The 55,599-nt window shown below is 35.6% G+C and overlaps 6 protein-coding genes across 8 annotated transcripts in view; 4 read left to right on the top strand and 2 right to left on the bottom strand.

The window, feature by feature from the left end:
• Positions 1 to 2,504: 2,504 nt before the first annotated feature.
• LOC130216601 (uncharacterized) lies at positions 2,505 to 11,804 on the top strand. The gene is made up of 5 exons (XM_056448494.1): positions 2,505 to 2,567; positions 6,832 to 7,155; positions 9,575 to 9,907; positions 10,635 to 10,768; positions 11,748 to 11,804. The coding sequence occupies exons 1-5, from the start codon at positions 2,516 to 2,518 to the stop codon at positions 11,802 to 11,804; spliced, it is 900 nt and encodes a 299-aa protein (XP_056304469.1). The 5' UTR covers positions 2,505 to 2,515.
• A 1,167-nt stretch (positions 11,805 to 12,971) lies between these two features.
• LOC130216375 (uncharacterized) lies at positions 12,972 to 17,161 on the top strand. 2 transcript variants are annotated; one of them, XM_056448269.1, is made up of 5 exons: positions 12,972 to 14,020; positions 14,097 to 14,191; positions 16,047 to 16,358; positions 16,475 to 16,771; positions 16,846 to 17,161. In XM_056448269.1, the coding sequence occupies exons 2-5, from the start codon at positions 14,116 to 14,118 to the stop codon at positions 16,989 to 16,991; spliced, it is 831 nt and encodes a 276-aa protein (XP_056304244.1). In that variant the 5' UTR covers positions 12,972 to 14,020; positions 14,097 to 14,115; the 3' UTR covers positions 16,992 to 17,161. The 2 variants fall into 2 exon arrangements, with proteins under 2 accessions (XP_056304244.1, XP_056304243.1); XM_056448268.1 differs by having other exon boundaries at positions 12,972 to 14,191.
• A 7,304-nt stretch (positions 17,162 to 24,465) lies between these two features.
• LOC130216600 (uncharacterized) lies at positions 24,466 to 27,538 on the bottom strand. The gene is made up of 5 exons (XM_056448493.1): positions 27,232 to 27,538; positions 26,448 to 26,735; positions 26,266 to 26,382; positions 24,965 to 25,029; positions 24,466 to 24,519 (listed from the first exon to the last, which is right to left on the bottom strand). Exons 1-5 carry the CDS (start codon positions 27,518 to 27,520, stop codon positions 24,466 to 24,468), a joined length of 813 nt encoding a protein of 270 aa, XP_056304468.1. The 5' UTR covers positions 27,521 to 27,538.
• Positions 27,539 to 32,199: 4,661 nt separating this feature from the next.
• Positions 32,200 to 48,796, top strand: LOC130216146 (uncharacterized). Its single transcript, XM_056448035.1, has 4 exons — positions 32,200 to 32,380; positions 39,248 to 39,574; positions 40,056 to 40,391; positions 45,542 to 48,796. The coding sequence occupies exons 1-4, from the start codon at positions 32,329 to 32,331 to the stop codon at positions 45,700 to 45,702; spliced, it is 876 nt and encodes a 291-aa protein (XP_056304010.1). The 5' UTR covers positions 32,200 to 32,328; the 3' UTR covers positions 45,703 to 48,796.
• A 343-nt stretch (positions 48,797 to 49,139) lies between these two features.
• LOC130216150 (ribonuclease-like 3) lies at positions 49,140 to 50,072 on the bottom strand. Its single transcript, XM_056448038.1, has 2 exons — positions 49,982 to 50,072; positions 49,140 to 49,709 (listed from the first exon to the last, which is right to left on the bottom strand). Exon 2 carries the CDS (start codon positions 49,704 to 49,706, stop codon positions 49,254 to 49,256), a length of 453 nt encoding a protein of 150 aa, XP_056304013.1. The 5' UTR covers positions 49,707 to 49,709; positions 49,982 to 50,072; the 3' UTR covers positions 49,140 to 49,253.
• A 2,179-nt stretch (positions 50,073 to 52,251) lies between these two features.
• Positions 52,252 to 55,599, top strand: part of LOC130216144 (uncharacterized) — a 9,407-nt gene continuing 6,059 nt past the window's right edge. For both annotated transcript variants that reach the window (XM_056448034.1, XM_056448033.1), the window contains exons 1-2: positions 52,252 to 52,406; positions 54,124 to 54,450. In XM_056448034.1, the coding sequence (XP_056304009.1) occupies positions 52,352 to 52,406; positions 54,124 to 54,450 (382 nt within the window). In that variant the 5' untranslated portion in view covers positions 52,252 to 52,351. The remainder of the gene's footprint in view (positions 52,407 to 54,123; positions 54,451 to 55,599) is intronic.

Below are 55,599 nucleotides of genomic sequence, written 5' to 3'. Positions count from 1 at the left end.
TATATTATTGTGATCACCGTCTTCTAGGCTAAAAGATGAAACCATTTTGAACGATGTAAAAAACACACAGTGACTGCTAGCCAGTTTTGAAGAAACAGCGGGGTTAGTTGTAACAGGGTGTTGCAATTAAGCCACACACTGTTGAACACCAATTAAACTAACACAATATTCATTCATTCATTTTCAGCTTAGTCCCTTTATTAATCCGGGGTCGCCACAGCGGAATGAACCGCCAACTCATCCAGCATTTGTTTTACGCAGCGGATGCCCTTCACAGCCACAACCCATCACTGGGAAACACATACACACATTCACTACGGACAATTTAGCCTACCCAATTCTCCTGTACTGCATGTCTTTGGACTGTGGGGGAAACTGGAGCAACCGAAGGAAACCCACGCGAACGCAGGGAGAACATGCAAACTCCACACAGAAACGCCAACTGAGCTGAGGCTCGACTCAGCGACATTCTTGCTGTGAGGCGACAGCACTACCTACTGCGCCACTGCTTCACCCATGTTGAGAACTTTCTAAATAAAATGATTTTTTATAGATTTTTTTTTTGGTAGCCAAAAAAATGTATTGCTAATACTACAAATAAATGCGTTGTATAATAATGAATGATAATCCAAATAAATACATAAACATACTGTGCTATGTAGAATAAAAAATAAATTGAGCTAGGTACAGAGGAAATATAGCTACTATTTAAAGTAAACTAAATTTAAATTAACTGTGTGTAATCTGCATTTAAATGCATGTGTTACCACTAACCCTCTTTCACAACTTGGCCCGCAGGTGGGGTAAATAGTAACATTTTTACTCCTGGGACTTTTGGCAACACTGCACAGAAACCGTAGGTCCGGCGATCATACTTTCAGTGCTCATTTGTAGGAGAGGCTTGTGTTTTGTTGGTAAAAAACAAATGGTTTGTCTAACCCCATTACTTTGTTTATTATTTGACCAAAAGCAAAGTGTTACTTTGTGCCCCGCTCTCCCCTAATGCTGAATTTTTATGGGTTCCTGTTAATGTTGCAGTGTAGGGAAATAAGTAGATAGAGATAGTTCACCCAAAAATGAAAATGTACTCACAATATACTTCCATAGCTGGAAGATCAACTACTGTAAGACCATGTGTTTTCTGACTGAAACAAGACTAATTTCAGGAATAATTATATATGGAATATACAATATGAAATAATATATAGGCAAGGCAAGTATATTTATATAGCACATTTCATACACAGTGCCAATACAAAGTGCTTTACATAAACAGGAATAAAAGAAACAAGTATAAGAGAAATACAAACAAATAATAAAAATGGAAAAATAAGCATAAAAACAGATAAAATGTGTTATAAAAGAATGAAAAAGAAGAGAAAAACATAATAGTGCGATCTGTCAGACGTAGCGCAGTGCTCATTCAGTAAAGGCACAGCTAAACAGATGTGTTTTCAGTCTTGATATGGCAACATCTATGGAATAATAAGAGCACAACAAGGAAAAGCAAACAGGAAGAAGACACGTTCACAAGAATGAGGTCTAATCAAACAGCACTCAATAGTATACATTACATACGATTAATAAACATGCAGATGGCATGTGTGAATGTAATAACCAGCAGACTATATAGAACATGTATTGATGCACCGCCCAATATATCACACAGAAAGAAATAGACTATTCACACAATAACAGGAAAAAGCTGTAACATGAAGAACACTTTAAAGTTGAGCACAGGTGAAGTTTTAGCTATGTATATAACTTCTTGAAAGACACAGGGTTAATATTTAGTAGATATAATATATAGTAAGGTGTATAATGATATAATCAAATTTGTTAAAGAAACCCAGTTAGAGAAAATAATATAGGCAGTATAATTGAAAGAACTGTCACATTTCTTCTTTACCCTACTGAAAAAGCCAGCTTAAACCAGCCTAGGCTGGTTGGCTGGTTTTAGCTGGTCAACCAGCCTGGTTTTAGAGGGGTTTTGGCCATTTCCAGCCTGGTCTTAGCTGGTCAGGCTGGGAGATGACCAGCTAAAACCAGTTTAACCAGCCTTGCCAGGCTGGGAGCCCAGCCAGAACCAGCTTGACCAGCCTAGCCAGGCTGGGAGCCCAGCCAAAACCAGCTATGTCCAGCTTAAACCAGGCTGGTCAAGCTGGTTTTAACTGGTCATTTTCCAGCCTGACCAGCTAAGACCAGGCTGGAAATGGATGGAAACCAGCCTAGAAATGGCCAGCACCCCTCTAAAACCAGGCTGGTCAACCAGCTAAAACCCAGCCTACGCTGGTTTAAGCTGGATTTTTCAGCAGGGTACTTATTTAATTTGTATATATATATTTTTTGGTCCTCCACCCTTTTCCTCTATTTTACACTTTATTATCCAATCAGTTCCATACTCCATTCCAGTCGGTGGCGGTAATGCACCTACAAGCATTGCCAACCGCACCTACTGCCAACCGCCAGTAAAATCCGAAAAAGAAGAAAAAAAAGGAGTGGGAGCGTCGTTAATATGATACACGTCTTTAATCTGCTATCATGGCTCTTTATTCTACTCGTCCTTGGTAAGACTTTCTCTTGTGTGTCCACTGAGGCGTCTCCCGCAGTTTCAAAATCCATTTGACAATTAATACCCGAGTTGCACACCGGATCGCACGGCGAATATCACAGTTGTCCGTAACGCACATTCACGTTGCTTAATATGAAATTGACTAGTTCTACAAGAAGCTTCTGTCTCGCAAGCGTATGCGTGTTTACTTTCGGTCGTATAGAAACATGAAGGAAGAGGTGAAGATGTCGCACTTTCGTTACCAAAAAATGAGCATGTTTAAAATAATATCAACAACAACAACAAAAAACTAAGTCGTTTATCAGCGACAGGAGAGGACATCCTCACTACATTGCTGCACGCCTCACTGCACTGATCTGCTTTCATTCTTTCCCTGTTGATGCTGAAGTTCGTACTCAGTGGTTACTCAAATTCCCTTGGGATCACTTCAGTCCTACAGAAACTACTAGTGTGTAGTGTACATCCTAAAGATAAGTTTGCTTTGACACCTGGTGGACTGAAAAAACTTAAGGGAGTTGTTCCCTGTACTTTTGCATGAAACAACTGTACTCTTCCCTGCTGAAAAAGTCCAGCTTAAACCAGCCTAGGCTGGTTTTAGCTGGTTGAGCAGCCTGGTTTTAGAGGGGTTTTGGCGATTTCCAGGCTGGTTTCCAGCCATTTCCAGTCTGTCTTAGCTGGTCAGGCTGGAAAATGACCAGCTAAAACCAGCTTGACCAGCCTGGTTTAAGTTGGTTTTGGCTGGGCTTCCAGCCTAGCAAGTTGGTCAAGCTGGTTTTAGCTGGTCATTTTCCAGCCTGACCAGCTAAGACCAGGCTGGAAATGGCTGGAAACCAGCCTGGAAATGGCCAAAACCCCTCTAAAACCAGGCTGGTCAACCAGCTAAAACCAGCCAACCAGCCTAGGCTGGTTTAAGCAGTTTTTTTCAGTAGGGTTCCCACACAGAAAGTTTGGAATCATCAACCAAGATGCTCCATCCCAGAGACATCTCTGTCTGACTACGAGATGAGAATTACAAACGGCACCTGATCATATTTAAACATGATTATATGTATATATGTGTAAATATATTTGTAAACACTAAAGAAGCATTGTATTTATTAATACTATGTACATTGCAGCATTGTGTTTAATAATTGAATATCTGTGTATTCAAACATACCTTGTGGTAAACAGGCAAAAAAGAGACTCGTATGTTGTATATCAAGTATGTTGATTAATATTTAAGAAACACTAATGCTGTAGTGAATAATTATTCCATTTTTATTTAGAGAAGATAATTTATTGTATTAATACTACTATATTACTATTATTTCTATTTACAATCTGTGATATTATACATCTCATATGCATGTTGTAAAGTGTGAGCATATTAAGAGCTTGTGCTCTTGACTGCTGTCTTGAGACAAGATGCAAAAGACACAGGATATTAGGAGAGATTTCCTAGTGTGTGTGTTATGCAGGAGTGAAATCAAATCACCTCAACATGGCCATATTTGTGTGGAGCTTCTTTTTAATAAAAAAAAATACCAAAAAAAACTACGTAAAAAAACATGATTTCAATGGAATTTGAGTAACCACTGAGCCAAAACTTCAGCATCAACAGGTAAAGAATCAAAACAAATAGGTGCACTGAGGTATGCAGCAATGTAGTGAGGATGTACTCTCCTGTCGCTGATAAAATACTTTGCTTTTTTCTTTATTTTAAACATGCTCATTTTTGCTAACAAAAAAGCAAAATCTTCCATCTCTTCCTTCATAGTTCTGTACGACTGGAAATGAACACGCACACACTTGCGTCTCGGAAGCTCACCAGCACCTTTTTGTGCACCTAGCTAATTATGCAGAGCTCTGTGGCGTGGCAGAAATGTAAACAGTGTCCTGAGTTGTAGCTGGACAGCTGCCAACTTCCCATGCCGGTGTGCATACTCTAATAGAAATCTATGTTATTGAGGTAAAGTTGGTTTTACATTTGGACATTCTCCTTAATAATACAAGTTCAGAAAAGTATACTTTGCAAACTCTAAATAGTGAAATCACATTAGCAGCCAATGACTGTCAGAGTACAACATTGTTCACAGTCAATTAAATAGTGCTGATGTTTTTTTTTAAGTTACTCTTGCATGTTATTTCAGAGCGAATATTCAAAGTACCATGGTAAACAATATAGGGAGCATGTCAGGAGTTGTCAATAGCTACGTTTCCATTCACCTATTTTTATGCGCATTTTGGATATGCACATAAAAAACGTTTGATGGAAACAGCAAGATGTGCATGAGTTTTGAAAATGCGCATAACTGAGTAGGATAAACTTTCTACTCTAAGAAAAGATGCGCATAAATTATGATGGAAACACTTTTACCGAACAAATTCCAGTTTGCGCATTATGGGATGAAAAAAATGTGCAGAAATGGATAAACCAGGCTGAGCGCATTGTAAAACATCTCAAATGTTGTTTTGGTCATTCTAAAACACCTTAACCCTTTCAGTATTAGTGTTATTATATTGATTACCTCCAGAATGAGTTATTCATTATGTTAATTACCTCCAGAATGTGACCCCCTGTAGGCTGCATGTTCCAATATGCTTTATTGGTTTTGGTTATGCTACCAATAGAAGGCATGCATGAATAAATTAATCAGTCAATAAATAAAATAACAACAGAGACCAACAGGACCATTTTAGTTTTAATTAAAACCAATTTACCAAACTGATGCTTATTACAATCCATATAATAGTCAAAAGTATATATTTTTCTACACAGAAAGAGTTCAGTTTCCTAAGACCATACATTCTCTGATGCACTTTCTTAGTAACAGCTTCTGAGTTCTGCTTTAAGATTGTGCCAAGATACTTGCATTCCTTTACACTATCAACTTGTTTTCCATTAAAATACACCGGTTTCCCCTCGGGGGCATCAGTTACCATCTCTTTCATTTCTGTGATGTTCAGTTGTAGTCATTATGATTATCGCTCTCATTACAATCTGTATTTGTTACAAGGATGAAAAAACTGTCATCAGCATATTTGACTATATGGCAATTGTCCTTAGAGCTGCGACATTCATTTGTGTACAATATAAAAAGAATTGAGGACAGTGCACAACCCTGTGGAGATCCTATTGATGTACGAACCATGTCTGAAAACACTGTGATGCTTAAAGTGAAACGTATCGTGTGTATGGGATGTAATGGATTCTAGTATTTTTATTGATCATTAAATCAAACGGAACAATTTATTTCTTCTGTTAATAATCGATTAACACCAGCTTTCCTTCAAGGAAGTTACATAAATGAACCACCTTAATTTTTGGGGGATCCCCATAATGCCCATCCGCTACGCCACTGGATTCACATTATTTGTATATAACCTACTCTCTCCAAAACAAAAGTAAATGAAAGAAAAGATGTTATATTGTTCTTAATTAACAGAGGCACCACAGGAGCATGATGCACATCTCTGATCAATGCTTTCACTTGATATTAATGTAACATTTACTTTTTTTTTTTTTAACAATCAGATTTATATCTGTCTTAAATGCATTCCAGAGGGCATTTACTTTTTTTTCTGCTATTGGATGGACACCAGGCATGATCAGACGGTCTATACCAGATGTCGAATTGGACATTCTAGGTTGACACATTCATATTTATTAAATACAAAGAATCACCTAAATGTAATAACTGCCAGACTGCTCTTACCATCAAACATATTTTGTTGGAATGTAGAAGTTTAAATTCCATTAGACAACATTTTTATAAGGAGAGTACTTTGATGGACATTTTTAAAAAGGTACCACAAGGAAGAATTTTACATTTTTTAATCAAAAATAGAACTGAAAAATCATATTTAACTTTGAATAATTTTTTTGTGAATTTTATATATTTGTCTAAGTATTTTTTATTTTTATTTATTTTTTAATATAATACGAATTTGTTTTTATCATGTAATATTTTAATGTATATCCATTTGGCCACGAAATAGCCATAAGTTGCTGATGTGGCAATAAATATGTAATTTCTGCTATTGGATGGCCATCCAATCAGACATTTTTTTTACACATAATGGTCAGAAACTAAGATATATTGTGAAAATAAAAATAACAAAAATATGACAATGCATTGTTTTGATAGTGAAGATCATCTGAGTCAGTGATCAATGATGAATAATCAATGTCAGGTTATGAAAATGTTTAACTACTTTCAATCCTTATGATATGTTGTATATTTTTCTTTGGCTAATGTTGACTTTATCTTCTTCAGGTGTGACTGGTGTTTATGCAGATGTTGTGTTGGTGTCAGTGATGGAAGACGATTCAGTCACTCTACACACTGGTGTTGAAAAACCTACAGACATTAAATGGTATTTTAATGACACCCGCATCGCTCAACTTGGAGATGTCAGTAATATGTGTACAGATGTTCAGTGTAATAATGGCACTGAGAGATTCAAAGACAGACTGAAGCTGGACAATCAGACTGGAGCTCTGACCATCATGAATATCAGATACTCACACTCTGGAGAATATCGTCTAGTGGTCAATGGCAATGGCAATGGGGGAAAGATCTTTAATGTTACAGTCCATGGTGAGTTATTCGTGAATGTTTAAACATCCTTTGATTTTTCTTTATCTGCACTCTTAATTTACAGTTACATCAATGGAACCTCTTCATTTAATAATAATAAAAGTGTAATTTTAGTATTGTTAATGTAATCTAAACTAATAATGAACAAATGATTTTAATAAACCTTTAGAATCTCTAATATTGATTCATATGCAGTGTATAGATAATGTCTTTACAAAAATTAATAAGCATGTGCACTTCTGTCAGTTTACATCAAACATTTATTTTTATTTGCATGCAAAATCTTTTTTGTTACCTGGCTGTTGGTTTTAAAAATTAAAACATGTCTATTCATGTCATCTCATGCTTGTATATCTAGTCGTGTGAAAAAGGGTTTGCCTCATTACTGATTTCTTATTGTTTTGCGTGTTTGTCACATTGTTAATGTTTCAGATCATTCAACAGATTTAAAATGTTAAGTTGTTATTAAGATATACAAAACTACATAGCTCTGTATGAGAAAGAGTTTGCCCCTAAACCCAATAAGCGGTTGGACCACTCTAAGCAGCAACAACTGCAATCAATTGAATTTTGTTCCATTCATCTTTGCTTAATTGTTGTATTTCAGCCACAATGGAGGGTTTGAGCATAAGGTCTTTTTAAGTCAGGGGTGTCCAACTCAGTCCTGGAGGTTTGGTGTCCTGCAAAGTTTAATTCTAACCCCAATTAGACACGACTGAACCAGCTAATCAAGCTTTTTCTAGGTATACTGGAATTGTACAGGCAGCTTGTGTTGAAGGAAGTTAGACCTAAACTATGCAGGACACAGGCCCTCCAGGACTGAGTTTGGACACCCCTGTTTTAAGGTCATGACACGGCATCTCAATTAGATTCAGTTCAGGACTTTAACCAGGCCATTCCAAAGTCTTCTTTTTTTTCTTCTTCAGCCATTCAGGAGTCGACTTGCCCTGCTACAGAACCAAAGTTAGCTTCAGCTTAAGGTCATATAATACTAATAGATGGCCAGACAATCATTCATTTTCATTTTTAGCTTAGTCCCTTATTTATCAGGGGTCGCCACAGCAGATTGAACCGCCAACTTATCCAGTATATGTTTTTTATGCAGCGGATGCCCTTTCAGCTGAAATACAGTACTGGGAAACACCCATACACATTCACACAAACTCATACAAAATGGTCAGTATATTCAATTCATTTATAGTGCATGTCTTTTGACTATTGGGGAAGATGGCCAGACATTCTCAGCATATTTTGCTACACAGCACAATTCATTGTTCCCTCATGCGCTCGTCTGAGCTCCAGAAAGCAGTGCACGTCAGACAGTTTATCACGGATGTACCGCTGGATGGCGTCTCACTATAGTTGTTAAACATGATATTTAATTAATCTTGTCTCTATCTAACGACTCTTCAGTCTTCTGAGTCTATGAGGTAGCGTGTCACAGCATCAGTACACTGCTTCAATCTTTCACTTTCACACTTGTACTTAGTTATTTTAGAGAAACCCTTAGATACTGTTGGTTGTGCACCTTTTTTACCGACCAACCTCAGGCAGAAAAGGTGATTGACAGGTGTTAATTTGTGTATAACTTATCTTTATTTATGTATGATTTGTTTATGGATAAAACAAAGACCATGCGGGTCAGGTAGTTGAAACGGTAGGCTACAAATAATTAATTAGTTTTGAATTAATTAATTATTCATAAATAATAAGCGACGATGCAATCGTCCATCGCGATGTTTCACATTAGACATCGTACGATGCCAAATTGGTCGACACCGCCCAACCCTAACTACCACCAACACATTTTACTCTTAGTATGTTGTTCTTTTTCTGAAATGTGTTGTTACTGTACACATAATAGGACACAAACCTTCAGAAAAGTTAAACTTTTGTCAGTCGTCAAAAGTCTTGGGGATCCTCAAATTGTTTTCTGGCATGAGATGAGCTTTTTTTTTTTTGCTCGGCGGTGGTTTTCATCTTGGAACTCTGCAATGCAAACCATTTTTGCTCAGTCTTTTTCTTATTGTGGAGTCATGAACACTCACCTTAACTGAGGCCTGCAGTTCTTTAGCTGTTGTTGTGGGGACATTTGTGACCTTGGAGCTTTTGTTCTACTTCACTTTGTCAGACAGGACCTATTTAAGCAATTTGGTGATTGCGAACAGGTGTGGCAGTAAATAGGCCTGGATGTGGCTGTTAAGTTTTAACACAAGCGCTATTTTAACTTCTATTAAATCGGTTTAATTGTTGTCTTTGACATTTTTTTGATAATTTGCAAGATTAAATTGTGACAAAAGTGGAAAAAAAGAAATAAGAGGGAAACACTTTTTTCATACCACTGTACATACAAATACCTGTAGTATTTTTCACTTGTTACCAAAGATCTCATCTCATAATCTGTTGGTTTGATTTTTAGATAATCCCGCTCGTTATAATCAAGTTAAGGAAACCCCGGGAGAATCTGTCACTTTCAATGCTGGCGTGAGAAGAGACCAAATTGTTGTGCTGAAGTGTTTTTTTAATGATATTTTCATCTCTGAAATCACTGGAGGTCAGAGTCAGATCTGCACTGATATTCAGTGTAAAGAGAGATTCACAGAGCGACTGAAACTAGACAGTGAAACTGGATCTCTGACCCTCACGAACATCAGAAACACAGACTCTGGAAATTATACATTAGAGATCAGCATCCGCAGCGACAAACACTTCAGCATCACCAGAAAGAAGATAATCAGTCTTACTGTCACTTGTGAGTATTTTATTATTTTTTAATATTTATTTTTAGGGGTTTTCCCCTTTAATGGACAGGACAGTGTGGGGAGCAGAGAGAGGGGAACGATCGGCATAGGACCACAAGGCAGGCATCAAACTCGGGTCGCCGCGAGCACCGGAGTGAATGTGTCGACGCACTAACCACTACACCACTGGCGCCGACTGAGTATTTTATTCTTATATGTCCTAAAATTCAAACAGTCCATTATTCTTTAACCCAAGAATTGTTGGGTTGTAGATTGTAGATCTCTGCTCCCCATACCTTCTCATTTATGATCTCTAATATCCTTTCACATTAAAGCTGAAAAATCTTTATTTGGCTATAACTATTGGCTGCAGTGGTGTGGGCAATAATGTGTTGTTAATGGTATGTTGATTTTTGTAAATTGAAGTAGTCATAATGATTGAATGATGCATTTAAGGGATGGGATAGTTCACTCAAAAATGAAAATTTCCTATTAATTTACTTAGACACAGGTCATCCAAGATTAACTCAGAAGGTTTACTTTCATTAATTTTAGTTTACTTGAACTTTTTATTCCAGCCCAATTGTCTGCCGTGTGTAATTATTGATTAAACCACCTTATTGAAACTGCCCCCTGATGACCAAAGCAAAGAAGTCTGAATGTGAATCAAAGCTGTTGTTAAATACTGAATTTAAGATCTCTGATCACTCTCTGATAATAATCACTGTTTGTTTTCAGCTCCTCCACCTTCACATCTGTCTGGAGGTGCAATAGCAGGAATAGTTATTCTGCTGGTTGTTGTCATTGCTGCTTTTGTTATTGCTGGTGGGATTTATCGCCGTCACCACAGAAATGAACCACCAGTACAGCGTGTAAGTATAACACACAGCTGATTTAACAAGATGTGGAATATTCTGAACAAAAAAAATCTCTTAAGTAGTATTTAAAGGTATAGTTTACCCAGAGATGAATATTCCCCATCATTTACTCACCTTTGACTTCTTTTTAACCTGTTTAAGTTTCTTTATTCTGTTCAACACAAAAGATTATGGAAAATGAAAAAACAAACAAACAGCCATTTCCCTTCATAGTAGGAGAAACAAATAGTTTACTAGGAGAAAGTTAATAGTTGGAAACCTAAGACTTTTAACTTCCATATTTGTTTCTCCCACTATGAAGGGCAAGAGCTGTTTTTCCCAACATTCTTCAGGAAATATTTTGTGTTCTACCAAATAAAAAAAACTCAAACAGGTTTGGAACAAGCCAAGGGCAAGGTAAAATATGCCTATTAATTTCCTTTTTTCTATTATTATTATTATTATTATTATGAAGTTGATGATAATAATTGTGGAACTAACATCACTACTTGCTATATTTTTTTATACACATATACACTTATTTAACAACACACTTTACATGCCAATTTGCACATAACAGCTGCACATATAACGTTGTATATAGTAATATAGCTGTACATAGACTTGTCCATTTGTATATTTGCACTCACTACTTCTATTTTTTTTATATATATTTATTATCTGTTTTTTGTCCTGTCTCTGTTATCCTGTTGCACTGTCGAAGCTCTGTCACCAAAACAAATTCCTCGTATGTGTGAACATACCTGGCAATAAAGCTCTTTCTGATTCTGAAGTTCCATTAATGCAGTGATGGCCATACTCCATTGCAGGAGAGTTTGTACAGCCAGAGTAAAGATTTTTTTGGATACAATTTAAAAAATCCGAGGGGCAAAAAAAAAAAGGAAATGTATTTCATTAACAACAGAGGGAAACACAAATCCAAAACCTCTTTATCAGGTCTAATCATTTCTTTGTTTTGTGAATTTTCCATCAGGAGGTTGTTGCTGGTGATCCTAGTGGCATTCCTTTGAGGGACATGGGAGATTCTTAAATCAGACTCAGGATGCGAATAAAACAATGCAGCAACACTGATACTGAAAGTGAATTCGCTATTGGAGAATCGTGAAGAAACTTGGTGCTAAATAAACTGATTAGCTTCAGTTTGGAGGAGGTGTTGAAGAGGATCCGTGAAGGATCAGCTCTCTGCTGGAGTGAGAAGGTGAACGAGAAGAGCTTCAACTCTGTGCACAACATCTTGTTGATGGGACAATTAATCAACACGGATCTCTTTGACCATATTTAATCTCTTTGACCAGGCTGGAGCTGTTAGTTAACAAGTTAATCTAAATTTAATACTACAATAAGCTTCTTAATGTTTTCTGATTGGAGTCAGATAAAACAAAGATATATATTATTATTAACTATATTAATATTCTAAACAAACTCATATTATAATTCAGGTTTGATATTAGTTATATTTAAACTAAAACACATCTGTTTAGCTGTGCCTTTACCGAACGAGCACTGTGCTACATCCGACAGATCACACTATAATGTTTTTCTTTTCTTTTCCATTCTTTTAAAACCTGTTCAACACATTTGAATCTGTTTTTAGTCATTTTTATTCTTTGTTGTTTTTATTTTCATATACTTGTCTCTTCTATTCATGTTTATGTAAAGCACTGTGAATTACCATTGTCTATAAAATGTGAAATATAAGTAAAGTTTATTAATAAACAAATTATGAATGGATCATGTGATTATGAATCTTCACGGCTGGTCCCGCATTACCTTAAGCTTGATTTACCAATCAGACGATTCCTAACTCACTATAAATAATCAGAGTTTCTTATCTCAGTATCTTTGTCTTGAAGAATCCCTCTCCCACCCATCCACCTAGATGGGCGACACAGCGACTCAGTGATTCGCACTGTTGCCTTACAGCAAGAATATCTCTGGTTAAAGTCCCTACTAAACTAATTGGCATTTCTGTGCAGAGTTTGCTTTTTCTCCCTGTGCTCGTGTGGGTTTCCCCAGGTTCTCCATTTTCCTCCCACAAATTGAACATGCCAAATTGGCATCATAGTCAACCTCTTAGCAAGCCATATATCTCCTTAGTTATCTTTTATCTGCCATTAGCCAGAAATGAGTCGGGGGAGTTCATCAAGCTCTACCTGCGCTCAAACTCTGCTGGGCACGAGGATCTTATAAGCTCTCCTGGGACAGCATGCCAAATAAGCATATTACCAATCATCAGCTAAGGGTGCTAACTCTTGAAATAAACTTGCCTTGCCTTTCCTAAAACAACAGTGTGCACTGGAAAGACCAACACACAGATAACCTTCATCCACAAGTAGACACCTTCATTGGACTAACTGGGTGGACCTTACAAAACAAAACTACTGCCCTTGTAACAAGGAGATTTAACCAATTACGTAACTCAAATGGCTAATTATTATAGATCCTAAAGCCTTAAGTGTACCTCAGGTGAAGTATCAGAACAAAAGTGTAAAACATACGTGCAAAATACTGACCAACAGGTGTGAGAAGGCTCTTCTTAGTTATTCTATTTCTGTCTGTATTGGCTAGTGGTTTGCTCTGCTGGACCAACAGCTTCTGCATGAGCTTGTGAAGGTGTGATGTTCTGTTTGATCTGTTTCTGAATGAGCGTCTGTGTAAAAACGTGTGGTTGCTTTTTTCCATTCCTACTCATGTGTAACCTTGAGACTTCTGCTCTGCAGCTTGTTTTACACAATAATAAACTCATCAGTGCTGATAGTTCTCAAAAAGGTCAAACCTCATAGTAATGTGTGATTAATGTGATTCTGAGCTCATGCTTTTTCAGTAGTTATTTAATGTATGGTCACCCATTATGTTGATATCTGCTGGGTATGTGGGATTTATTTTGCTTTCATCCATTTTGTGGAGAAACTATAACACAACACAGCTGCTGTCCAAAGGTAAATCATAAAATATCAAATTTACTTACAGCAATGAGCTGATTTGTGACTAATTAGTTGTCGTTAATTAGTATAGATAGATAAAGATTGCTGAAGGTCTGTACCTGCTCCAATTTTTGCCGTAAATCCTACAAATACATCAGTTACCAATGGAAATGTATTGAATTTTGTTTGTTATTCTACAGTTACAAGGAAAAAAGTTTGGCACCAAATACTGCAAAATGTCTGTAAATGTGCAAAAATGAAAGTGTTATATTCTGACTGAGAGACCACATGGCCTGCGGAAGAAGCTCCTTCTCAGTCTCGGGTATTTGTGACACTTATTTCTGCACACTGGATTAAAATGAATGTGATCACATGTCTCTTTGTGTTTATCGGACCAGGGAAACTATCAAAACAAGCATGCATTCTTGCTACTCAGACCTTTCTCAGCTATTCCCCCTGGCTCTATTCCGCTGCAGTGAGACGCTAAAAGAAGGTAAGCATCATACAAACTGAAACTGAAAATCTATTTAAAAAAAAGGTTTAGGGGTGGGGTTAGGTGCCACGCCTCCTTTTTAAAATCATACAATTTCGTACGACTGAACTCGTACGAATTAGCTACTAAACTGACAAAACGTAAAATACTTCCGCTTTCTCGTGAGATCAGGCTGGATAGTCAAACAGGAACACAGGTCACTGCATAGTGTGACAAGGAAGGGAGGTCTTTATCCACTCTTTCAGTTCTTCAAGGTCACATTACAGACCTGCTGTACTTTTCCACACAAGACAAAGAAATTAACAAAAATATGCCACATATACCCATGCTAGAGCCCCAAAACCATATATTTATATAGAAACACGATATTTCATAAGCATCCTAATTTTTCCTCCACAATGCCATTCTAATCTACAACTATACACCTACAATAAAGCCCTGTGTTCGTACACTGACTGTATCTGAAAACCACAGATTTAGAGAAAAATAACCAAATTTAAACAATAAAATATTCTAAACAATATGGTAGAAGCTGGATAGACATGTTAGACCCTTCAGTAATGTTTTTGTTATTGAAATTAGACTAATCTAAAACATCTGAAATGCTGTTTTGGACGTTCTAAAATCCCTCAGCCAAAGTCCATCATCAAAGTGGTTAATTATTATCGTTATTATTATTATTTTTAGTACATCTTGAGCATTTGCGCTGCCAAAAGTTCACAAAAAAAAGCAACAACCTTTACACGTATAAACACACATAAACAAAACCAAAAAGCCCATCACTCTCACCTACAAACTGCCATCAGACCACATCTCTGAAAACCCCCCACCGCAGGCTGCAGTTTGACTCGTGATTAAGCTGCAAGAACCACAATGAGAGAGAGTAGACATTATTAACATTCCCCCATACATAATAGCAAATAATCCATTCACTGAAACCATTTTAATAAGGTTTGTAAAGCAAAAAGCCCTACATTAGAATGAGATTTAGAAATATTTTACACAATACTCCACCTTTTAAAACCCCTTTTCAAAAGCTTGACCTTGCGTTTATAAAAATGTACGAGTTAAATTAGAGATCAAAGAATATTTACAACTTCAGGGTACAAATGATCCGAAACAGCATTAGTGTAATTATATATCATTAGTGAAGGGTGTGAGCATTTCAGACAATAGGACGGCCGAACTCTCTGTGGGCGGATTCACAGAGGAAGGGTTTTCAGAAGAATTGTTTCATCAAACGTCTCATCTGAAATGCTGAAGAGAATGATTTGGATGTTTGTTATATGTTTGTGCTGGTGGAGTCCAACTGGTAAGTTAATCATAAAAATATGTATTTATATATAATATAAAACTGCTAAATATGTGTAATATTAAGGGAAATCAGAGACTGGAAAGTCAGTTCTCATTGGTGAATTTATTAGAAATGCATTAATAAATGCTAAAATAAAAATAATTATGAATTTCTTCTGTTGAACACACTAAAACAATATCATAAATGTTGGTAACCAGACAGTTGACGTCAAAAAAAGTAGTAAAAACAAAATATTAACCCAGTGACTGACTCCGTAAACTATTTGTTACCAAGAGTTTGGATCTGTGCATGTGTAGAGATATAATAAATGTAGAGTAAAATTAAATAAATAAATAAAGGTAAATGTTTGGGTGAATTATCTCATTAAACTACAACAAGTGCGACTTTAAAAGCCATTTTAAGGTGTTAATGATTTCAAATAAAATAAAAATAAAGAAATAGTTTGCACACTACTACAGTAGTAACAAATAACAACAAGTTATTTAAGTGTTTGTAAACTATTAGAAGCCTTAACCTGAGTATAATCTGAATGTTTTCCAGGTGTGTTTGGTGAGTCCGTGTCGGTGACGGAGGGAGATTCTGTTACTCTAAACACTGACATAATTGTCAAAGACGATCACATAGTGTGGACATTTGGAGCTGAAAAGGCAGTAATAGCTAATATAAAAATAATAAGGCAAGTATTCTCCATGTTTGATGGTCCTGATGGGAGATTCAGAGACAGACTGAAGGTGGACAATCAAACTGGATCACTGATCATCCCAAACATCAGATCTGAACATGCTGGAGATTATGAACTGACCATAAGTGGAAGTAAATTTACAGCAAAAACATTCAGAGTTTCTGTTAATGGTGAGTAAAGAGATCATTTACTCTTCACTTCAGCTAAACCCGCTCAGTTAAGTTGTTTACTTTTTAAAGTTTGAGGTGACAGGTTGTATTATAACTCAATTCTCTTATGTTTTCAGCTCGTCTGCCTGTTCCTGCCATCTTCAACTCTTCTCAATGTTCTTCCTCCTCATCTTCATCAGTGCAGTATTGTTCAGTGGTGTGTTCAGTGGTGAATGCGAGTGCTGTGAGTCTCTCCTGGTACAAAGGAAACAGTTTATTGTCCATCATCAGTGTGTCTGATCTCAGCATCAGTCTCTCTCTACCTCTGGAGGTGGAATATCAGGATAAAAACACCTACAGCTGCGTGATCAACAACACCATCAGCAACCAGACCACACATCTGGACATCACTCAGCTCTGTCAAGCGTGTGAAGGTATGGTAGTGCCAAAATAAGACTTTAAGCAGAATTTCTCTTACAATAATAACGGTCTCCTTCATGTCTTCCAGACTCTGGATCTCTGCTAGTGTTGATTTCTGCTGCTGCTGCTTCTCTGTTGATCGTTTCTGCAGTCGGGGTCTTCTGCGGGAAACACAAAAAAACAGATGAAGAGGGCAAGTGTCACCTACTTAAAAAAAAGCATCATACAAAATAGTCAAATATTTGAGTCAATTAAAAGCCACAATTAATATTGTACACAGTTACAGTGTAATTCTATACACACTGTTAGTAGAATCATGTGGACATACGGCCTAGTGTCAAGTTAAATACGAATGTTAAATGATTTCAGACAGATGTGTGGAATTAGTTTTGCTTTCATCGCTTATGTGCAGAAATAAACTATAATAAAAACAAACAGTATAAATTAGTTTAAATATGTTTATTTTTTTTGGTAATAGAGTCTCGGTTTTAAGTCAGTTGCTTTAACTGTGGTAAATTCTAGTTGACAATTGTTAAAGCTCTGCAGCGGCTCCGGTTATAGCCATAAATGCTACAAATAAATGTCACATCATGTCAGCGGATGGCCTAATGTCAAGTTAAATATGAATGTTAAAATTGATATTGTCATAAATAAAATAACAGAACTTTCAAATTAAATGTCTGCATTAATGCTTTAATTTCAACAGCACCAAGTTACAATGACTTTTTTATTGTTCAAACAGTTGAGAATCTAACAACGGTCATTTATACGCTGTCGGAGTTCAACAAAAGCCACGTACATGCATCGGTAAGAGAATTTGTCTATATATTGATCTGTCACACATAGAAAATAGCATGATCAATGATATTTATAAAAGCCTTAACCTTATATATTTATATATATATATTCAAAAATTAAAATAAGAATGAAAGTCAAAAATAAAAGAAAAAACAAGGGCATTTGTACAGAGATACTGTATTTCATGACAAAAGGAAGATTTCAGTGAACTTTGTTTAGCATTGAGCGTTCACCCTGGAGCACATTAATGCACGGCCTTACAGAGGATGAAGCTACTGATAGCAAATTATTATTAATAATAATAATAAATAAATACATTATTAATAATCTGTAAAAAGCACTTGAAGACAGATAGGGTCATGATCTAGCGTGTTTATAGCCAACTGGTGACTGACTGATTGGAATTTCCTTTGACACTTTTTGTCATTTGACACTAGGACTGCATGATATTGGATAGAACCTAGCAATGGATGTTTTAATATTCCGTGATATATAGTAATATATAATATATGAGCATAGATTAATCCAATAAAGAAAATGATACAAAATAAATGAAGATTGTTTTCCAAGTCTAACAGTAATCAGGTACACTAATGGAATATTACCATACTATGGTAAAGTGTATTATACTGTATGTATTATAGTATTTACAACTCTGTTAATAAATGCTACTGAATAATAGTGTTAACTATAGTGACTCGATACACTAATAAATACTGTAGGCCTACTTAGTTTTTACTACAGCAAACTAGTGTATTGTAGTATACTTTATATAGCTTGTTATAGGGATGCTCATTTTTGCAAATTTTCCCAACCGACAACCACTTGATAACCGAATATTAACTGTTAACCAGTCAGATTAATATTAAATTAATATTAAATTTAAAAATTAAGTGACATGCCTATATTGTGTCTCACACATTAAATGCTGATTTATTTTAACATGAGAACATATTAATAACAGAACATAGCAACAGAACATCTTCACGCACCTGCAGTCTTTCCAACAGCAGAGAAAAAAATAATAAACTAATTAAAAATAATAAAATAAATAGGCCTGCCCTTGATATATTTCACCTAAATTACTAATTTAGATTACAAAACAAAAAAACTGACTGAATCCTTTTAAACCAGTATAGGCTGTTTTTTCCAATCATGTTTTTTCTTCCATCAAATAAAAATAGCAGGCTACCTCAAATCGATTGTCCACAGAAAATAAGCATTTAATTATTGCTCTGTTGTCATTCTTGTATCACAAACCTCTGTCAAGATTTTTAAAGTCATTATTTTAAAGATTATGACCTAAGCAGCTGATTTTACCTTAGAGCTTCTGTCTGACTCAGGGTTCATGAGAAGAGACAACAAGGCAATATGTTGACTTTTATTTAAAGTATAGGCTACTATAGCATGGCGATGGGCCAGTATAGATTTCTGACGGTGTGATAACCTTTGATAAAAATATCATGGTTTCACGGTATCACAGTTTTGTGATTACTACTATAAAATAAGTTATTTTTAAATGTTTGGGTAAAAACAACAACCTTTTCCCCATTGAACACAATATATTTTATTTTAGGAAACATTTATAATATTTTAAAACAGTAAACATGTCAGGCTACATAATTAAAATAAATAAATGACATCTGCTGTCTTCATTAGTTTCAAAAACACAGATTTTTGTACAAGACATAAAAAATACATTAAATAACCCTTACATATACCTTCGAAATGGTATAACAGGAAATGTTGGCGGTGTTAAAACCTTGACTTTTTCAAACCACGGTAAACCTTGTTATCGTCCCATGCCTACTATAGCATATACAATTTAGTTTTTTACATATAGTGTTGAATTAATTTGCATATATATTTTATAGTTTATAGCTATAAAATGAAAGCCTCAGTCTGAATTATCATTATGCAAAAATCAAGTAAATAATTGAATTAGTTTGGTTCGTAGATTAAGCCATGTAGGCTATTTAAAAATGAATCTTTAATAAGAACCATTAATAACTGCAAATTTCCAAATGGAAAAAAGGTTGGTTTTTTGGTTGTAGGCCACCCTAAATCATCAAAACTATATTTATTTTATATACAGTTGAAGTCAGAATTATTAGCCCCCTGAATCATTAGCTCCCTGTTTATTTTTTCATAATTTCTGTTTAAGGGTGAGAAGATTTTTTCAACACATTTATAAACATATTAGTTTTAATAACTCTAAGTTTCAGGACACTTCTATACAGCTTAAAGTGACATTAAAAGGCTTAACTGGGTTAACTAGGTTAACTAGGCAAGTTAGGGTAATTAGGCAAGTTATTGTATAACGATGGTTTGTTCTGTAGACTATTGAAAAAATATATAGCTTAAAGGGGCTAATAATATTGACCTTAAAGTTATTATTATTTTTTTTTAAACTGATTTTATTCTAGCCGAAATAAAACAAATAAGACTTTCTCCAGAAGAAAAAATATAATCAGACATACTGTGGAAATTTCTTTGCTCTGTTAAACTGTTAAACATCATTTGGTAAATATTTAAAAAAGAAAAAAAAAATCAAAAAGGGTTGAATAATTCTGATTTTAACTGTATGTATGCATTTATGAGCGGTGCCAGAGCGTGCTGTGATGGAGAGAAACCCCATGATGCTCCAACTTGTGGCCGGCTTGTTTGCAAAGCAGAGCACATTTTAGAAACTTTTGCTTTTGTGGCTTCTTTCTCCACTTGTGCAAAGAGACGGAGGTGTTTACGACAAGGATAGAGGACAGAGACCATCAGCATCAGAGCTGGTTTGGCATTAACTCACTTGTGTCAAACTTTACCCAGCAATATTCTTCTCTTTGCTCCTTTCATTTAACTTCTTTGGCAAAATATGTCTGTAATTGTACGTGTTACCACCCGAGTTAACACATAGCCTACGTGTTTGCAGCTAAACTTTAAAAATAAATAAAAACACTATAATATTTTAACCGTTATCTGATCTCATTAATTGGTTAAAACTGCATTCTCTCAGTTCACGATTAATATGAGCGTCCCTAGTTTGTTATGAGGAGCTAGTGTACAGGGGGTTGGTGGTCCACTGTAAAGCTTTAGCAAATGGGCCTCAAAACACACAAGGCTCTTTATAAATGTGAATGTTTTACTCTGCAACCTAGCAAATACAACTTTGAATGCTGAGATGTTTGTGAAGTTTGGTTATAGGAATAGAGTGTAAAATAGCAATGCAAAGTGGACAAGGAACAAGGAAGATTACATGATTTCTGAATAAATAAATAAATAAATAAATAAATAAATAAATAAATAAATAAATGTTTACAAGATGTTGTAAAATTGAATTTATACTGTAAATCTAGCTAATCATGATGCATTTCAGATGAACAAAATATTTGTTGTTTTTACAGAACTGTACAGAGCAGGAGCAGGTGATGTATGCTCCAGTCACAAGATGGAGATGAACAGACTGTGTGATGGCTTTCATGGGAGCCAAAAACTATTATCAATATTGGAGATATTGGTTGAGATATCAAGATACTTGAGTCTATGGTTGAGTTTTGGGATTGGCAAGAGATGTAGATTCTCTAGTTTTTAAAACACGACAAACACAGAACTTATGCTCCTTTTAAAACAAGGGTTTTAACATACCTACATATATGGCCCTATATTTTGATAGACACCTAAAACAAAGAATTTCACCTATGGTACATTGATGAAAAAGATAAACGTATGTGCATAATACTCATCAAAATTATAAGAATGTGCTCTTCTTAGTTACTGTGTTTATATTGACACGTGATTTTGTTTTGCTGGACTAACAGCGTTTGCATGAGCTTGTGAAGGTGTGATGTCTGTTTATGAAAGTGTGTCTGTGTGAAAATGTGATTACTTTTTCCATTCCTTATCAAACACTTACTGTCATGCTGTTTGATCTAACTTTTATGTCTTTGTCTTAGAATTATTGTATAAGATCATGTGTCATGTTTAATTTATGGGCATAATAGTTATGGTGGCCTGTCACGCCGATATCTGATGGATATGTGGAGTTTATTTTGCTTTCATGTATTTTGTGGGGAAACTAACTATAACAGAAGCACAGCGCTTCTTAAGGTAAAACACAAATATTTAAAAATGTATATAAGGTATGATATAAGGCTTACATATGTTTTGTGACAGATGGGCCTGATCATATTCAGAAAAGCAAAATGTATGAAAAATCAAACGAGGCAAAATGTGATTTTATTTTATCCAGAGTCTCAGCTTAAGTTGTTTGTTCTAGATAAATACAGCTAAAGGATGGATGGATGGATGGATGGATGGATGGATGGATGGATGGATGGATGGATGGATAGATAGATAGAACGACAGATAAGATAGATAGAACGACAGATAAGATAGATAGATAGATAGATAGATAGATAGATAGATAGATAGATAGATAGATAGATAGATAGATAGATAGATAGATAGATAGATAGATAGATAGATAGATAGATAGATAGATAGATAGATAGATAGATAGATAGATAGATAGATAGATAGATAGATAGATAGATAGATAGATAGATAGATAGATAGATAGATAGATAGATAGATAGATAGATAGATAGATAGATAGATAGATAGATAGATAGATAGATAGATAGATAGATAGATAGATAGATAGATAGATAGATAGATAGATAGATAGATAGTGCCTGATTTTGATGATAGAGGTCGAATCCCAAAACCACTAAGATTTTTGGACAAGATGGGTAAGAACAAAAATCACTAAAATTATTTTTTGTGTGAACTATCCCTTTATAAGTGCCACTCGTCACTCGTTTACGCGGAAATAGGGACCACCTGACTGCTGTTGTTAGGTGTTATAAAACTGAGGGAGATAAACGATAGTCAACATCTGAAGTAGATCAAACCCTGCCATAAAATTGTGGTAAAACGATTGAACACCCTTTTCTAGGGCAATTTTGCAAAACAGTTTACTTTTAATGTCGACGACGGTACATTTAGGCTACTCTGATTAACAGAACATTTAAATAGTCATTAAGCTTGTTCAGGTTTAAGTCATACAATCAGTCACTAAAAGTATAAATGAACCAAACACGCTGAAGTAAATTAAAATAGCTTTTACCTGCGTTTTACCGGATTCAGTGCGTCTTAAACTATTCAGTGATGGATGATTGAATCAGGCAGCTTTGAGCAGGATGTTTTTGTGCATATGTAGAAATCCGGGAAAGTGTGAGCGGTTCAGCTTACTACATTTTTTACCTCATTATTCAAGAGCAAAAACTCAGAAACAGTAAAAAACTAGTGTCGGTGCGTCGCCGCACTTGTCTGTTAACATTAAGCCCCGCCCCCTTTGTTCTGATTGGCTGTCAGCAGTATTCTGGGGCGTCACCGATATTATGGACCAGGGAATGAAACTAATTTTAGAGAGGTTTATAGTGTTGACAGGGAGGTGAGTGTTTGATGTTAATTCATAGCCATTAATCTCTTCTAGTGTCAGCAACAATATTAGTAAAAAACACCTCCAGCAAGCTGTGAAGAATAATTGTGTCCTCCAGTATGACATTAATGTAAAAAAAACAAACTCGCATTTAAACAAAAAAAAAAAGAAGAACTTATTTTCTTCTCAGACCACTGAAATTTTAGGTTTGCTTCATAAAATATTCGCCAGTAGGATTAGAAAAAAATGAGAGGTGAAAACGAGACAAGACAAAAATTCAACAATTTAAACTTAAATCAAAACCCTATAGAGGGCTCAGCTCATTTACCACGAGTTTCTTCGCTTCGTCACGGTTCTTCATTAGCTTAAATTAAGTCTCTCTTTCTAAACTCAAGTGATGTTATTGTTCAATTGGCAGTCTGAGTCTTGATTTGTAAAGCATCATCGAAACTTCATTAGGACTATCAGCATTGTTTTCCTGTTAAAATGTTCACAAAATGTAAAAGATAGCATGAGGACTGATAAACAAAATGTTGAATCATATGTGTTCCCGTTTGTGGTGTTGTAGAACGTGTTTGTTTTGCTCTTAAAATATGTAATAGTCTTCAACTGCATCAAAATGTAATCTGTACTAAACCTGATTTCATTTTAAATAACATTTAATATTTGTTAATAAGACTATATAAATGTGCAAATCAGAGGTTTTGCATTTAGTTGAGTTAGGAGTTATTGATTTTAATAGCTTTGAAACGTTTTCACTGATATTATTCTTAATCTTTTTAGATTAAGATTTTTTTAGCCAAAAAAAAGATAACTGTTCACACTGTAGTTCATTTTACAACATGAGAATATCAAAATCAACACAGGTTTAATGATTATAAAATAAAAACATAATATAATAATAATAAAATCTAAATCACCAGAATAATTTTGCTTTCCACATTATTTTCAGTTTATGCTTGGTTAACCAGGAAAGTCTGTTTATATAAATAGAAATAACGTTAGTTGTGGGGGTTACAACGTCATTCTACTGTTATTGTAACAAAAACAACTTATGTTGAGAAAGTGAAAGTGAAACCACCAGCGCCTATAACGGTTTGTCCTGCGGTTCACGGTTATGACCAGTAGATGTCACCACAGTTAAAAAATAATAAAATCTCAGTAATGAGCCGTTTTGCTAAAGGCTATTGATAGGTTAGAAGAATGTGACAGTTCATAGTTGCAAAATGTAATAAACATTAAATACATCGACACAAATGTTACATTTCACACCACAGATTTCTTCTTTCCCATGACATTGACCAACTTTGTTGAGAATTGCACAGATCTCGATGGAGAATCAAACTCAACCATATTATTACAAGGTTTTGTAGCGTAACATAAAGCACCAGCCCAGACAATATATCAGTTTAAACTATTAAAAAACAATTTAAATGTACAGATATTGTACAGTGTAGATTCCCAATCTGAGGTTGTCTATCTTCTGGTCATGACTGAGGCATAAAGCACCTGATCCTCCTCTGAAACTTTCTGTAAAAAAACAAACAAACAAACAAAAACACACAGTAGATTTGGTAATCTAAAATTCATCAGCTTTAGATGCAGGATAAGATGATCACAAACATTGAATTATTGTGTTTTAAATGTAATTTTAGTTGTGGCTGCACCATCCTAAAAAGGCACAAATGCTCTCATTGGAGCAGTAATAATCATTGAACAGGTGTACATCTGGACCTTATAGGTGTATATTAGTGTCTAAAAAAGATCTGCCTGGGAACAGCTTTTATTTCTGAGAAACAGCGTTTTATAAAATAAACAAAACCATTATTTTGTGTAAAACACAGTGAGCAAAATTAGAGAACAGCAATGACATATTGTTCTGTAGTGTTACATACATACGCTATTCATGCAAGCACACACTGAGCTGCAGGTTATAAACAGACAATAATCATAAATGAATAATACAGAGTCTTACTGATTCATGTGCACATCTTTTGCTGGACACCGGCTCGGCATATATGATGTCTGTTTGAATCTGAACTGTTTGAACAATAAAAAGATGCATTGAAACATATTATATTAATTGAAAATATCATTGCCGAATTTAACATTAACATTTGAAGGGATGGTTCACCCAAAAATGAATATTCAGTGATCATTTACTCACCATTCAGGAAACCTGTTTGAGTTTCTTTCTTATTTTGACCACATGAGGAGATATTTTGAAGAAAGCTGAAAACTGGTAACCATTGATTTCCATAATAATTGTTTTTAGGACTATATGGACGTCAATGGTTACAGGTTTCCAACATTCTTCAGAATATCTTCTTTTGTGTTCAACAGAACACATGATTGATGAAATTATTTTTTTGGGGGGTGAAATATCCTTTAACTTGACCTTTGGCCAAAAAGCTCATGTATTATTTCATTTATTTAATCATATTCTTAATGTCCAAGCTCTACATGCACTCTCAGAAATAACGGTTTGCAAGCTGTCACTGGGGTGTGCAAAAGGTACAAATTTGTATTTAAAGGGTCCATATTGGTACTTCAAACGCATATATTAGTACCTAAAAATTTTATGAGGAACACTTTGGACTTTTTAGTTACTAATGAGTACCCTTGAGGTATTAATGTGGACCTTTTGGGTACAAATTTGTATCTTTTGCAAAGGTTTTACCCCAGTGACAACTTGCGTACATTTATGTCACAACTTCCATAAAGTGTTTATATATATATATATATATATATATATATATATATATATATATATATATATATATATATATATATATATTGAATTAATATATATATATATATTTGTTTTAATATATTTGAATTTTTGTTTATAGTTTTTGAATTTATATATATAATATATATATATATATATATATATATATATATATATATATATATATATATATATATATTATAATATATATATATATATATATATATATATATTATAATATATATATTGAATTTTTTTTTGCAAAAGAGAAATTGCTGTAATAATAACTTTATTTACATATTTCATTTACAATTAGAAGTTTACAAAACGTTATTAAAAAATTGCAGAGAAGTTTATCAATTGTTTAGTAAAATAAAATTAATATCAATTTGTAGAAGAGCACATTTGTATTCTGAATCTGAATAAAATCTACAACAAATATTTTTAATTGATTTATTTTAAGAACTGAAGTTTAGCTAAATGCAATATTTTGATTATATTTTATAATATTTATCATAATAAATGTCTCAAGCAGTAACACTTGCCTTCTTGATCTGTTTTTCTGTGTTTCCTGTAAATCCAGAAGATCCTTATTGCAGAAATAATTAGCAGAGATCCAGCAGCAGCAGAAGAGATCAACACTAGCAGAGATCCTGGAGGACCTGAAGGAGACCGTTAATACTGCAAGTGAATTTCTACCTAAACACAAATTTTGGAAGTGCAGTACCTGCACACGTCTGACAGAGCTGAGTAACGCTGAGATATGTGGTCTGGTTGCTGATGGTGTTGTTGATCACACAGCTGTAGGTGTTGTTATCCTGATATTCCACCTCCAGAGGTAGAGAGAGACTGATGCTGAGATCAGACACACTGATGCTGGACAATAAACTGTTTCCTTTGTACCAGGAGAGACTCACAGCACTCACATTCACTACTGAACACAACACTGAACAATACTGCACTGATGAAGAACACTGAGAAGAGTTGAATATGAGGACAGGAACAGGCAGACGAGCTGAAAACAACAGAGAATAAAGAGACACCTCAGTAATCCTTTTGTCCTTAGTTGTAGTATTTATGTTGGTAAAGACATATTCCATAAACAATATGATTTATAGAAGAACTAAAGCATTTTATCCAATTTTGTAACTTTGTTCTATCACATTGTAACCACTTTAGAACTATAACTTGGACTTAACTTAAACTCTGCTAACTTCTCTTGGTTAAACTGCGCTGCCAATTCAACTTTAAGCACATTTTGAGTTTTTTTGTTTGATTGTTTAATGATAACCCATGAAAAAATGCCATTTTAAACAATTTTTGAGTCAATTTTTAATTCTTTTTAAAGTCTAAATCAATTTTAGAATTTATTTCAGTTAAAAAATGAGTAAACACAATAGTATTCTACAAAAAAACAAACAGGAAATAACAATTTCTACATTTGATTTCCTGATCATCTGCTATACAATCCATTAGCATCACGAACCATGCAAATGACGACCTCTACTCACCATAAACAGAAACACTGAATGTTTTTGTTGTCAGTTTAGCTCCATTTGTTCGTAGTATATAATCTCCAGCATGTTCAGATCTGATGTTCACGATGGTCAGAGATCCAGTTTGATTGTCCAGCTTCAGCCTGTCTCTGAATCTCCCGTCAAGAGCATCATCAATTGTGGAGAAGATCTGCTTGTTTATTTTCAGTTTAGCTATGAGAGACTTTTCAGCTCCAAATTTCCACTGTATGTCAACTTCAAGTATTTGAGTATCAGTGTTTAGAGTGACCGAATCTCCCTCCATCACTGACACAGACTCGCCAAACACACCTGGAAAACATTAAGATTATACACAGTTTAAGGCTTCAGTTTGAGGCTTCTCTCTGTATTAAATAAAACATTTTAAACTCACCAGTTAAACACCACCAGCACAAACATAAAGCAAACATGCGAAACATTTTCTCCAGACGATCAGTGAAAGATTAGTGGATAAAAACTCACCTCTGAAAACATGACTCCGCCCACAAGAGAGTTTTACCCTCCTATTGGCTGAAATGGACTCTATTTTTAGCAATGATACATGTTTACATACTAATGATCGTTTTTTCTTTTTACTATAAACCTGCAAATAGTTTTTAAACCTGTTAAATGTTTTAAAACAGTAAGGCAACCGTAAAAAGCAGTGGTTAAAGTAGATATATTGAATATTGTGTAAATATTCCTATATTTAATTCTAAAGTGTGGCTCATGTATTTAAAAACGTTTTTAACTTAATATCAGTAGATGAATTGTTTATTTTTATGTGTGGTGGAAAATGTTAATAATGTCTGTTCTCTCTCGTGATTCTAGCAGCTTAAATGAGTCAAACTGCAGCCTGCGGTGGGGTTTCTTCAGAGATGTGGTGTGATGGCAGTTTTGTAGGTGAAAGTGGGGTTTTTGTGCATGTCTGTTTGGTTTGTAGGTGAAAAGGTTGTTCCTTTGTTTCTATTTATGAACCTCAGAGTTGATGCTCTACAACACAGCCTTAAATAAACTATACTATAAATATAAATAACACAATGAATCCTTTAAAAATAGTTACAAATGACACCTGGTCAAACTTGAATCACCAGATTTAGTAGATTTTTGGAATAATGCAGTGAAAACATTCAAACAATCTGAACTCCATATACACTACTGGCCACTTTAATAGGTACAGCTGTCACCTGGGAGCAACTCAATGCATTTAGGCATGTGAACATGGTCAAGATGACCTGCTGCAGTTCAAACCGAGCATCAGAATGGGGAAGAAAGAGAATTTAAATGACTTTGAACGTGGCATGGTTGTTGGTGCCAGACGGGCTGCTCTGAGCATTTCTTGAGGCGGATGGGCTACAGCAACGGAAGACCACACTGAGTGCCACTCCTGTCAGCTAAGAACAGGAAACTGAGGCTACAATTCACTCAGGCTCACCAAAACTGAACAATTGAAGATTGGAGAAACGTTGCCTGGTCTGATGTGCCTCGATTTCTGCTGAGACATTCGGATGGTAGGGTCAGATTTTGGATTCAGCAACATGAAAGCATGGATCCATCCTGCCTTGTATCAACGGTTCAGGCTGGTAATGGTGGTGTAATGGTGTGGGCTGTGGGAGATACTTTGGGCCCATTAGTACCAACTGAGCATGGTGTCAACACCACAGCCTACCTAAGTATTATTGCTGACCATGTCCATCCCTTTATGACCACAGTGTACCCATCTTCTGATGGCTACTTCCAGCAGGATAACACACCATGTCATAAAGCGTGAATCATCTCAGACTGGTTTCTTGAACATGACAATGAGTTCACTGTACACAAATGGCCTCCACAGTCACCAGCTCTCAATCCAATAGAGTGAGCTCTGTGGAACGGGAGATTCGCATCACGGATGTGCACCTGACAAATCTGCAGCAACTGTGTGATGCTATCATATTCATAAGTACAAGTTTATTTAATAAGTACTAGGATCTAATAAATAAATACTAGTACCTATTAAATAGATACTAGTATCTAATGAATAAGCACTAGGTTAGTATCCAATCAATAAGTGATGGAATACGTAATGGAAAAGATACTAGTATTCAAAAAATAAATACTAGTAACATGAAAATAGATACCAGTATGGGCTATTAATTAAATATCAAAACGGCTTGCCATACAGTGAGTCAACTTTAATCAGAAAATGTCGATAAGTAGGGACTGAAGCCATGCTTTTTTATTTGTGCCATTGTTTTATTTTATAATTTGTGCTATTGTTTTTTTAAATAGATTTTTTGTATTATGCATTAGTAATTTACAAATACAGCAACACAGGCAACAAACAAAAATTCCAAAGATGATAAAAAAAATAAAAATAAAAATAAAAAAAACAAAACAAAAGGAAGATATTCAAGCCTTCTCATTTATGGCTCGTAACTCTGGAATAGCCTTCCTGATAACGTCCGAGGCTCAGACACACTCTCCCAATTCAAAACTAGATTAAAGACCTATCTGTTCAGTAAAGCATACACTTAGTGCACCACTTAGCGGGCTTCCACACAGGTTCTGCATCTTGTTTATATACACTATGAACAGCAGCTACGCTAATTATTCTCTTTATTCTCCATTTCCACCTGGAGATACTCTTCCCGAGGCCCTCAGACTATGCAGAGTCACTGATTCGATCCAAGACCAACGACGAGATGATCCCAAGGTTTCCGTAATCCTGGACCAGGCCGTATCCTGAGCAGCTACTGTGATGGTCATGGAAGAGTGGAGAACATGAGACTGATTCCTGTGACACTCCAGAGACAGACGAGTCTTCGCTGAGGCCAGCTTCCAGCCTCCGCCACTGAGACTGCAGCTCTGCACAAGACGTTTGGCCAGAGGAGAAATTAAAATGGTCGTGCCCAACTGAGCCTGGTTTCTCTCAAGGTTTTTTTTCTTCACTTTCGCCAATTAGTGAAGTTTTTTTCCCTCTCCGTTGTCGCCACTGGCTTGCATGGATCTGTAAAGCTGCGCATCGTTGGATCTGCTCTTCAGTGTTTGGACTCTCAGTAGTGATTATTAAACCACACTGAACTGAGCTAAACTGAACTGAACTTAAACACTACAAACTGAATTACACTGTTCCTATTTACTGTGACCTTTTATGTGAAGCTGCTTTGACACAATCTACATTGTAAAAGCGCTATACAAATAAAGGTGAATTGAATTGAATATTCAAAAGACGCCAAAAACAGATTCATAGTAACTTACAATAGACAGAGCTTTTACAGTTTTTACAGCTTTGAGAGACTTCATTAACAGAATAAGTTCGTTGACCAAAGCCTTGTATGAAGGAGGAGATTTTGAAAGTCTACATTAGTGGATAAAGAATTTGCCATTTAAAATAATTAAAGAACAAAATTGTTCATTTGTTCATCACCATTTTCAAAATAACAAATTTCTTTTGCATTCAATGTTATCAACATATTGTTTTTAGCAGAATAATCAGAAAAACAGTCTTTCCGAAATAATTGCACACTCTGACAACCAACAAATAAGTGACATAAGGATTCCTCACTGTTTTTACAAAATGAACATTCTTCCTCAATATCTGAAAATGTGGAAAGTAACACGTTGGTTGGATATATTTTATGTAAAATTTTTAATGAAAATTTGCGCTTTTGTTGTTTACTTCCGTTTGCAGAAATAGTATGGAATAATTTTTGTGCCAATAAGAATGAACGTAACTTTATAAAACTGAACGTAACTTTCCAAGAAACGTCGTGCTTTATGTTAAGTATTAATGCTAGTATTTTACCTACGGTCGTCTCTTAGTTTCTAAAGATGACCTCCCGGGAGAGACACGGAGCGGTGCCATCATCTTCCACCTCAGCTTGTCCCTCAGGGCAGCTTGAAGTAAGTTCGTGTTGCTAAAGTAACGTTTATCAATAACAACAATAAAAGTTTTATTCATGTACAGTGTGCAACAGTTCTGGCTTTTTTTAAAACACTTTTATTGTTTAAATGTTGTGTTTAGAAACGTTATACATTTTTGGTTTATTGTGTAAAAATGTTTAATGTACTGTATATCAAGATACAGTGTATAACAGTTAGATGTCAATATAAATAGATATTGCCTTCTTTCAGGTTTGATACCTGCACTACAATGACATGTCCTTACATATTATAAGTATAACTGTATAAAACAGCAATCTAACTAAAATTAAAACAATTAAACTACATGACATAACATCAGTGCACTGCAAACTTGTGAATAACAACAATAACTCGCAAAATAACTGTTGCACACTGTACATGAATAAAACTTTTATTGTTGTTATTGATAAACGTTACTTTGGCAACACGAACTTACTTCAAGCTGCCCTGAGGGACAAGCTGAGGTGGAAGATGATGGCACCGCTCCGTGTCTCTCCCGGGAGGTCATCTTTAGAAACTAAGAGACGACCGTAGGTAAAATACTAACATTAGTACTTAACATAAAGCACGACGTATTGCACACCGCAACAACTTTCCGATATGCGCGCTACTGACGTCACCGTCTGTGCTTCCAGGTCAGAGAGCAACTGTCCATCAAAAGCTCATTAGCCAATCAGTGTAGATCGCTGTTAAGCCCGCCCCACCGAAGCGGAAGCGAAAACTGTGGCAACGCATTCAAAATCCATGATTCGCGAAAACGATTCTTTGAAAATCATTAACAAAGAATGAAGAGCATGTTCATTTGAACACCATTTGAAGAGCATGTTAAATTCGTGCGACTGAGTTCATTTTTTTGTTTTCATTGTTTTTCTTCTTTTGCAGAGGCATATTTTTGATCGTTTCTTGGAAAGTTACGTTCAGTTTTATAAAGTTACGTTCATTCTTATTGGCACAAAATTTTGCACTAATATAGCGTCACAATCCTCCATCCAATAAGCTATTAAAGCGTCATAGTTCACAAACCAATCGCTACACATCCTCCCACCCCGATCTGGGGAGTTGTCCATGCTAAACGCACCCTGAGTCTTGGAAAAACGTAGCTGTGTAAGGACTTTTTACAGGACGCACTGGATGAACGGAACTCCTTTATAAATCAGAAAATGTTTCCTGCGGGGAAGCGTCTATAAAATGACTCACGTCTTTAATTTGCTCTCAGGAATCTCGATTTTACTCGTTCTTGGTAAGACATTTTTATGCTAGTTTTCCAGCAGCAGTTTATTTTTATGTTTTTATTTTTTTTATTAAAGTCAGGGTAACAATAACAACATCATAAAAATTTGTTACAAAGAGTGTACATGAGTTTTACAGAGAAGTAAAGCATCAAATAGGCACATTCAAGAGAAAAAAAACAACAACAAAAAAATAATAATAATATAAAATTATGTGTTAAGAAAATTAAAAAAGGAAAATAAGTTAACTGTTCTAATAGCTTTAAGATTTTTAGAGGAAGCAATAGTTCTAATGTACTGTTAAATTTCCTTTTCTAAAACAAGGTATACGTTGAGAGAATTTACAGCGGTGTATATGGAATTTAGCAAGGATTAAAAGGAGATTAATAATGAAATATTCCTTGCTTTTATCATCAGGAGTATTGAAAAAAACCTAATAGGATATCCTTAAAAGATAACAAGAATCCCGGTAATATTTTGCGATGAAAGACCAAGGAAAGTTCAATCCAAAAGCATTGTGTATGAGGGCATTTCCAAAACATATGATCAGCAGTTTCATTGGGTATATTACAGAGAGAGCAGCATGTATCTATATCTGACTTAAATCTTTTCAAAAATGTCTTGGCTGGGTAAAATCTGTGTAACAGTTTAAATGAAATTTCTCTAATTTTGTTAGTTATTATATATTTTACAGATAAAGACCAAACTTTTTTTCCATTGAATCTGGTCATATATTTCCATCCAAAAAACTTCACATATGGGGTTGTTACCATTTCCTTTTGAAAGAGAGACCTGATTTTGTAATTACGTGAGGAAGGTTGTGATAAAAAAACATATTTTTCCCACTGAAGTTTCCAAGGGGTGCAATGGTACGGACGAAACATTGGATACTCCACCATAGCCTCTAAAAAGCATAATAACACCTTTAGGAATTGCATCCATTACAATGGAAAATTCTTTTGGAGTTACCGGGAAACTTGCATAAAAACTCTTTATAATTTAAAAGAAGACCTTCTGAATTAAATAACTGCGATACAATCAAAATATTTTTTTCAAACCAACCATTTAAAAAGAAATATTTGTTTTTATACAAAATGTCCTGATTGTTCCAGATAAAATATTGATGAGGAGAAAAGTTGTGTTTGTAAATCAGTGACCATGCAAGTAAAGCTTGCTTATGAAAATTTGATAATTTATAAGGGATTCTAGCAATCTTATAGTTACAGTAGAAAAGGGAGACCACCCAATTTTGAAAAAAAGTAATTTGGGATAAAATTCCAAATTGAGTTTGGGTTACTTATAAATTGCCTGAGCCAGTTTACTTTGAAAGTATTGTTTAAAGATGAAAAATCAAGAAAATTTAACCCTCCGTATTCATACTTGTTCTTAATTACAGATTTCTTAACATAATGAATTTTATTCTTCCAGACAAAATTAAACATATTTTTATCCACGCTTTTACAAACTTTATTATCTACGTATAAAGAAAGTGCAGGGAAAGTTAGCCTAGCTATACCCTCCGCTTTGGTAAGTAACACTCTACCTCTTAAAGACAAGTCTCTCTGCAACCATGTCTGAAATCTTCTTTGTGTCTTAATAATAGCAGGATCAAATTTTAGAGAAGATCTCCTTTCTTGGTTTTTAGTAATCACAATGCCTAAATATGTTACTTCAGACTTAACTGGGATATTGTAGACAGTGGGAGCCGCACACTCTTTAATTGACATTAGTTCACATTTGCTTAAGTTTAACTCAAGTCCTGATGCTTTAGAAAAAAGTTTAATTCTATCAATAACTATAGGAATTTGGAAGGCATCTTTTAAAAAAAACTGGTGTCATCAGCCAACTGGCTAATAACTATTTCTCGACCCGCTAAACAGATACCTTGTATACCACTTTCATAGATAAATGCAGATAGTAGTTCCGCACAAAGTAAAAATAAATAAGGAGATATAGGGCACCCCTGTCGAACCCCCCTAAATAAGCCAAATTTTGGTGAGGTGCCATTTTTTTATTTAATTGAAGAAGTGCCATTATTATAAAGAGTTTTAATTGCTTTGCAAAACATGTGCCCAAATCCAAATTTATATAATGTTTTAACCATAAATTTATGCTCCAAGGAGTCGAATGCCTTATAAAAGTCTAGAAAAAGAATGAAACTGTTCTCCTGTATTATTTCTGAGTAGTCCAATAAGTCAAGAATCAGCCTTATTTTGTTAACAATATGTCTTTTGGCCATACAGTCCAGTCCAGTACAGATTTTAATCTTTTAGCAAATATAATAGCTAACAACTTATAATCATTGTTAAGTAGAGAGACCGGTCGCCAATTATCAATTAAAAGAAAATCCTTGGGTTTTTGGATAAGAGAAATGAATCCTTGCGTAAGGGTTGGAGGAAGAGTTTCCTTCTGAATACTTTCTTCAAAAACCTTGAATAAAAATGGAGACAACTCTTTAGAGAATAATTTGTAAAACTCTGAAGTCAGGCCGTCAGTTCCTTACCCTCTAATAAAGTCAAGTCCTTGTCACAAAAGTCTCTATCATTACTTGAAATAGTTTTGTATTGTTTGACAGATTCCATAAAATTACAAGCTGCCTCTTCCGAGTATCTTTCTTTATAAAGATTGCTATAAAATTAAGCACAATAATGAGCTATTTTTTAGAATCATTAATAACTATGCCATCAACATTTAAGGTTTCAATTAATGAGCTCTTCAACAAACTCTTTTCCAACCTAAAAAAGTATGCTGTATTACATTCTCCTTCTTCCATCCACTTTTGTCTAGATCTTATATAAGCTCCTTGTGCCCTGTAAGTGTGGCAAAAGTGGCAAATCTAAGTTTGTCAATTTCTGAAAGTAGCTCTGGAGGTTTAGAGGAGAGCCTAGTAATTTCTGTCACCACCTTATTTTCTTCTACCCGTTGATGTTTAGCTAAATTGCTGCCAAATTTCCTAAAGTATTTGCCAATTTCAAACTTCAGCAGCTCCCACTGTCCACAATATGTGTTCTCTACTGAAGCTCTACTCCAGTGTTTCTCAATCAATAATACAATATCCTTTTTAACATCCTCGGAAACGAATTATTCAATTTCCAGTAAGAAGATGAGTATACATCAAGTAATGTAGAGCGACAAACTCCAAGAGAAACAGCACTGTGATCTGTAAGCGGAGAAGCATGGATATCAATTGATTTACAGCTACTTGCTAAACTCTGAGAAACTAACCAAAAGTCTATTCGAGATTTTTTAGAATGATCCTTGCTACACCATGTATAGAGTTTCTGTTGAGGATTTTTTTCTCTATAGATATCAACAAAGGAAAATCTCAACAGAAAATTATTTAGAATTGAATTTGTAGAAGCGGTTCTGGAGGGAAACCTATCTAATTCACTGTTTATTACCATATTGAAGTCTCCGCCCAAAATAATGGAAGATTTAGGAAATTTTTCCACCCAGTATTGAATTTTATCACTGATCTCATTCAATAAAATTGTATTCTCCTTAGAAGTGTTGTACCCATATATATTTACTAAAACTGAAGTACTTTGCCCAAGTGATACAACAAGCAATAGAAAGTGACCCTTATCATTACTTGCAACAGAATGCAAAATCTCCCCACAAAACTTGTTTTTAAAAATAGCGACACTTGCTGACCGTTCTGTCCCATGAGACACCCACATATCAGTCTCCCTTTGAGATCTCCAGAATTTAGCATCCTCCTTGACAGAATGGGTTTCTTGAAAAAAACAAAAGTCTGAACCATAGTTTTTACCAAACAAAAAAGTGCTTTGCGCTTAACATTGTTTCTCATACCCCAAACATTAAGTGAAATGAACGATAACGACAAATAAGTGACAAAAGACAAAGAACAATTGTTGACTATAAGGTCAAACAAAGGCAAAAAGTCAAAACTGACTAAAGATAAAGGTCTTGAGATGAACAGAGCCAAAAGACCAACTTAAATCAATAAGTCATAAATCCAGCAGAAAAATAAGGTAAATTTAAAAGCTGTCTGGAAACAGTCAGGTTCTCATTTCAGCGCTTAAACAGTAACCTCCACTCCTTAAATGAATGCACGTGTCCCAATGTAATATGCCACTTTTCCGGCAGCCCTTGCCTCTTTCACTTTGGGCCACAAGCTCTTCCTTCTCTCCCGGTCCAGAAATGACAGATCCTCCACGAAGCGCAAGTTATTTTCTATGAGAAACTGTGAATTCTTAGCTGCTTTCCACAAGGCTTAACAAACTACCTGTGAGGTAAATTGCATGATAATAGCGCGAGGTTTTGCGTTGTCATCTCTCCTTCCTATGCAATGCACAGTGTCGACAACATCAGGGTACCTCATCCTAGCATCTGGATGCAATTCGCTGCAGATTTGAATCACCTCAGATCTGATATGACAGATTGTGGTACCCCAAATAGCCTCAAATTCCTTCTTCGAGAATATCTTTCCAGATCCTATATACACGCTTCCCACGCGCCTGTGAGCTTTTCTTGAATTTTCACCCTCGCATCAACGGCTTCCACATTCTTCTTTACATCTTTAACTGCGGCACACACAAAGTCTATCGTTTTTGTCAGACCTTCAATCTCAAGCGTGTTAGCACTGATCAGTCCTTCAAGTGTGTCAGACCTCGTGTTGATCAAAGAGGATAATGTGGAAATAACTGTGGAGTCAGCCTGCTCGGTTAGGCTGGGCTTAACTTTTTTATGTGCAGGTGACTTGCTAGGGGTTACAGGGAAATGTGACATGCAGAGATCAACTTCATTTCCCACCGGAGAAGCATAGTCATGACCATCCATAGTGTCGACAAAGTCGCTGTCTAAATGCTTTCTGCGCTTGTCAGATTTTGGCATGTTTCGCTCTCAGTTTCACGTAGCTGTTCTTACTTCTAGATAAACTATTGTAAAGGTAATGTTGAAACCGCTAGATTTGCAAAAATAACATTTTGGCCTGGAGCTCTGAAATATTCATCCTACCGAGGCGCCATCTTGCTCCGCCTCCCCTTTTAGCTTATTTTGCGCTCTTCAGAAACCTATGGGTGACGTCACGGATACTACGTCCATATATTTTACAGTCTATGGTAGTGACCTGTGTCACTCAGAGTGTGACTGACACTCGGCGAAGCTTATAGACATTAATCAACACGCGCAAAAACATATTTAATCATTACACGACTTTTAATTTGATTTATTGCGTCGCAAGTTAGTTTATATGCTGGACTACTCCGTGATGTTTTAATTTAAAAGCATTTATTTTACGTATTATTTACGTAATATTTAGTCATTTGACAGTACATGTTAGTCAAATTTATTGTGGCATGCTTGTGTAACGGAGGGGTAACACTTATCTGTTGTGGCATATATTATTGCATCGTGGCGGTTCCTTTGTTGGCTACAATATGGACTTCTCTATGTTTGTTAATTCATTAATTTATTTTATTATTTAACTTATTTATTTTCATTTTAAGGTATTTTAAATAATATAGTCATTCTTACATGTGATATCAAACTGATTATTCAAAGTATCATGGTAAACAATATATGGAGCATGTCACAAGTTGTCACTGAACAAATGAGCAAAATATAAAACCAACTTTACCTCAATCATTACGTTTAATTAGGACAGTAATATGATCAAGGTGTTTACATGAGTTGCTTTGTTAATGTTCCTTTCATGATCCTGTTTTTAGTGTTATAGCACATAATTTGATTAATGTCATCGCGCTAGCTATCCACATTTCCTGCGGCATTTCATGTAATTTTGGTGTCATTTTTAATTTGTCGACTTTTACGGGACACTGCTCGCTGCAGAGCCACTTGGGCTTCAACTCCTCCTCCTATAAGATGTTTTAATGTGTACACCCACCCCACCCTTAACCCCCAGTGACATCACTTGTAGAAGAAGTGCAAGGAAGGAGGAGCTGGAGCTCAAGCTCCTCCTTGCTGGAGCTCAGCTCTGCCCAAGTGGCTCTGCAGTGAGCACCACTTGACTTTGACTGCAGTTTGGCACTTTCACTTTCATTCCCACATGACAAACGAGATATTGGATGCAACCATGAACTGCTGGAAGTGTTGTTTTAATGGAAGTCTGTAGCATGCTGAATGGAAGAAAAAAAACCTTCGCATTTCACGATGCAGGTGTCTGTATTGTCAAACAGCCATGTATGTGTGGACTATCCTGTTGCAAAACACGGCGAAAAGTCCTACATATAGGTAGTAGCTTGATTAAGGTGTGTCTGTACTGCACGTTAATATTGCAACTTAAATCAGCATACTCCACATGCCTTAATTCGATTTCTCTTTAGTTTGATTATTACCTTAATCGGATTAATCAAAAATCGCTGTATACATGGTAGACTCTTAATCAGACTATTGTCTTAATCGCATTACAATCGTATTATTGTTGTCCATGTAAACGTACTCTGTGTGGGTGTGCTGCTGACAGATATTAGCCCACATCTTTGCATGTGTTATATTACGATAACTCGTGTCTTTTTTTTTTTTATCTAAAAGTTTCACACATGTACCAAAAGAATATTTTGGGATTGACATGCCACCTATAGAAGGTAAGCATGAATGAATAGATTAAGATATTAAATAACAGTGGAGATCCACAGGACCTTTATAGTTTCCATTTAAAACTGGTTTACCGGTTAATCTTAGTCCATTAAATCTTTTGATTTGTAGTAAGATCATGTATCATTCTTCAAATACATAGTTTTCATATTTGATCTGTCTGTATGAGTCTCCTGTGTGTTTGTTGTAAGAGTAAATGAATAAATCAGTGACGTTCTTCTGTTGTTTGTTTGCTTGTTACAATATCACATGCTAATCTACTTACAATCTCTTTTGCTTCCATTCATTATCTTCTTCAGATGTGACCAGCTTTCACGAAAGTGTTGTGTCTGTGTCTTTGGTGGAAGAAGATTCCGTCAGTCTACACAGTGGTGTTAAAAAACAACAGCGTAAAGACACCGAATGGTATTTTAATAACCTCCGCATTGCTCAACTCAATGCAGATCTCAGTTTTAACTGTACAGATGTTCATTGTAATGAAGGCACTGAGAGATTCAGAGACAGACTGAAGCTGGACAATCAGACTGGATCTCTGACCATCATGAACATCAGAAACACACACTCTGGAGAATATAAACTACTGATAAAGGGCAATAGAGAAATAACCTTTAATGTCACTGTCTATGGTGAGTTATTCATCAATGTTTAAATTTCAATTTTCTTTATTTGCACTCTTAGGAAAAAGGTTACATTTAATGGAACCACTTTATTTAATGATGATGATGATAATAATAATAATTAAGTGTCATTTTTATATTAATAAAATGTAATCCAAACTAAGAAATGATATTGATGATTCTAATAAACCTTCTTTAAATTAAATCTTTATTATTAACATTGTGTATTTATTTAGTGTGCAGTATATAGATCATGTCTTTGACAAAATGAAGTGCACTTGTTCAGTTCTGTAGTTTACATGAAACGTTCATTTTGTTTTAATCTGAAATCATTTTTCTTAACTAGCTGTTAGTTTTAAAAGTACATTTTATTAATATGAGTTAAGATGGGAATTACTGCATCTAATCATTCCATCTCATTTCTGTTTTTATTTTATTTATAATTTTTTTAAATGAAGATCATCTAATATTCTGCAGCTCTGATTTTTAGGTGATCCTGCTGTTCAACATAATCGATTAAAGAAAAACCAGGCAGAATCTGTCACTCTTAATCCTGGCATAAGAAGAGACCTAATTGCTGTGCTGAAGTGTTTGGTTAATGACATTCTCATAGCTGAAATCAGTGTAAATCAGAGTCAGATCTGCGCTGATGTTCAGTGTAAAGAGAGATTCACAGACCGACTGAAACTGGACAATGAAACTGCATCTCTGACCATCACGAACATCAGAATAACAGACTCTGAAAATTATACATTAGAGATTTTCATCAGGAGTGACGAACGCTTCAGCATCACCAGAGAGAAGAGATTCAGCCTTATTGTTGTTTGTGAGTATATTATTATTGTTCTTCAATGCACCAAAATGTAAACTGTTTATTATACTTTAACCCCATAATTTCTGGTCTATAACGTCCTTTCACATTAAAGGTGGAAAAATTCATAAAACTTATAATTAAAAAAACTAAAAATAAAAGCTATTGACTATTAGCTGCAGTGGTGTAGGTGAGAACGTGTTAAGCACTGGTAATAATATTAATAATTCCTTACATTTATATAGCGCTTTTTCTGGACATTCAAAGCGCTTTACACATAGAGGAGAATCTCCTTATCCACCACCAGTGTGCAGCATCCACCTGGATGATGCGATGGCAGCCATATTGCGCCAGACTGCACACCAGCTGATCAGTGGCACCCCCTGAAAAATTTCGTAGGGGTGGCCAGAAGAGGCCGCACCAAATCTTAGGGGTGGCACATAAAAAAATAATGAATTCAGCGTAATGTAATATTTTTGTTTCTGGTAATTGAAATAATATGGTTTAATTCATTTAATTAAATTCTCTTGAAATATTGCAGGGCAACGCGGTGGCTCAGTAGGTAGTGCTGTCGCCTCACAGCTAGAAGGTCGCTGGTTTGGGTGCTCCGGTTTTCCCCACAGTCCAAACACATTCGGTACAGGTGAATTGGGTAGGCTAAATTGTCCGTAGTGAATGAGTGTGTATGGGTGTTTCCCAGAGATGGGTTGCAGCTGGAAGGGCATCAGCTGTGTAAAACATGTGCTGGATAAGTTCATTCCGCTGTGGCGACCCCAGATTAATAAAGGCACTAAGACGAAAAGAAAAGGAATTAATGAAATATTGCAATTTTTTCCTTGAAATAATTCAGCAAGTACATGTGCAAAGCAAATAAAGATCAACATTTAGTTTAAAAACACTTTTCATATATATAAATAACTTTTCAGTTATTTTTTACACACTTTTATTGTACAGCATACAGTAAATGCCATGTCTAAAATTAATGAAGATTAATGAGTTAATTAATAAAGAAAACAAATGAACAAACTGAACAAAAGGCATTACTATATACACACACACACTCACTATACAGACCTTAATAATATCATTTATTCATATCCCTTTCTGAGCCACAAAATTATTAATGCAGCTTCTTCTATTGATGTATCTTCAGGTAAATTAAATTGCCATTGCTGTCTATTGAAGGTGTGTGCTTGCTGTCAACGATGATCGGGTAGGGCAGTGGCAGTTCTAGTTTAAATGACACCCTGGGCGATCCACCCCATACACCCCCCACCCCCCTTAAATTGTTAGATTTTTATTCAATAAATACAACAATTTATTTATATTTATTCTAAATAAATACAATTATTAATATTAATATACAATTATTATTCTAAATAAGTAACAGAATTCAATCCTAAATGTTACTGGAGTAATATGCTAAGATGAACTTTTTGCATGAATATTAATTATGACAATTCTAAAGAATACAAAATATTGAAAGGGATGGCTATTTTTTTTTCGGAAAAACTGAACCTTCTTGCAGTTATTTGCCTGATTTTCTGTTTAATTATGAGGTATAAATATTGCATTTAAGTGACATTTTATTTTTATTAAGTAACTATTTTTTGCTGGATTGTGTGCATTTAATGTAATAACAACAAACTGGCCAGAACAAACTTTCCTTAGTCAGAATTGGCCATTTGAATAATAAGAAAAATTCAAAAATAATAATAAAAATCAAACCTTTGGTCTTTTGAACCACCCAAACCCCCCTTGGCTACAGACCTAAAACTTAACAATTTCTATGAAAAGAGGATTAATTATTAATATATTTCAATAGCAGTTACAATAGCTGTGTGTGTATATTTAATTCACCTGTTCCCACCAATGTCAAGTGCAAACCTACACCCTTGATTAGGACCCACACAGAACACAGGTTGGGCGCCTCACTTCTGGCAGCAACGTGGCTTTCTCATGTGGTCTCCCATTCAGGTACTGACCGGGCGCAGCCCTGCCTAGCTTCAATGGGTGACCATGTGAGAGTTGCAGAGAGCTAGCTGCCGACTGGTGTGTTGACTTTTGTAAATTTAAATAGTCATAATGATTTGATGTTGCACTAAGTCAAGGGTGTCCACACTCAGTCCTGGAGGGCCGGGTCCTAGAGAGTTTAGCTCTAACCCTAATCAAAAACACCTGAAACAGCTAATCAAGCTCTTGCTAGATATGCTAGAAACTTGCTGGAAGATGTGTTGAAGCAAGTTGGAGCTAAACTCAGCAGGACACCGGCCCTCCAGCACAGAGTTTGGACACCCCTGCACTAAGTGCATTATGTCTTATTGTAATTTCTAATATTTCTGTTATTAATATGCCTTTTGCGGTCGGGTCAAGGGCGAGAAAGATGTCTGTTGTTTCTTAAAGGACAACACTGCTGTGCTAAATCTGTTCTCTACTTCTGCATGTTATTTTTATTAGATTCAGTAACTTTTATTTTAACCTATTTTCAAGAGTTCACACTTAGCTGATGATTGATTATAAGCAAGTTTGGCATGCTGTCCTGGGAGAGAGCCCTGAGCTCAAAAGGTCCTTGAGCCCTGGGCTCCCTCCCGTTTGCAGTGCGAGAGGGAAGCATTGAGCTCCGGTAGATCTCGACAACTCCCCCTTTTTGATAATAGCTGATGACTAAAATGATTGCTATAAAGAGATATGCTGCAGGATAAGAGTTTGACTGTAGTGCTAAATTTAGATTAATCAATTCACTTGTAGTGCATGTTTTTGGAATGTGGGATGAAACCGGAGAACCTGGGGGAAACCCACGCGATCATGGGAAGAACATGCAAACTTCGCACAGAAACGAAAGCCGGTCTGTTAAAGCATTGTTTCCCAACCCTGTTCCTGAAGGCACACCAACAGTCCACATTTTCAACCTCTCCCTAATCAAACACACCTGAATCATCTTATCATAACATCAGAAGAGACTCCAAAACCTGAAATGAATGGGTCAGAAAATGGAGACATCCAAAATATGTACTGTTGGTGTGCCTCCAGGAACAGGGTTGGGAAACACTGTGTTAAAGGACTAGAACCGGTGACGTTCTTGCTGTGAGGCAACAGTGCTAACCACAGGGCCATCGTGCCGCCCTATGAAGGGAAAGGTGGAGGAGTAGTGGTAGAAGGGGTGATTCTTCAAATCGAAGATGACTGTTGTGAGAAACCTTGGCTCTTTATAGTGGGTTAAGAATCGTCTGATTGGTGGATCATACAGAACCATCGTTAATGTAGAACCAGCCGTGTTCAGTCATAATCCTGTGATCCTCTCGTAATTAGTTTATAAATAAACTTCACTTAAAGTTCACAATGTGCTGTAGACACGTCTCACTTGTGGACTTTAGACACTAGTGTATAAAAGCAGTCATTTGATTGAATATTACTGAGCTGATATCAAATAGTTATTTTTGACACTCCTAAATGTACTCATTTTCACTTCTGCTGTTATTGCATCCTGTTATTGTATAATACTGAGATACAAAAAGTAATTACCTGTACAAGTATAAATATCATATTATTGTTATTATTTACACTTATTGCAAAGAATGACTAGTTTTACATTACAAAATATTTTGAGTGAGAACTATTGTAAATAAAACTCTTTGCACTTTCTTTGTATAGGATTGCCATGAATGTATGCTGATTGAACTAATTTTTTTTGTCCATGGGATACCATGAAAATTAATAGCCTATTAGTTCAATAATCTACTGTTTGCCAGTTTTCTCCTGTTATTACACAAGTTATAAAGATTTTTAAACTTTTATATTTCATATGCAGATGTTGTTTTGTTTGGTGCCATTGCTACGATGAATTGTAATACGAGAGCTCCATTGATCATGTCTTTTCATAATTGCAGTGCTGAGACCTAACTGAACTAGATTTAGCTGATCTGAATCCCCAAAATTAAGGCCCCGTTTACACTAATATGTTTTCGTTTTCAATCGGTGTTTTAGAATGAAAACGATCCGCTTCCACACTGGCGTTTCTGAACAACTCTCTGTCCACACTACACCACTGAAAACGCACATCTCGTGACCACACACACTCTGGCATGCACTGCAACATATCTACACCAATGGATCACTGGATCTAATCTCACTATATTTGTTAAACATGATATTTAATTATTCATCTTGTTGTCTCTATTTAACAACATATTCCCCGACTTTGGTCTTTTGAATCTATGACTTGTTCTGAGGTAACTTGTTTTGGCTGAGCGCAGAGATAAGTTAATATATTAATTTTGTAACCGCGTACACTGCAGCACATTTGATTGATTGCTGGCCTTTATTTCCTATAATGTATAAACTTATTGTACGTTATACTTTTATAATGGTCATTATTGATTATTAAAACTGATATTCAGCAAAAGAGAGGGTATGTTTTGTATTTTCAATGCAAATGAAAGGAGCCTGTTATGTTATAGGCTGTTTTGTTATGAATACAGTGAAGATGATGCTTATATAAATATGCAGCTACACAAAACATTTTTCGGTGTCTGCTAAGTTACAAAATGAAAATAGGCAGTTCCTTATATCGTGTTTTCGTTTTATTGTTAAGAAAGTAAAACAGCGTAGCCAGGGTGACGTGAATGAGGTTACAAAGTACACTGTTCGTTTTGGAGATTTACCCGACATGTCCTCGAGAGTTTGTTTTCCATATCAAACTTGCTAAGTCTGAACTTACAAGGAGAGGATGCAAGACTGAACTGTGTGTAGGCTACTTAATATTGAGGAAAAAGCCCCAATCAGAGAGGCGAATGTCTGCAGCTCCGCCTCCGTTTTCAGATGTCTCTGTTTTCCCTCATCCACACTAATACAGAGCAGCAGCGTTTTAAAATGAAAATGGCCTCTTCAGAGTTTTCAAAAATCTTCGTTTTCGGTGCTCAAAAACTCTGGCGTAGTGTGGACGAAAGGCGAAACCGTAGCAAAACTTATGCATTTTAAAACTAAAACATATTAGTGTAAATGGAGCCTAAGAGTTTCCCATGTCAGAGTCGGTATTGATTAAACAAACTTATTGAAACTGCCCCCTGATGACCAAAGCAGAAAAGTGTGAATGTGATTTAAAGCTGTTGTTAAATACTGAATTTAAACTCCTTCACTCTGTGATAATAATCACTGTTTCTTTTCAGCTCCTCCACCTTCACATCTGTCTGGGAGCACAATTGCAGGAATAGTTGTTGTGCCAGTTGTTGTTGCTGCTGTTGCTGCTGTTGTTGCTGGTGTGATTTCTCACCTTTGCCACAGAAATGACGAAGCAGCCCCACAGATTGTAAGTATAACACACAGCTGATTTAACAAGATGTGGAATATTCTGAACAAAAATAAAAAAGGGTAAGTGGTATTTAAAGGTATAGTTTACAGAAATGAAAATTCTGCCATAATTTGCTCACCTTTGACTTGTCCCAAACCTGTTTGAGTTTCTTTATTGTGTTGAGCACAAAAGACTAATATTGAGAAAAAACAGCCATTACCTTCAGAGTAGGGAAGTCTGTGAAAGCTAATAGTTAATATTTGGGAACCTGTAATTATGAAGGGCAATGTTTTTTTTCCAACACTCTTCGGGACATCATCTTGTGTGTTCAACCGAATAAAGAAACTCAAACACATTTGGAACAAGTCAAGGGTTATGATTATGAATATTGTTATTAAACATAAGTTATATTAATGTAGTGATGCCTATATTGCAGTTCATATTTTGTACAGATATAGCACATTTTATTTGAATACAACTAAAAAATGTAAAAAAAAAAAAAGAAAAAGTAATTCATGAACAACAGAAGGAAGCACAAATCCAAGACCTCTTTATCAGATTAATCATTTCAACGTTTTGTGAATTTTTTTCTACAGGATGAGCTTGAAGGTGGTCCTACTAGCATTCCTTTGAGTAATCAAGAAAGATCAGACTCAGGCTGCCCACTAATCAATTTATAACACTTTAATACTGAAAGAGAGACTGGACAGATTACGCTATTGGAGAATCGTTAAGAAACTTGGTGCTAAATAAACCAATTAGCTTTAGTTTGGAGGTGTTGCAGAGGATCAGTGGAGGATCAGCACTGCCGGAGTGAGAAGGTGAATGAACAGAACTTCAGCTCTCTGCGCTCAACATTTTGTTGACGGGACAATTCCTCAACTCAGACGCTTGTGGCCAGCTTTCATGCACTCCACACAGGATGCCTGTGACCTGCATCAGAATGGTTACTAACACACTTTACATAACACAGAACACATGACTGCATAAGTGTAAACTCTTTTAAAATAAATATTAGCTATGTTTCCATCTAAAGATGCATGTTAGACTTGTGCGCAAAGCTTGAAAATTCCATAAACAGTTGCGAATAAAGCACCATTTCATTCCACTAAGTCAAAGAGAACAAAAAAGCCACTTCTTGATTAAACTGGGGCCAAATATCCAAAAACAAAAAGCACATTCCTGTTGTAGAAGAAGCCACTGTGGGCCTTTTTCATATATAATTGTTTGCGGATCGCAATGTGGTCGCTTTTGGAGGCATAAGGTGCTCTTTTGGAGCACAGACGGTAATAGTAATACTATTGAGGCACTGTGATGGTGGACTGAGTAATTTCAGAATGACCAAAATAACATTTCAGATGTTTTGCAATGTGGTCGGTCTGCTGGTTTGTCTATTTAGTGATGTCCCAACGCACCCATCATTACATGATCTGTTCAAACAAAATCATGTGACTTTTTGATGCTGGAATGAGTGATATGCAAAATTGTCAGATCGCCATATCATCCCCCTTTGAGCTCGCTGATACATGAGACTATCACATGGGGGCACAGCAGTATTTTGTTTACTTATTTGCTCATTTAAACATTTTTATTAAAATGTAATTATTTCACTTCGTTTTAAAGGGCACCTATTTCCCCCATTTTTCAAGATTTAAGATCAGTCTTTTGTAGGGATGTCAAAATTAATTGTTTCTTTGGTGCACCGCGATGCAGATATGGAAAATGTAATATCAGTTCAGTAATAGATCATAACCGGTTATTACATACTGACATTGTTTATCTCCAGCAATGTCGCAGTAGAATACTATGGCGAAGGAAGCGAGGGCGAGTAAATAAACCTCTCCTACTACTTAAAAGGTAGATAATTATGCACAGTTCACCTGCTTGTGAGTTTACTGGAAAGTCTTTCTTTGACACTGAAGGCAGCACAGCACACGAGCCGCTATTTCACTACTAGGGAGAAATGCTGTACAACTCCATCTCTGCCTCTCTCTCTCACACTTCGGACATTTGACCCACTGGCGTGTTTGTGAGGTAACTTTTTCTCTCTGCTTGGCTGTTAAAACGATACTTGTGGATCCTGACACGAGCGTGCCTGAGGTGCGAGTTTTCTCCACTGTGTCTATTATGGATTACCTGTGATAACCGTGTATCATAGACCTTAACCGCAAATGCGCTTTCACTTCTAAAGCCAATCGCAGCCCTTTTTGTTGAGTGGTTGAAGACAATAGCCAATCACAGGGGTGTAAGACCTCCTTTGACAGCGCTCAAAAAGCAAGCGGGATAATATTTACATTAGTTTATTTCCTGTAAATGCTCATGCTGTCTTCTGTACATGCATTAGAGTTTTGTTTAAAACATTCAAAAAGAGTGTTTTCTTTGAGCAGGTCAAATAAAAAGGTACAGTTCATATATCTGACTGCTTGTATTAAAGGACAATATTGTATCACAAATAATATATAAATACTAATATATTTATAGATTTTAATTTTAAAAAATTATTGTGTTGTGAGGAAAAAATCTAATTATGTATGGAAAGCATCATCAATGCACTGTGATGCACCGAGATATCGGATTGAACCAAATCGATGGCATAATAATCAATAAGTTATAAGATTAAAGTTATAAACGTATAGTGATTTATAAACAAAAATAAAATAAAGACAGCATTTATGCTAATGATACAAGGTGCTTGCTGTTGCAGCCTGAAAGTGTCGGTTAGGTGATATTGTGCACAAAATGCACAAAAATAGGTGGATGAAAACAGTATTACATATGAAACTTTACTAGGCCTATACCTGAATGTCTTAAAAAGCTCCTGCAACTTGAACACATACACAACCTCATCATCTGACTCTATTGACTAACCTCAGAGAGAAAGCTACTAATGGTCACTTTGCTTTTGTGTTTGCTACCTAAAACAACTGGAATGTCCTACAATAGCTATTAAACCTAGAACTAGGTCTGTGCATTAAATAAACTGTTGATGGCCAGTCAGTAGAATTTGTTGACTATCATCTTGGACAATGAGCCACTTCTTTTGCTGCTTCTGTATCACATATTTAGTATTTTGTATTGTGCTGTTTAGTGTCTGATGTTGAAAATAAGTGATTAAAAGACTGTTACGTTTGGAGACGTATTGTTTAAAGTTATTGTGTGTTTTATATTGTGTCAAATGTCTTTCTCCCTGTTCTTCTTTTTTTTTTTTGCCTTGACTCCTCCCCTCCTGAGTTTCAAGCAGGTTGCTGATGGCTTCCCACAGCTGTGTTCACTTAATATTTTCTATTGCGCACGAAAACCTCATGCAAAGCATATACTAATATAAACAAATACTTTTACAGAATGTTAGTAAACTATTTAAAATGCAAAAGATTAATAGAAATGATTATGAAGTAATGTATAAAGACAAAAAAGGAAAGTTTATGTTTACAGATATTGACCTCTGGTGTTGTTGAGATACGAGACAATCAAGCAGATGAGTAAAACAGTTTTATAAAGGTTCCCTACAGTTACACTTGGAGAAAAGAAAAACTGAAAAATAAGTGAGGAAATGATTTACAATGCATTTTAAAAGCTTTGAGAAGCTCTATTTAGCCTGACCTGTTTACATCAATGATGCCTTCATCATAATGTACAGGCCACCCTTTATCACAACCCAAAACAATATAACGAGTGCTGCTTGTACCACGGTATTGACAATTCGGGCGTCTATTCCCACTTTTTAATTTACACGTGACCACAGGAAAAGGCTGATTGCTCTTAAACAGGTTGTTCACTGGAGTTCCTGCATCGCCACAAACGGTGGTAATACGGTCTTTATTCGCTTGTATGAAGGTGTTGACTTCTTTGCAGTCGTTTCCAGTTCCGGCAGTGATCTTTCTTCTGCTCATTGCGCGGTCACACTTTTGCACACTAATATCAGCATCCACATGCTGCCTGAGGAATTTTTGATAACGTTGATCTACATCTGCTGGCACCTCGGCAGCTGTGAAAGAGACACTGAAGACCAGCAGAAAAATGACAGCAGACTGAAGAATCTCCATGACCTGGAGAGAAAACACGTACATCAAAACATCTTAAGTGAAACCCAGCCTTGCCTTGGTAATAACATATTAACGAGGCTCAATTAACTTTTTGCTAGTTTTTTTTCTTCTTATATTTAACCCAGGTGCACATTTTCATACTTTTGCTTCCAGTCTCTTAGCGTTTCCTTTCCTTTTTTTTTTTTTTTTTTTTTTTTTGCCTGTTTTCCGTCTTCACCATAACACAATTCTTCTGTATAAATGGCTACACTTGAGTAAAGATGTAACATTCCTACCTGGTTGTCTTTTGCGTGAAGGCTTTACTGTAATAAACAGCAGCGTTGTGAATAAAGTTCTTGCTTCTCAGTTTGTCAGTGTTGCAGGAGTTTTTATTGCAAACTTAATGTGAACTTTAATCACAGTGCAAACATGCCCTTGGCCAGGTTTACTTGATGGAAATTTCATCACCCTTATTTGTTATTAGTTGATCAGATTAGTCATTTTCAAAATCCAAAACATTACTGATGACCCATTCAGCTTCTGCATATCCTTTAGAATATTTTCATATTTTTGATTTGGTTGTTTTACTAAGTCATTGGTTTTCAGATGCCGCCAGTGTATAGATCATTTTGAGGGATGTTAACAAAAACAACAGTTCCAGCGTATTTCCTATTTTGCATTTTTAATTTCTATATCCAAAAAGAGACACATATTGATAAATAATGTTATGAGAGCTGCTTTAACATGAAGTTAGGATTGAATTTCCTCTTGTTGCAGTTATGAAATTGTTTGATATCAAACAGGAAATGTTCATTGGCCAAAGACATGAGCACATTGAAATGGTCTAGTCAGAAATGACATGTGATAACATCGTAAACTATAAAACAACTTATTCACAGATAAAAACAACTCAGGTGTTCATGTTCAGGCATGAAACAAGTTTAATTTATTGAACTTAAAAAAAATGATTTCTGCAAAATTATTGCAAACAATTTATATGGGCTTAATTTAAACAAATTCAATTTAGTATGTTCAACTTAATTTGTTTGTTTAAATTTAGTCAAAAATAAATTGTTAACACCCACTTACTGTATTGTACTGTAAACAAATAGTAAATCCAATGAATTATATTTGAGTCATTGTTTTTAGTGTATGGGATGTGAAAATTAAATTAAATGGCTAATAATTAATATTTACATTTCAAAATAACATGCATATCTAAATAACATAGGTTTCAGTTTCTAATGTCCTGCTTACCTTTGGTCACTTTATCTGTGTGTCTGCCTGCAGTGGAATAGAGCCAGGGGGGGTTGGGAAATGATTCAGTCTGAGTTGCAAGTTTCCATGCTTGTTTTTAATCGTTTATCTAACCTGTTAAACAAACAGAACACGTGATTGGTTTGGGGAAAATACAGCACTTTAGTTAATGTGTATTTGTCAAGCATGAATATTAATTAAATTAAAATAAATGTCTTTACCTACTTTACCTACACAGCAAAATGAACCACCAACTTATCCAGCATATGTTTACGCAGCGGATGCCTATCCAGCTGCAACCTATCTGGGAAACACCCATATACTCTCATTCACACACATACACTACAGCCTATTTAGCTTACCCAGTTCACCTGTACTGGATGTCTTTGGACTTGTGGGTGAAAGGATTCCTACGCCAACACCAACATGGGAAGAACATGCAAACTCCACACAGAAATGTTAACTGACCCAGCCGAGGTTCGAACCAATGACCTTCTTGTTGTGAGGCGATAGCGCTACCCACTGCACATATTCACTAAGGACAATTTAGCTTACCCAATTCACCTATACCACATGTGAAACCCATGCCAACATGGGAAGAACGTGCAAACTCCACACAGAAATGCCAACTGACCAAGCTGGGACTCGAACTAGCGACCTTCTAGCTGTGAGGCGATTGTGCTACCCACTGCACCACCGTGAAGCCCCCCCTACATTTTTATAATTATTTAAATTATTTGGTGAGCTTTTCCTTTTAATTAAAATCATGTATGCAGACACGTTTCATAATATTCTTAAAGACATCCAAGAGTTTTGCTTTAGGCACTTAAATGGAATTTAAAAGAGATATTTAAACTAATATACAACTTGTCAACATTTTTAAGGTTTTCCTAAAGATCAAATTTTGACTGCTTGCCTTTTTCTAACTACTTACAGCTACAACATTAACAGCGGTTAGGCATTTAGACTCGTGTTCAGTTTTTCCTCTTATAGCAGTGAAAAAATAAACCCATATTCTGTCATTTTTGTAATAAAGATAACAGTAAGACATTGTTGAAAACAGTAAAAAGCATTAGCCTATCTGTGGATACTCGTACAACAAACCATTTGCTTATAAAACAAAGAAAACTAATGTGTTGAACTTCAGTCTGCGTGATCCTTATGTAGAAAAGAAAATGCGTCACCAAAAAAAAATAAACTCCCCGCGGCAGTAAATGAAACATGGTTAGTTGCTTAACCTGTCCGTCATCTGGTGGGCGGCCCTTGACCATCCACTGGTCTAAAGTTCACCAACCTCCACTCTGAAATGGCTACGCGAGACTATTGTTTAATGTTCCCCTGACAAAACTGCGTTCTAGCCTAATCTAGATGTTCTCTTTTATTAATCAGAGAATGCTTCAGTCAATAAAATGACAATACATGTCTTTAATTTGCTCTTATGGATCTTGATTTTCCTCGTTTGCGGTAAGTCTTAAACGTTATCGCTTGTTTGATATTATCATACCTATATAAAAATATGGGTTTAATTTGTTTCGTTTGACCGCATTCATGTGGTGAGTTCCACTATTGTGTGACTACGTGTAAGATTTAAGTGAAACTGTGTTTCTGGGCACATAAATACTGCGACCTGCAAACTAAAAACCCGTTGACATTGGCCCACATGTATACGTATTATATTACAACTCATATCTTTTATTTAGATTAGAGGAGACAAACCAGCTAAAAATACACACACACAAAAGTTTCCATAACAAAATATAATGTGTAGTGAATAATTGATGTTACTGTTAGTGACCACAAGATGGCACTAGTACAAAGATATAGCTAGCAGATGCAGAATACAAAATGTCAGAACAAGGAAACTGAGTGCTGAAGTTGTGGAAATATTAACGGTTTCGAGCCGGTTCATATATTTAATCTTCCGAGTGTTTACTTAATGAACACCACATCATTAAGGTAGGTGGGTTGCTTTATTTATAGCCGAAAGTAGATTTGCAGTCAAGAGTCATCTCAACAGTGCCACACAAAAAAGCTCACATAGTAACAACAACAAATGAACATTAAGACATAAAACATAAACCTAAAAACACTTATAAATAATAAATAAATAATCACTTCAAGTGTCCACCCCCAAATAAATGCTTAAGACAATCTAAAATATACAGGTCACCAAAACACCTCTGCTTTATTAGTCTATGCCTTATTTAAATGTCTAATGGCTGCTAGTATAAAACAGGTTCTACAGCTTAATACTAGAAACCTGCGAGTTTCTAAGCAGTGTCAATTAAAATTGAATTTGTGATTCTCTTTACCTGCCTGGTGTACGCAGCCTCTAGATTGGCTCGTGACACCCCGGTCAGCTTACTGGAACACTGTCTGATTTAGGTAGTTTTTATTCTTGACAGAGAGATTCCCAAATCATGACACCAAAGCAAAAGATAAAACAGATTCAAGAAAAACATGGTAAAATAAAATTACATTAATTAATTACATCACATTTTAATGATTAAAATCATAACTGTTTTGAGACATGTTCCAATACACTGAAAAAAAGTGTTGCATGCAAAACTGTTGCAAACAATTTATTTGTGTTGAATTTAAACAAACAAATTAAGTTTAATAATTTTCAACTTAATTTGTTTGTTTAAATTTAGCCCAAATAAATTGGTTACAGCCACTTAACATAAAAAAATTTGAGTAAATCCAAGGAATCATCTTTGAATAATTTTTTCAGTGTAGGATTTATGGTTTTAACATGCCACTAATAGAAGGCATGAATGCATGAATCAGTACAGAAATGTAATTACAACAGAGACCCATAATATGCTCAAGATGGACCTTCATCCACTAGCATTGCAGACATGTTTTAGCTATATCCTCAATTATTTCATGAAGGTTTAGTGCAACCAAATATGCTGCTTTTATTTATTTTAGCTATGGCAGAAGGCTACAAAGGATTGCCAAAATTAATTGTAAAGAAAATAGCTTGATATGACATGTATAAGATCATCTTTGAGACTCATGAATTTCTGTGTTAAAAGTAAAAATCGGTGATGTTCTCCTGCTGTTTGTTTGCATATTAGATTATGAAACTAGTCATGTTTATCTACTCACATTCTCTTTAATACTTTGATGCACTAATGTATATTGTTCTTTGGCTTCTGTTGACTGTCTTCTTCAGGTTCGACCTATCCAGACATTGTGTCGATATCTGTAACAGAGGGAGATTCAGTCACTCTACACACTGGTGTTCAAACAAACCTAGACAAATATAAAGACATTATATGGTATTTTAATGGAATTCGCATTGCACAGATCATTGCAGATCTCCGTTTTATCTGTACTGATGTTCAGTGTAATGAAGGCACTGAGAGATTCAATGACAAATTGAAGCTGGACATTCGGACTGGATCTCTGACCATCAGGGACATCAGAAAAACACACTCTGGAGAATATCATCTAGTTGTCAAAAGCAGCAGGGAAAAAATCTTTAATGTTACCGTCCATGGTGAGTTATTCATGAATGTTTAAAGAACTTCCATTTTCTTTATCTGTATTCTTAATTTTAGGTTCTTCACCAAAGGTTCCATACAAAAATGTTGACATCAGTGAAACAGCTTAATTTAAGTATTAATTTAAGCCAGTTATCACAGAATAAAGCCTGACTTATCAGCAGCTGTTGTATAAGACTGAAAGTCTTTATTGCGCAAAAAACAATTGGCTGGATGTACACTACCTGACAAAAGTCTTGTCGCCTATCCAAGTTTTAGGAACAACAAATAATAACTGGACTTCTAGTTGATCATTTGGTATCAGAAGTGGTTTATATGAAAGGCAAAGGCCTCTAGATTACGCTTATTTTACCAAAATAAAATATGATCATGCCTTGATTTTTAATCTTTGCTTAGACAAAAGTCTTGTCACTGAACAGAAATAATGTCCAGTATAGAATATAAAGTCATGGTGCAGTGGAAAAAGAATGAATATTGTGTCTGACTCCATCATGAGCTGTGAGGACTGCATCCATACATCTCTGCAACGACTCAAATCACTTATTAATAAAGTCATCTGGAAAGGCAAAAAAAGCGTTCTTGCAGGACTCCCAGAGTTCATCAAGATTCTTTGGATTCATCTTCAATGCCTCCTCCATCATCTTACACCAGACATGCTCAAAAATGTTCATGTCTGGTGGCTGGGCTGGCCAATCCTGGAGCACCTTGAACTTCTTGGCTTTCAGGAGCTTTGATGTGGAGGCTGGAGTATGAGAAGGAGCGCTATCCTGCTGAAGAATTTGCCCTCTCCTGTGGTTTGTAATGTAGTGGGCAGCACAAATGTCTTGATACCTCAGGCTGTTGATGTTGCCATCCACTCTGCAGATCTCTCGGATGATTTTTCCTTCACCAAACTTGACTAATTTCTATGAGAATTTTGGGTCCATGCAGCTTCCAGTAGGTCTTCTGCAGTGTTAGTGATGTTTGGGGTGCAAATCAACAGAAGATTCATCTGAAAAATCCACCTTCTGCCACTTTTACAAATGATCAACTAGAAGTCGAGTTATTATTTGTTGCTCTTAACACTGGGATTGACGACAAGACTTTTGTCAGGTAATGTAGCCACATAACTAAATAACATGTTACAATCAGTAATCTCAGCTGTA

This window comes from Danio aesculapii, chromosome 22, assembly GCF_903798145.1.
Source record: "Danio aesculapii chromosome 22, fDanAes4.1, whole genome shotgun sequence".
In the NCBI taxonomy this organism is placed as follows: Eukaryota; Metazoa; Chordata; class Actinopteri; order Cypriniformes; family Danionidae; genus Danio; species Danio aesculapii.
The sequence above is the reverse complement of the archived record's forward strand: the minus strand, read 5'-3'. Positions and strand labels throughout refer to the sequence as shown.

What these genes read in the sequence shown, in the direction of transcription:
- LOC130216601 (XM_056448494.1), top strand. Translation starts at nt 2,516, where the DNA reads ATGATACACGTCTTTAATCTGCTATCATGGCTCTTTATTCTACTCGTC. An exon ending in CTTTAATGTTACAGTCCATG is followed by an intron (nt 7,156 to 9,574) that starts GTGAGTTATTCG and finishes TTTGATTTTTAG; the next exon opens with ATAATCCCGCTCGTTATAAT. An exon ending in AATCAGTCTTACTGTCACTT is followed by an intron (nt 9,908 to 10,634) that starts GTGAGTATTTTA and finishes GTTTGTTTTCAG; the next exon opens with CTCCTCCACCTTCACATCTG.
- LOC130216375 (XM_056448268.1), top strand. Translation starts at nt 14,071, where the DNA reads ATGTCTCTTTGTGTTTATCGGACCAGGGAAACTATCAAAACAAGCATG. An exon ending in CAGTGAGACGCTAAAAGAAG is followed by an intron (nt 14,192 to 16,046) that starts GTAAGCATCATA and finishes AATGTTTTCCAG; the next exon opens with GTGTGTTTGGTGAGTCCGTG. An exon ending in GCTCTGTCAAGCGTGTGAAG is followed by an intron (nt 16,772 to 16,845) that starts GTATGGTAGTGC and finishes CATGTCTTCCAG; the next exon opens with ACTCTGGATCTCTGCTAGTG.
- LOC130216600 (XM_056448493.1), bottom strand. Translation starts at nt 27,520, where the DNA reads ATGGAGGGAGATTCGGTCACTCTAAACACTGATACTCAAATACTTGAA. An exon ending in GCTCTGTCAGACGTGTGCAG is followed by an intron (nt 26,383 to 26,447) that starts GTACTGCACTTC and finishes GGTCTCCTTCAG; the next exon opens with GTCCTCCAGGATCTCTGCTA. An exon ending in AAAGATGTGCACATGAATCA is followed by an intron (nt 24,520 to 24,964) that starts GTAAGACTCTGT and finishes GTTTTTTTACAG; the next exon opens with AAAGTTTCAGAGGAGGATCA.
- LOC130216146 (XM_056448035.1), top strand. Translation starts at nt 32,329, where the DNA reads ATGACTCACGTCTTTAATTTGCTCTCAGGAATCTCGATTTTACTCGTT. An exon ending in CTTTAATGTCACTGTCTATG is followed by an intron (nt 39,575 to 40,055) that starts GTGAGTTATTCA and finishes TCTGATTTTTAG; the next exon opens with GTGATCCTGCTGTTCAACAT. An exon ending in ATTCAGCCTTATTGTTGTTT is followed by an intron (nt 40,392 to 45,541) that starts GTGAGTATATTA and finishes GTTTCTTTTCAG; the next exon opens with CTCCTCCACCTTCACATCTG.
- LOC130216150 (XM_056448038.1), bottom strand. Translation starts at nt 49,706, where the DNA reads ATGGAGATTCTTCAGTCTGCTGTCATTTTTCTGCTGGTCTTCAGTGTC.